The sequence below is a fragment of the Rosa chinensis genome, chromosome 2 (assembly GCF_002994745.2).
Source record: "Rosa chinensis cultivar Old Blush chromosome 2, RchiOBHm-V2, whole genome shotgun sequence".
NCBI classification, from domain to species: Eukaryota; Viridiplantae; Streptophyta; class Magnoliopsida; order Rosales; family Rosaceae; genus Rosa; species Rosa chinensis.
This window is the reverse complement of record NC_037089.1, coordinates 29,756,011-29,828,099: the sequence shown is the minus strand read 5'-3', so window position 1 is coordinate 29,828,099 and position 72,089 is coordinate 29,756,011. Positions and strand designations below refer to the sequence as shown.

Genomic DNA, 72,089 nt, shown 5'->3' with positions numbered 1-72,089 from the left:
TCCTTCTGAGCGATGGCCCGACTGCAGCGGTTCCCCATCGATGCTCTACGGAAGAAGGTGTGATTTTTGAGTCAGGTAGACACCTCTCAAGTGTTTCCCAAGTGGTAGACTGATAGGGAAACTTGTAATGGCAACACAAACATGAAATTGAGTATTGCTTGAGTTTGGCATCTCCCCAATCCTATTGTTAAATTGTGGAACGATATGAAGCCTTGTTGCTTTGGGAGAATCTAATGTTGCATCATTGTGTTGATAAGATTACTTTGTTGAGAAACACACGAAACTGAGGAACGACTAGAAGAGTTGTAGAAACTATTCTTGGGTTGCCATTGGTCCGCAGGGAGTTGAGAAATTATGTTCCCTATAATCAGGGAAATTGTTGGGAAAGTAAATGATTGAGGTACCGGCAACGCCCTTGGAAATGTTAGGATGCTTCGAGATCACAAGGCCACGCCTTTGTACTGGTATTAGTAGGATCACCAACAATGTTTCTAAGAGTGGTCAAGAAAAGATCCTTAAAGGATTATGACTTTAGCAGCCAGTTTTCTTTACTTCAAGGAGTCTTTGATTTCTATGAAGTCAAAAACGCTACGAATTTCGGAACGTGGACAAGTGGTACCACACTCTTGAAAGACAACTTTGATTACGCGGTTACAATGAAGTTGAAATGGTGACGTCAATGAGTATTTGAAAATTCGAAAGTTGATTTAATGCCTTATTCTACAGGGGTGTGGAGGAAGGCGATCAATGTAACATGTAGAATTACATGTTGTGGCTTTGCCATCAAGAAAAGGAAAAGTCGAGGAAAGTTGAACATAAATACTTGCGCGTATTGAGTGAGCTCGTGAGTCTACAATTGGGACAACCATTCCAAAGGTTTTGTTACCTTAAAGGATCGAAGTTCGAGTTAGTTTCCTCTTGATTACGGTGATTAGCGTGGACGAACCTAAATCTTCAGTTCAATACCTAGGTATGGAATTCGTTTGAAGAGGTACACCACAATCAAGAAACTAGGTACGAACCTTTGTAGACTCAAATCGAAAGAAGAAATCACAAGTCAACAGTAGCTCTCCCAGATTGAAGTATCTCCTAGTTTGCTTGGGGAGAAATCCACTACACCTGGATTCGAGGCATGACAAGTTGAAAGACGAGTACGAGTACGAGTTCGAGTTCGAGAATCTAGGTGGCAAATTGCGCATTTACCTCACGTGTTTGCTTTTGAGACAAGGAATTAGTAACACTTCTTCCACACCAGGAGTTTACATTAATTATTTTACATTCTTGCCTCTTACTACAAAAGTTGATTTTCGTCTCTTACATTACTCAAAATGTTTTCCTCATAAGTCAAGAGACTACACCTTAAACAATCGAGTTTTCCTTACTAAAGTGTTTTGTTTTACGAAGCTCGCACAATTTTGGTACTTTAGAAGTTCTGCAACCTAGACTTTGAAAACAAACCCAAAACTATCTTCAAGGCTGTTTCAGCGAAATTCATTTGAAATTATTCCCTTACCTACCAAAAAGTTCTTGCCAACAAATCTTGTTCGAAAAGTAGGAAAGTTGAGAATTTCCCTATTCTGTTTTCAAGCAAAAATTGAAATTCTAAGAATTTTACTATTTTGTCTCTGCAACTGCTTGAAATGTTGTTTTAACCAACCTCTACTACTTTTAAATTTCTAAAATTTTACGACGGTCTCAATTAGCATCTCTGCACTGAATCTATGGATCTTGTTTTGGTTGAAATTGCATATCCAAAAATTTTAGTCATGAACCTATTCGAAATTATTTTCCAACTTCTTGGAAACTTGGAAATGTTAAACTCGTTGTGGTTTTCTTTTCTCTTTGGTTATTCTTTTTATGTAAAACTGGTGGTTGGAAGAATGTTAGTTCACCTTCAAATTTACTCTGAACACCCACTCCGAAAGTAAAGGGTTACTTTAAGGGCGAATATTTAGAAATAACTTTTTCTTGTTGTCGGTCGAGGACACAAGGAAATAAAGTGTTATAACCGTTTCAACTGTTTTGGCTTGACCAAAAACTGAAGGAGGACTTGTGACTTGATTTCTGAGTTTTGACGTCAAACGAGTTCATAGGGTGAAAATGGTAGATCGAGGTCGAGACCGTGAATGGAAATGCTACGAGCTTTACAAATTCCGAGGAGTCAACTTCGATTGGTGATCCTAGAATTTCGTTAAGCCTTATCGCAAAGTATTGTGGTAACTTGATGCCTTGAGCATAGGACGGTTTGTTTGGTTAATGCCAAGCGACCTATTGATTCATGTCTCATGACATGTAGTAGATACCTAGGTGATTTCACAATGTGACATCGAATTTACTGAATCGTTTGCTTGGTTTCGACGTCATATGTACAAGCTGCCACAATTGTTTGTTCATGGAGTGAACAGTATCCGCTAAGCTATGAATTAGGGTGTATGAGGTTTGACAACCAATATCGTTGATAACTAAGAGGTTGACGTCAGTGATGACATCGTTGACGTGTCATTCGTAGTGGCGTTCTACGAAACTTATTTATGTTGGCCAACGGAGAAAGCTCGGTTTCTCTCCTTGGTTGCTACTTATATTTAAGGCTCAAATTCCCGAGTAATTTTCTACTCTAGTTAAATGGGAATTGCGTGTAGACGTCAATTTGTTTCCGGTTATTTTGAAAAGTAAGCTATTATTGCATGGTTGCAATGAAGTTACTATCCAGCGAGTTACTTATTGAAAAGAATCATGATTCATGGAGAGAAGTGTATCGTATGGGAAGTATAATAGGAACACTTGGTGAAGTGATAAAAATAGCCCCAGAATTGGGATATGTGGTTAATGGAAGCACAAAATGTGGAAGTTTATGAATGTTATTATGTTGCGTAACTTGATCCGTGACGGGGTATTCCATGCGAATTGTTTACAAGCAACCCTTGAGAAATTCTTACCCTGAAGTGTTGGTCATTTAGTTATGGAAACGAGGTTGATAAGTGGATTTACCACTGCTTTGCAGTATGCTGTTATTGAGATTAGTGGGTGACTAAGTGTTAGACCCCGATATGTTTTAAGGCTCTTTGAATTATTCAGAAATGCTAAAATGATAATGTCTTTGTCTATGGCATTGAGCTCAGTGGAGTTGGGTGAGACTATGAAATCAAATGTACTCATATACACACACAATGTGTTTGAGGAAAATTGCAATTTGCGAAAAACAAATGGTTACAGAGTTTGATAAGGTCATCCTCATAAGTGAAGTAAGATGTACCATGTGAAAGGTAAAGGTTCAAAAAGTATCAGAGAAAGGTAGAACTATGTCTTGTGCACACTCGAGTCCGAGGCGAAAAGAAGTAACCTCCCTCATTCATGCATTGGGCAAATTTCGAGAACGAAATTTATTTTAAGGGGGGTGGAGTGTGAGCCCCCGAAAATTTTATTTAATTTTTAGAAGGTAATTTTTCGCCAATAAGATTTTCGCAAGGTGATTTAAGTGAAGAAATCGATTTTGGAAATTATTTTGGTATTGAGATCACGAGTTGGGCCTTATAATTTAAGTTTGGGACATAGTCCTTCTTTTTGGGCCTAGAAGGTTACTAAAGTTCATTGAAGCAAAAGATTGTCGAAGCAAATTTGAAAGGAAGGCGAATTGTGTTGTAGTGAAGATTTGAATTTTTGAGTTTTTTAACGAAATCGAGTTTGGACTCTAGGTGTAGTCGAGAAATTACTAAGGACGAAAAATGAATAAAAGAAAATATTACGTGCCAAAAACCGAAAGCAATTAGCTAGAAGAGTTTCGAAATTCGTCGCAAGGGAAAAATGGGTGTTTCACAAACATGGGTATAAATAGGAAATTAGAAACCCTAAAATCCCATTCTCTTCCTCTCTCCCTCTCGGCCTCATCCTCCCTCTCTTTCCCTCCGCAACCTCTCACTCTCTCTCTTCCTTCTTCCCTCTGCCATCATCGGAAAGCACCATATCCGGCCACTATCTCACCACACCGCCTCTACAAATCTATGCAGCGCCCAAAACCGACCCTAACCCGAGACTCGCCGTCGACATACACTGCCTCCGGCCTCCACCCGCGATTACCAAAGCTGCGACGCTGCTGCCTACCCTAATCCTCTGACTTCCAGCTATCGATTCAAACCACCACTACCATGAATCGAAGTACCAAGTCCTAGAAAGCAGAACCAGACCATGGCCTCAAACTCTAATGCCAGAAAACGCTGCATGAGCTCTCCAGAACTCGTAGCTAGCTCTGCATGTCTTTGTTTTCCGGTCTCCAGTCTGAAACGAGCCAAACCACCACCATACATGGAGTCAGCACCTCAAGGTCTAGAATAGCCCCTAACCTGGACCTATAATTTCGACCAGAGCCACCCAGCACCACCGTGAGAACCACCGGCTTACCTCTTTCATCTGGTGAGTTTGATTTCGTCACCTTGTTTAGTGTTGAGGCCTCTGTTTAATTTCGGAAAGAAGTGGGTTTCTAACTTAGATTTTCTGGATTGGAGTTTGGAACCTCAAGCTCGGAGGTGAATGGAGAACACAGAAGCTCAATACAGATTCTGAGGAGGTTTTGGATTTCTGCGTTTTTGGAGTGTTGGAGGAGAAAGAGCTGTTGGGTTAATTTCAGTTGAAACTGGGGAGGTAAGGATTCAAGAACTCTGTTTTGGGACGAATTTGGTTAAGAGTTGGACTGTTGATCTTATTGTATCTATTAGGTGTCCAAAACAATTGTTGGAGTTGGATTGCAGCAATGGCGAATTAGCTCTCAGTTTGGAAAAGAAGAATTGGTAAGGGTCCGGGTTTTGAATATGCTTTTTGGTGAAATTATTGTGGTTGTAATCCGTTGTTTGATCGATGAAAAAGTGTGGTTAATGTGTGAAATTATTAGTAGCAGATGTGTGACTTGGTTAAGTTTTGATATTGTGACTCACGATTGAAATTGTAGAGATGGGTAATGAAAATGGTGGATTTTATTTGATCGAGTTAAATTAAGATATTGGGTTAACGTTCGTGAAATAATGTTAAAAATCGGAGTATTCTAGTGTCGCCATATCCCGAAGTTATCGTGAGAATGTGATAATTCAGGAATGGTAATTACTATTTATTTGCTAGTGTTTAATGATTAAGTAAAACGGGTCAAACTGGTTGACTTGGAATTAAGGAAATGAGTATAATCACTATATCCCCAAAGGAGTTTGAAAGGCGAAGTCATTTGGGAATAGTAATTATTATTGCTTAAGGTTTAAAAGCTAAATAAAATGAGGTCAAACCGGTTGACCGAAATTTTAACATGGAAAGAAGTATGATCACCATCTCCTGAATGAGCTTACAACGTTAAGTGTATTATTTGGGAATGGTGATTGTTGTTTGTTTTCTTATAGTAGAAATGCTAAACAAATCTTGGTCAAAGTGCTAAGTATAATCACCGTATCCTAAATGATTCAAATGCTATATCATTTGGATCATTTGAGAATGGATAGTAGATTTTATGTTAAAGGATAATTCGATGGACCTAAAGAGAATTAAATGAATGCTTTGGTTGCTCGGTTAATTGGTTATTGTGACGTCAAGTTATTCATTGGTTTAATTTTATTATAAAGGACCCGAGCGTGTGCACTTGGATTTGGATAAAGGATCGAAAGTCGGGAATGAACCCAAATGTAGACGAGCACTCCAATTCCAGGTAGGGTGAGCTGTCCCTTCCTTGTTAGAGGCTTTTCTATATGTGGAATGCTCTAGTATAATAATATGTTGCATGTAAGTACCTTTTTGGTTGTTCATTAGTCGATGCCTCATGATATCCGTGTTTCCATAACTGATAATTGCTTATTGTGAAAACCGAGGCTAGACTTGCATGTTGAGATACTGTACTCATCGTATGTTTGTATTTGTGACCTGAAAGTGAATGGGACCAAGACACTTAGATTCCTAGGGATCCCACAGTGTCGATAACCGTGAACCTCCGGAGGGGGCTGTCCTCTTATGTTTGTCAAGGAAAGATAAATACAGACAGTGAACCAGTCATAAGAGAGTCAGAGCCAGGAAATGAACACTTTCGCTACTTGTAGTCACAAGAACTACAGAGTAGTTGGCTGGTTCTCGAATGATGACGAACCAGGTCGGTCACCGATTTATTTTAGTTTAGTCGGCAGGAAAGTATCTCGGAGCTCCAAATTGTGTGAAGCATACTGCATATGCTTTATGAAAGAAAATAAATGTTTGTGGTTGCCTCTATTAAAGTATTTTTTGATAAACGTGCACAATATTATGTAGTAAAATATTTTCGATTATTATTATTATTTTCAAACCTAGCATGGTTGGGTCGGCCCCTATTGGGCATGCGAGGATGAAAGCTCACTCCTACAATAGTGTGCAGGTCTTGAGCATGTGGTCGGGGAGTATACAGAGGAGGCACATGGCCCGGCTTGGTAATTTTATCAAAAGAAGGTTTTGGTCCTTTACCGGATTTTTAAAGTAACTTATTTATTTACTTTCTTATTAATTTATTTGTTTATTTATTTCCTACCCATTTACCAAAACTTCGAGGGACCCGTAACCCTGGGGCGCGTCTCTCATACTTGTATTTACTTGGTGATTTGTTATTTTTCAAATTGAGCTCCTATTGTAAGCCCAAATTCTTTAGCCCACTTTAAATTCCTTTTTTTTTAAAATGTGTTGTTCGGTTGCTAGAATGATTTGTCCAAAAAAGTGTTTTGTAAACCAACAATTTAAACCCAAAAGGCCTTGCGATTTCGGGTTGATGAGTTATCGGGATGTCATTCGTGACATGTCGATTTCTCATTGGCTCGGGGTCGCGGCGCTGTGGACAAATCTTTCTACCAACCGAACAACACATTTAAAAAAAAAAACGGAATTTAAAGTGGGCGAAAGAATTTGGGCTTACAATAGGAGCCCAATTTGAAAAATAACAACTCACCAAGTAAATACAAGTATGAGAGACGCGCTCCAGGGTTACTGGTCCCTCGTAAGTTTTGTAAATAACCAAGTAGAAAAAAAATAAACAAATAAATTAATAAGAAAGTAAATAAATAAGTTACTTTAAAAATCCGGTAAAAGACCAAAACCTTCTTTTGATAAAATTAAAGAAGAATGCGCCAAGCCGGGCCATGTGCCTCCTCTGTACACTCCCCGACCACATGCTCAAGACCTGCACACTGTTGTAGGGGTGAGCTTTCGTCCTCGCATGCCCAATAGGGGCCGAACCAACCATGCTAGGTTTGAAAATAATAATAATAATAGAAAATATTTTACTACATAATATTGTGCACGTTTATCGAAAAATACTTTAATAGAGGCAACCACAAACATTTATTTTCTTTCATAAAGCATATGCAGTATGCTTCACACAATTTGGAGCTCCGAGATACTTTCCTGCCGACTAAACTAAAATAAATCGGTGACCGACCTGGTTCGTCATCATTCGAGAACCAGCCAACTACTCTGTAGTTCTTGTGACTACAAGTAGCGAAAGTGTTCATTTCCTGGCTCTGACTCTCTTATGACTGGTTCACTGTCTGTATTTATCTTTCCTTGACAAACATAAGAGGACAGCCCCCTCCGGAGGTTCACGGTTATCGACACCGTGGGATCCCTAGGAATCTAAGCGTCTAGGTCCCATTCACTTTCAGGTCACAAATACAAATAAACGATGGGCACAGTATCTCAACATGCAAGTCTAGCCTCGGTTTTCACAATAAACAATTATCAGTTATGGAAACACGGATATCACGAGGCATCGACTAGTGAACAACTAAAAACGTACTTGCAGGCAACATATTATTATACTGGAGCATTCCACATATAGAAAAGCCTCTAACAAGGAAGGGATAGCTCACCCTACTTGGATATGGAGTGCTCGTCCACAATGAGATTCGTTCTCGACTTTCAATCATTTGTCCAAATCCAAGTGCATACGCTCGAATCCTTTGACAAAAACTAAATCCGATAAGTACTCAATTCATAACTCATTTTCTTAATTTCTTTTTGAGTTACCAATTTAACTTGAATCGATATTTAATGGTAACCATTCCCGAACAATTCACTTAATGTAGTAAACTCATTCGGGAGATGGTGATCACACTTCTTTACATGTTAAAATTTCGGTCAACCATTTTGACCTCAATTTATTTAGCTTCTAAACCTTAAGCAATTAAATAATAATTACCATTCCCGAATGAATTCACCTTTCAAACTCCTTTCGGGATATGGTGATTATACTTATTCTCTTAATATATTCCAAGTCAACCGGTTTGACCTTTCTTACTTAATCGTTAAATAATAGCAAATAAATAGTAATTACCATTCCCAAATGATCACATTCTTACAATAACTTCGGGATATGGCGACACTAGAATACTCCGATTTTTAACCTTATTTCATGAACATTAATCCAATATCCTAATTTGGCTCAAACAAATAAAATCCGCCATTTTCATTACCCATCTCCACTCAACATTTTCTTTCACAACAACGATTTAACTTGCAATTTACAACTTCTTTAAAGAGCTCACTGATTTAGCCATTCGCCTTATAACAATGACATTTTCCACATAACTGATCGCTCAAATACCATAACCAAATTTATATCACGCATACTCAATAAAACCATATTTCACATACTTCGTAAAACCATAACTTCAATCAGTACAATCAGTTCGTGTCCAAACAGATCCAAAAATACAGTCCTTTACCATTCTTCTTTTCCAGACTAGCAGTCGATTTAACATGGCTGTACTTCACCACCATCAACCATTCGAAGCTTTAGCAGAAAAACAATACAATCAACATTCAATACCCGACTAATTTCGCAACCAAGACAAAGTTCGGGAATCCTTACCAATCTCCAATATTAGTTGGGTTGAACCAACAGTTTCTCCCTCCTCCAAAATCTCCAAAACACCGATTCCATACTCCTCATAGATTTCAAATTAAGAAATCGAGTTAGGGACCAATCAAGATCAAAGCAGAAGTCTTAACTAAGAAGGAGGGATAAAAATCCAGCTTACCAGACAAAGAGGAGTAAGCTGGTGCCCATCACGGCCGCTCTCAGTGGTTCACGGGCCAGCGGTGGCGCATACGGTGGAGTCTGCCGGAGTTGGAGGTCGAAACTAGGGGGCTCTGGTCGATCGTGAGGTCCTGATTCTGTCCTCGGAGGTGACTTCGCTCATTTCGAACATGAGGTCAGAGAACGAAGGCATGCAGAGCCTCGAGTTCCAGCGAGCTCGTGCGGCGTTTTCTGGCGTTGGAGTTTGAGGCCATGGTTTGGTTTCTGCTTTCTAGGACTTGGTGCTTCGATTCATGGTAGTGGTGGTTGGAATCGATAGCTGGAAGTCAGAGGACTAGGGGAGGCAGCAACGTCGTAGCTTTGGTAGTCGCGGGTGGAGGCCGGAGGCAGTGCATGTCGACGGTGAGCCTCGAGTTAGGGTCAGTTTTGGGCGTTGCATCAATTTGTGGAGGCGGTGTGGTGAGATGGTGTTCTCCGGTGGTTGCAGAAGGAAGGAGAAGAGAGAGAGAGAGAGAGAGAGAGAGAGAGAGAGTGGGCGTTGCATCGATTTGTGGAGGCGGTGTGGTGAGGTGGCGTTCTCCGGTGGTTGCAGAAGGAAGGAGGAGAGAGAGAGAGAGAGAGAGAGAGAGAGAGAGAGAGAGAGAGAGAGAGAGAGAGAGAGAGAGAGAGAGAGAGAGAGAGAGAGAGAGAGAGAGAGAGAGAGAGCGAGAGGTCGAGGTTGATGCATGGCCTCGATTCCTCTTGGGTTTGGTTCGGATTTAGGTATTGAGTTGATTGGTGGTGGTGGTTTTGTGAGATGGTAGTCGGATGCTGTGTTTCCAGCGGTGGCAGAGAGGGAGGACGAGAGAGTGAGGTTAGGGGAGAAAGAGAGAGATGCTGCCGAGAGAGAGAGGAGAGTTTTGAGGTTTTAGAGTTTCTATTCCTATTTATACTAGTGTGTGAGAAATGTCAATTTTGCCCTTTTGATGAGTTACAAAACTCCTCTAGCTAACTGCTTTCGGTTTTGAGCTCGTAACTTTTCTTTAATTCGTTTTTCGTCGGAACTTCCTAAATTAATTCTTGACTTCGTCCTAGACCAAAAACTCAATTTCGTTAAAACCAAAAATTCAAATCTTCACTACAACTCAATTCGCCTTCCTTTCAAATTTGCTTCGATGATCTTTTGCTTCAATGAACTTCAGTAACCTTCTAGGCCCAAAAAGAAGGACTCTGGCCCACACTTAAATTATAAGGCCCAACTCGTGATCTCGATACCAAAATAATTTCCAAGATCGATTTCTTCACTTAAATCACCTTGAGAAAATCTTATTGGCGAAAAAATTACCTTCTAAAAATTAAATAAAATTTTCGGGGGCTCACAAACTCCTTCTCGGGGTCGGTCAGAAATTCAACGTATGCGGCGAAGGAGTCCAGACGACTCGCATTCACTTCACCGCCAACGACCACGGTCGCCTTCGGCGGAGCCTGTCTTGCCTTCTTCTGCTGGCGGGCCCCAATGGTCTAATTAGCAGCCTCTGCCTCTTCATCGGCGTCATTCTGCCATTGTTTCCTCTGCAGAATCGCTTGTGTCGCACCAGCGGCGACAGGCCTTGATGTCATCTGCGGCTCCAACCCCGCAATGGAACTTGGTTCCTTCGAGGGCACCACCCTCTCCCTTTGGGGCCCACGCCGATTGGCGGGCCCTCTCTCTATCGGCTGCATAGGAGCAACAGGGGCCTTGCTCCCTTCAACAGCCTTTTGCCCGTCACCATCCTCAACTAACGCCACGGTCTGGTCATCGGGAGGAAAATGCGAGTGGTGAGGCATTGGCATCACCACAAGAGTCTCAGACGGGCTCACCGCCAGTGTCTCTGGATCAACGACTGTTTGTTGCGCCGCCAGTGCAGCGGCATACAAGCTCTCCAAATAATTGTTAATCTTTGTGCGATCCATAGATTTGCCAAAGGCGTCGCGGCTCGCTTTTGTTACCCGGTAGATTCTCTACAACAAACACAATGAGTTGGCCTAGTACAAAGTGAGCTAGGGTTCAGACCAGCAGAAGCTCCTTACCAAGGGCGCGCGTCAAATGTTGATCGACCAGCAACTCCCAACCGGTGAGCAAACGAAGGTCCAGCAAGTTGCGATTCCGCCAGCAACTTTTAATCCTTGCCACACGACACTCTTCCTTGCGCGTCAGGTTAAAACGCAAGCCCGCTACACAGAAAAAACGAGGTAGTGGTTAGAACAAAATAGAAGAATTATCATACAAGCAAAACCAGCAACTCCGATCAGCGGAAGCTAGCCACAACCTCAGATAGGTTGGAACTCTGACTTAATCCTAAATGCCGGCGCCCCATCATTCGACCCCCCTTGATATTCCCATCCCGCGGTCGCAATGCAGAAGGTCCCCCGCCAAGGAGACATGGAATCCTTCAGATTTTTGACTAGCTTGGGCACCCTCTGGCGGCGGCTCAAGTTCACTTACCCGCTGCAATCTTGGCGCTTCACGTACACAAGCTCGTAGAAGTGAAGTACTTCCGCCATGGTCGGCCTTTCACATCCCGACAAACGCCAAAGCGAGTTCATCGCCATCAACAACCGCCACATGTTGGGACAAATTTGCCGAAACACGAGGTCGAACTCGCAAACCAAAATTTGGAGGTTTGGCAGTAGGGGAAACGTCACTCCCTGGAGGAAGATCGCCTCATGCACGGCAGCATGCCCTGCTGGCAAAATCGACGCCCTCTCATCCTTCATCGGCGGTCACAGCTTCACAACCCTAGGAAACAGAAACACCCGCTTTAGACTGTTGAAGGCGGCCACAGTCATCGGCCCTCCTCCCTGGTCAACTGGGGTACCGTCACAGAGGACCCAGGCTGACTCAATCTCTTCACGGCCAACCTCTTCCCCTCCAGGGGAACTGCTAGCGGCGTTTTTGCTCGCAAACCGCTCCTCACACCTATTACAGGCGACAGCTTCCTCCCCTGCCCTAGAATTCTCTGGACGCCCAGCATGACCCATTGCCACTTCCCAGGGTATGGTCTGTAGCGGCTCGATATCTAGCGAATCGGATAGTGAGGTTCTGCAGGGGCAGACGGACGCAACGAATCAATAAAAATCCTATCCACCACACTGAATGACACGTCAGACCAGGAATCCTCACTACTCGAGATCTCTACGACTCTAGCCATCACAAACCCTAAAACCCAAACCAGTTAGTTCCATCAAGATCTAAACCATCCCTATGTCAGATTTTAGTCAAGAACATCAACAACAACCATACCCAGAAAACCCAGAAAGGGCCAAACCAAGAACACATCGCATGTACATCCAAAACCCAGATTCAACAGTCTAGAATCTCCGTAAACCCCAACTTTATCAAACACCTAAACCCATCCCCAAAAGGCATCCTAGACCCTCAAAACACATTGGAAAATGACAAAGCTCGCTTTAAATGGCAAAAGCAAAAAACCGACAGAAACAATGAAACAGGAACAAGGTTCAGATCACCAACCTATAGAGATGGGAACTCTGGTGTGCTTGATGATGCTCGTCTTCGCTTCAGGAGGTCTCCGTCCTCCAAAGATTGGTAAGTTCACGCAAATTGCATAACTTTCTTCTCGGATCTCAGAGCAAAGCTTGAAGATGACGATACTGGTTCAAGGTACAAAGTGTTGAACCACTCAGTTTCCTCTCTTTTATGTCAACATCAAACCAATCTAGGTCGTCCGCTGCAAAAAGACATTGCACGACAGCCGTACACGTGCCCCACGATCACACTTACTCTTCAGATTAATCGAGGCGTCGCCTCGGTTACAAAATCCATAATTACTCGCATTAATGGCGAGGAGGCGGGTGTGCTGAGGAGACGTTATCCCACACGCTAACCCAATACAGGGTGGCCACGTGTCGGGAGTCGTCAGACGAAGCGTCTATCCGAAGTAACCGTCCTCAAGGCAGGTATACCAACCGTCAAGCGAGAGTCTCCGCTAAGCGCAACACCGCTAGCGGAACTTCTCCCTTTTCTTCTTGCATGCGAGAGTCTCCGCTAAGCGCAACACCGCTAGCGGAACTTCTCACTTTTCTTCTTACAAGCGAGAGTCCCCGCTAAGCGCAACTACTCTAGTGGAACGTCTCCCTTTTCTTCTTGCAAGCGAGAGTCTCCGCTAAGCCCAACACCGCCAGCGGAACTTCTCCCTTTTCTTCTTGCAAGCGAGAGTCTCCGCTAAGCACAACTCCGCTAGCGGAACTTCTCCCTCCTGCAAGCAAGACAGTCCACTGAACGGCAACCCGCCAGGTCCCCGTGACACTTCTTGTCACTTACTATCAGTGAAGGGACTTCCGCCAATGGAGATTCCCGAGGTAACGCCTAATTCTGACGACGACCACTACGCGGCGTTACAGTCAAACCTAAGATGACCTCCACATGGCGTCTCAGAAGCTACGTCCCTACGGGACAAGGGGACTTGTCAACAGTCTACGACGGCCCTGATCAGGCATGTTAACCCCCGCCACTCAGGTATCAAAGATTGGGCTCGCTACCCAACACCCTCTACTCCGCGCAGCTCCCCTCAACAAACAATACACCGACCAAACGGAGGTCTATCTTAGCCGGGGAGTGGGGGACTCCCTGGGAGGCCTAGCAGGGGCCCACCCGAAATGGTATAAAGCGTTCGCTCAGTAAGTCTATGGCTGACAACGCACTGACATTAATTATGTTCTTGCAAGTCTAGCGGAAGTAACACTTCAAACCGCTAGGCAATTCCCCAACCAAGATTGCCCTCCTTGATTGGGGACTTAGGGGACTTGTACTTACATGAGCATTTGCCAAGCATAATTAGCTAGAATGAGCCACGCTCATGCTATCTCTAGCGGTACCAACTACCACCAATGGTGTGGCCTACGGAAACACAGCCAAGTAGGCTACCTCCTGAGCCTCGGCTCATCCCTTGAAAATCGCTGATGCGCCACCACGCGTCGCGCCAAGATAGAATCAGAAGCTCCAGAAGCTGGGAACTGAGGCATATCAGTCCCACATCAAAAACAAGGAAGAGGTCAACCTCTTCCTCACCTATAAAAGGTTCTCTCATCTCTCCTCATTAATAACGCATTTACTACTTACCTATTGTTACTGTCAACATAAATACATTGACTAACTTAGGCATCGGAGAAGAGAAGACCGCCCAACGCGGTCTCCCTCTGACGCCCCTTTGTATTTTACTTGACAGGTAGCGGAAGTGTCAATTATATCACAAGTAGCGGTCCGCCCATCGGACCAGTGTTAACTAAGGTTTAGCCACCGCTAGATTTTAGACATTAACAGATAATATGTATGACCCCTATTCCTCCTCATCCCATTCTGATAATGGTTATGTTCCCTCTCCTACGGATGCTCCCAACTCTTCCATTTCAAATTCTAGTGATGAGTATGTTATGGTAGATGATTGCGCTAATGATAGTGATTTTGAATTGATTGATGGTGCTACGAGGGAAGAAAATGTACCTCGTGGCAATGTTGGAAATTCTTTAAATATGCATGATTTTAATTCAAAGGCGGATGGGAATCGGGGGGAATAAAATGTACCCCTGAAAATTGGAGTGGGTGATGTGGCTTTGCATACAAAAAGAAGAAATAAGGGGGTGGATAAGGAAGCCGGGGAGGAAGAAAATGTACTTCCCGGAGGTGCACAAGGAAGGAAGACTTCTTTATCTCATTCTACATCTTCAAAGTCTCGTGTGTCTACTTCTTCATCCGCACCACCTAAGCACGTTCACTTTGGGCCTACGACTACTATTGCATAATCTTCTAGTGATCATATGGGGAGTAATAAAGTGGAAGACTCTTCTAAAAGGAAGCGTCATGCTCAAAATTCGGCATCAAAGGGGAGAAATAAGGCGGAAGATTCTCATATGACTAGTGGAGGTCCTAAGAATAGGAGTACTCCGGTCTATTCTTCACTAGGGGATGCCGTGTTGGCTAGGGATCCTAGTGGGACCGTGAGCACCCTTAAGGGTCCTATGGGTAACTTGAAATTTACCCCATCATTAGTTTTCTCTCAAGAGCCAATTTTTCCATATCCTAATGTGAAGAGGATGCAAGACCTTAAGAAGAAGAAAGAGCGTCAAAATGTGGAGTTCATGGAATTGTTCAAGAAGGTGAATATTAATATTCCACTTTTGGATGCTATTAAGCAAGTACCCTCATATGCCAAGTACTTTAAGGAATTTTGCACAAACAAGAGAAGGTTTAAGGATGATGAAAATGTTTATCTTAGAGAGGAGGCCTTATCCGTAATTCAACGAAGGCTTCCCCCCTAAACTTGGAGATCCCGGATGCTTTATCGTCCCTTGTACCATTGGATTGAGAAATTTTGATAAGGCACTTCCAGATCTTGGAGTGAGTATCAATCTTATGCCTTATGAAGTCTACAAAACACTTGCTTTAAAGGACATTAAACCGGTCAAGATTAGGTTGCAAATGGCGGATCGAAGCTTGGTTTATTCGAGAGGAGTGGTAGAGGATGTCTTGGTGAAAATTGATGAAATATTGGTACCCACGTACCGACTTTGTGGTTTTAGATATGGAGCCTTTGAGTAGTGATTGTGAGGAGCTTCCCATTATTTTGGGACGGGCTTTCATGGCAACCGCCGCCGACACTAAGATTGATGTTCAAAAGAGAATCTTAACTATGACGGTGTTTGATACTACTATTGGGTTTCGAATCTTTGATGTCATGAAGAGTTCAATGTATCTCAAAGATTGTTTTCGGGTAGAGACGGTGGATGTACGTAATTGATGATCTTGTTGAGGAGTCTTTCATTACCTCATCACATGCTAAGGATCCATTTGAGGCCTTTATAGATCACCATAGCTTGAGATTTGTTGGTGATGACATTATGGAGGACGTGAATCACATGGAGACTATAATGCCATTTCAAAAGGCATACAAGCCCAAGATAGTGCCTTTGCCTCCTATTACTACTAGAGTGGTACCTTTTCTTGAGAGTCCACCTACACTTGAGTTGAAGCCCTTGCTGCCCACATTGCAATATGTTTTTCTTGGAGACAATGATAACCTTCCCGCTATTATTTCATCAAAGCCTAGTGAGTTAGAGGAAGGGAAGCTTCTTGGAGTTTTGAAGGAGCACAAGAATGCCTTAGGGTGGACAATTGCTGACATTAAGGGCATTTTTCCTTCTAAGTGTATGCATCGTATTCATTTAGAGGACTCAAAACCGGTGCGAGATGCTCAAAGGAGGTTGAATCCTCCGATGATGGAGGTGGTAAAACCCGAGGTGCTTAAGTTACTTGATGTGGTGTGATCTATCCGATTAGTGGTTCAAAGTGGATTTCGCTGGTGCAAGTTGTTCCTAAGAAAGGTAGAGTAACTGTTGTGACAAATGAAAAAGGAGAAGAGGTAGGTACAAACCGAGTGGCCTGTATGTATTGATTATCGGAAGTTGAATGCCACTACCCAAAAAGATCATTTTCCCTTACCCTTTATTGACATGATGTTGGATCATTTATCGAGGCGCTTTCATTATTGCTTTTTGGATGGGTGCTCCGGGTACAACCAAATAGCGATCGCCCCCGAGGACCAAGATAAGACCACTTTTACTTGCCCATTCGACACATTTGCTTATAGGAGAATGTCTTTCGGTCTTTGCAATGCCCCCGCCACATTTCAAAGGTTGATGATGTGACCGAAAAATTTATGAAGGTGTTTATGGATGATTTTAGCATACATGGAGATAGTTTCGACGATTGTCTTGCCCATTTATCTCTTGTACTTGCAAGATGTGAGCAGACCAATTTGGTCTTGAATTGGGAGAAATGCCATTTCATGGTAGATGAGGGGATTGTATTAGGGCATGTTGTTTTCTCAAGAGGTATTGAGGTTGACAAGGTGAAAATTGACTTGATTGCACGTTTGCCACCTCTGTTTAGTGTGAAGGGTGTGAGGAGTTTTCTGGGACATGCTGGATTTTATCAACAGTTTATTGAGAATTTTTCCTTAATCTCTAAATCTTTATGTGATCTCTTGGTGAAAGATTCTAAATTTGAGTTCACCTCCGATTCCCTACATGCCTTTGAGTTGCTTAAGGACAGGTTGACACAAGCACCTATTATTGTTGCTCCCGATTGGTCACTCCCATTTGAAATTATGTGTGATGCATCGGACTTTGCCTTGGGAGTCGTGCTTCGTCAAAAGAGAGAAAAGCACTTACATGCTATATATTATGCTAATAGGACTTTGAATGAGGCTCAAATGAACTACACTACTACCGAGAAGGAACTACTAGAGGTGATTTTTGCTCTTGAAAAGTTTAGAGGCTATCTCTTGGGTTCAAAGGTGATAGTCCATACAGATCATGCGGCATTGAGATATTTGTTGAGCAAAAAGGATGTCAAGCCCCGTTTGATTTGTTGGGTGCTATTACTCCAAGAGTTTGATTTAGAGATTAAGGATAAGCCAGGTCGGGAAAATCTTGTTGCAGATCATTTGTCTAGACTTGAACATGGTGGAGATTCTTTTGATATACCATTGGTTGAGCTTTTTCCTTATGAATACCTATTCCATGTTGATATTGAGACTCCTTGGTTTGCAGACTTTGTGAATTATTGGGCTAGCAATTGTACTTTCATTCCGGATCACTATGATGCACATTCTAAAAAGAAGTTTCTTCGTGATGCTCGGTCTTATATTTAGGACAACCCGTACTTGTAGAAGGTGGGCAAAGACCAAGTGATTAGATGTTGTATTCCTCAATGGGAAGTCCCAAAGATTATTTCATTGTGCCACTCATCTTTATGTAGAGGTCATTTTGGTGGGAGGAGGACAGCTTTCAAGATCCTTCAATCCGGTTTCTTTTGGCCTACTTAGTTTCGAGATTGACATAGTTTTGTTCTTGAATATGATAGATGCCAAAGGACCGGGAATATATCCTCCAAAGACCAAATGCCTCTCACTAACATTATGGGAGTTGAGATTTTTGATTGTTGATGCATTGATTTTATGGGACCATTCCCGAAGTCTCATGGGAATGAATATATCATAGTTGCGGTTGATTATGTTTCAAAGTGGGTTGAAGCTAAGGCCACAAGGAAGAATGATTCCAAGGTAGTCACCAAGTTCTTAAAAGAGCACATTTTCTCTTGATTTGGGACTCCTAGGATTATCATTAGTGATGGTGGGACACATTTTATCAACCGGACTTTTGATGCCTTGTTGAAGAAATACGAGGTCAAGCATAAGGTTGCCACACCTTACCATCCTCAAACCTCTGGTCAAGTGGAGTGGTCAAATAGGGAGATTAAACAAATATTAGAAAAGACGATAAACTCTTCTAGAAAGGATTGGGCCATTAAACTTGATGATGCTTTATGGGCCTATCTGACTGCATATAAGACTCTTATTGGCATGTCTCCCTTCCGTTTATGCTATGGAAAGAATTTTCACCTTCCGGTCGAGCTTGAGCACAAAGCTATGTGGGCTATCAAATTTTTTAATTTTGACTTGGAAGCAAGTGGTGAGAAGCGGAAGCTTGATCTTTGTGATTTGGAGGAGATTCGGGAAGAGGCATATGAAAGTGCCAAATTGTTTAAGGAGAAGACCAAGGTGATACATGATCGACACTTGGTGAATAAGACATTTCTTCCCAAGCAAAAAGTTCTCCTATACAATTCTAGGCTCAAGTTATTTCCTGGGAAGTTGAGGTCTAGGTGGAGCGGTCCTTTTGGAAGTAGTTGAAGTTTTCCTACATGGTGCTATAGCAATCAAGAACCTTCATGGTGGGAAACCTTTCAAGGTAAATGGTCACCAATTGAAGCCCTATATGGACTCTACCTTTGACTCTCAAGAGAAGGTGATCACCCTCCAAGATGTTCCTTGACTTACTCTCTTGACATATGGACCGGCAATAAAGTCCTTAAACAAAGCGCTCGCTAGGGAGGCAACCCTAGCATTACTTGTGATGTTTACTTTCCTTGTTAATAGTGGTGGTAGGTAGTTTAGTTTCTTGTTATTTTTGGGAGGTTGGGAAGTGGTTGGAATTTGGAGAATATGGAGATATTTTGCATGGAGGATGACTTTGGGTCATGAATTGATGGGATCAAGGCTATGAGCTTAATAGAGGACCCTTGTCTTTATTCGTTGGTGGTGGCTATTGTGTGACACATTGCTCTAGGACATTCTATGTTCTAAGTGAAGTTGATATTTTCATGAGCACATTGAGCTATTATGGAGCATATGTTAAGAAAGTCAAGGCCTTGCGCCTTGAGGTTGGTGTCTCATATTAGTCTTCTTCAAAGGTCGTGAGCAATGAAGGGTCGCCATAGGGGGTTTCCATATCTTTTCTCCACAATTAGTTTAGTATATTTGTGTAGGTTTTTCTTGTGCCTTCGCCCGGACTTCACTCTCATGCCTAATTCCGACTTGGATTTAGCTTTCGAGCTCACTTGACAATGTTAGTTTTAAGTGTGGGGGTGAGGGCTTAGGCGCCCTATTAAAAATAAAAAAAACTTTTGCTTTTTTAGATAGTTTTTTGTAATTAGAATTTAGTGGTTAATATATGCCTTTTCCAACCCCATGACGAGTCATGGACTTAGCTTGTTGTGATTGTGAATAGATTAAGCATGATCTAGGACTTTGAATTTGTTTTGTGATTAAGTATATATGTGATCTATGCTTGACTATATGTGTGCACATAGCCTATGGTTAGGTTGGTTCATCATAATTAGAGAAGCATATAGATGATTTGATTAACTTGCATGCCCTTATTTGTGAGCTTTTGTGCCTATATCTATAGTGTATGCATTGTTCATTCACTTATTCTTTCATGTGGGTATAATTTCAAGACATTGCATATCTAGAACTTGCTTGAGACCTCTCGAGGCTACTTTTAGCTTACGACATTATGGAAAGGACTGAGGCATATGGCTTAATACCATCGTTGCCAAAGAAACATGCACCCAAAGATATTTACCAATAGATTGCCACTTTGAGCCTATTTATATATTTAGCCTTTTTGTTCATTAGCACCACAAATCCCTACCTAGCCTAAACACTTTTATCCTACCTTTCTATGGTAGTTGGTGAAGCGATTCGAGAGAATGACTTTATGTTTGAGTGATTCAAAAGAAAGAAAAAAGTCAAAAATGTGAGATTAGAAAAGAATAAGTGTGGGGGTGAGCGATTTTGTTTAGACAAGAAAGTTTCGAAAAAGAAAAAAAAAAGTTGTTTGAAAAAGAAAAAGAAAAAAAAGAAAAAGGGTGAAAAAAAGAAAAAAGAAAGAGAAAATCAAATAGAAGAAAATCCAAAAAATATAAAGAAAGTAAAGTACTGTACATAGTGTAGTGTGGGTTGTACTTTAGGATTACAGTGAGTGACTTAGCATTTGAAAGCAAAAGTCTATTATCTCTACAAGAGAGAGTCGCTTCACGAGGTTCTATGGACTTTACATTTCCTTATCCTTCTTTTCTATTAGCCGCTTGTCCTTAGCCCCATTACAATCAAATAAAAGACCTCTTGATCTTGAATGTATGTTGTGAGCTACCTAGCGGAGATGAGATCGAAAAGCAAGCATATGGCGGCATGTGTTGTGAAATTGCTTTTGAGTGAAATACATGTAACCCTAAACACTTGAGCGGTAATATTTAGTGAACCTTTGTGAGCTTAGTAAGTTATATCGGGTATTCTATGTGCCTATTTGATTATGGTGGATTGATTTGACAAATGACCAACACATGCATATACTTGAGCATTTCTCACATGTGCATCTTAATTGCCTTAGAAATTCATAAATCCTATGTTGTGCTTTGTCGACTTCATGCTCATATACATAATTAATTCTCTGAGGGTTATGGTTGGAAAGGCTAATACCGAGCTTTCCTTATGTTTGAGCATATATGTTTGTGAGTTATTAGATTTTCGGATCATATCTCATTTAGTTTGCTTGAGGACAAGCAAAGTTCAAGTGTAGGGGTGTGATTACACTCATTTTTATGCATGTAATCGTATCTAAAACACTAGAAATAAGTCAATCCTCATGTCAATTAATATGTAATTAATCCATTTTTCTTGTTTTGTAAAAAATAAGCGGAATTGTGCGGATACAAGAGAAAATAGTGCGAAATTGGAGCAAATTGGAGTTTCCGACAAAAGGAAGAAATAGTCAATGTGGGTCAACCGTGGTCAACTCCATCAAGGAAGTGGAATTCAATTGCCTCTGAGAGTATGTGTGGAAGTGCACGGCGACGAGAGAAGAAAGAAGACGGAATAGAAGAAGAAAGGAAAAAATGGAGAGCAGAAAAGAAAAGGAAAAGAAAAAAAATTCATGACGTCATGCTGACATCATCATGACGTGAGCCTTTAGCATAATTGAACATGCATGGCTGTTCTTCCTTTTTCTTCTTTCCTCCATTCTTGTGGTGCCACGTGGCACTTATACCTTCTCTCTCTCTCTCTCTCTCTCTCTAGCCACACACATAACAATTATCCCATTTCAATTATCCTTCATCCTCTCTAGAAACACATACACCAGACCACTACCATTAATTCCAATTCCATTCTCTCTTCCCCTTCACCGAGACCACACTAACCTATAATTAAATTCCAACCCCATCTTTCTTTCTCAGCAAAAACCACCCCACCTCTCCACAATCCCATTCTCTCCATTTTTTCCCTTCTTGCCAAGAACCACACCACCTCACCAAACTTCCATTCTCTCCATTTTTCCTTCCTGCCAAGAACACCACAAGACCACTACCACAATTTCCATTCTCTCTCCTTCTCTATCACTTCTCTACACCAAATCTCATCAATTTTGCCAAGATTTGAGGAGGATTCAAATGGGGAATCACTCTAAGCATCAAAGGCTTCATCTCCATCAAGATTTAGACTTGGGTAAAAGTGGGAGGTTATAAATCAAGACTTGTTATTTTTGCTCTATAGCAATTGTGACTTGTTCTTGTGACTTTCCACTTCTCTTCACCTTTTCCCTCTTAAATTGATGTATACGAAATTGATGCTATTTTGATCATGGGTAGTGAATAGAATTTTTGTTGGGGGCTAGGGTTGTGTGCTCTAGCCCAAATTTTATGTAAAAGATGCCTATTTTAATGGATTGATGCAATTTATTTTATTGGATGCTTATATCAATTTTTGTTGGGTTGAAATGCATGTCTAGGAGCCTAGTCAACTCTAGGGTATGTATTTTGAGCATGTCTAGGACGGAATTAGAGGCTTGACCCCCACTAATTCCTAAGCTCGAACCCTTAATTTGGTATTGTAGGAAATTTTTTTTTTTTTTTGAATGAAGAGATGGTGCAGCTGCCCTCAATCCTTGATTAATGAAACTGTTGAATACAAGGGGGGACATTGAGCTTGAACCCCTGATTACAATAAGCAACTAGAGTATGTCCCGAAATAATATCAGGAATCTATACAAAATACTTGTATTCTAACAAGCACCAACTAGCAAAGAGTGCTCTACTGGCTACTCCATTTGCTTTGACATAGCAGTGAAATAATGGAAAGTAACTCGATATGTAACCCAATTGGTATTGTAGGGGTTATAAGCATGGTGATTTACACCCGCCGTGTGATTGCGAGGGTGAATCGCTTAGTGGTCTAATTCTTGAGCTTTATGCCAATTAGAGCGACTTAGACACCCTTGAACCGGTTGTAGCTCTCTCTAATTGAGTTTGTGTGACCCTTGAAATGGCACATTAATACCGTAATTGAAAATATATGGTCCTTGAGCCTTGAACTGCCTTGGATACGACTACCGCCTAATTAAGAATTTTACATCTACGTTAGATAGCTTCCGACACATAGGATTTGGGTGAAGGAACCTCCCTAGCACCCAACACTCTCTTGTCTGGAATTTTTCGCAAATTACTTTATCATTGCATTTTCATTTTTAGCAATTTGTTATTTTTGGTTCTCATATTTAGTTTCAGTCTTCACAATCAAAAATCACAATTTCGGATACTTGGTAATAGGATAATTTGTATTTGTGCTTAGTTGTCCGTAACCAAGTAGGGTTCCCTATTCCCTAGGGTACTATTCTTGGAGCTTAATTTATTTGTCCTAAACTTGCTGACCGTGTCGTATTACACGTGAGGCGCTAGTATATACACCGAATCACCAACTGAAGTTGGGTCAGCTACCTAAATCTGGGACCAAAACCAACCATTAAACGTTGGTTATCGAAAGTTTGGGACACTGAACTTGTCGGTTGGGCTTGGTCAGTTTGGACCTGAAACCGAGATTTTATTGGGCTCGATTTCATCTAAATTTGATTGTTGACAGCCCATTTGAATTGTGTTTTTATCTGTTTTCTAAACCATTTCAAGCCTTTATTTGTCAATCTCTTAATAAAACCCATTACAAGATTAAGCTATCAATGATAAAAGCTTAAAATATTAAGCCATATTCTACTTAGAATATAGAAGTTACAGAAGTTAATAGAACGTAAGAAATTATCCCAAAGAAATTATACCAATACATAATGCAAGAAATGCAAAGTTATTAGAAAAGTAGAGAAAGCAAAGCAAAGCAGTTTTCCAGCACTTTGTTGATGGCTATTTTTGCAGAACACAACAGTCTTCAGTCTTCACTTTTCAATCCTTGAACTGGTTTTGGGACTTGCTTGTGCAGAAGTAGGGTTGGGGAATCATGACTCCAAGTCTTGATAAATACCATTCACTGCAATATATAATAAACACAGTAGATTAGCATAACACATGAGTGCAAAATTATTTTCGATAGCAAGATATATTTAACATTAATTCCCTTTCTTTTAATGTCAAAAGCAAACATTAAAACACTTTCATTAGGTGAATGTGTAGGTCATGATCTCTACTATTAAATCATAACAAATAACCAAATCTCATTCACAATATCTCTCAGTGAAAGAGTATACTCAAAAGCATCTTATAATCTCAGGTCATATTGCCTTCATATTCTCTCAGTAAAAGATTCAACAAAGCACAACTAAATCGAAACTCAACCAACAAAGCTAAAGCTTACTGACCTCTAAACTATCAATCTGCATAATTTTTGTTTGTAACTTTGTGTGAGGGTGACTTTGTGATTTAGACTTTTTGCAACAAGACCCTCTTGATTAAGCGAGACTAGGCCAAAAATTGTTCAAAGGTTGGACCTGAGAACAACTTCGTTGTAACCCGCTATATGATAACAGCAGCGATGGGACCAGATGATAACAACAGTGATTAGAGCTAATTTTCACTCAAACAGGACTTATAGGTAGATATGGTGTGGGAGCTAGATGCCTAGGAGTTTAGCAGAGAGAGAGAGTTCCAGCAATGGCATGATTTCTGGGTTTTGGGTTAAGGTTGATTGGGATGAATTGATGGCTACGGATTCAAAGATAGAGCTTGATCTCTTGCTTGATGTTTCTGGGTTGTTGTGGCTTGCTTCCAACGGTGATGAACCCGGTTTTTATAGTGGAGATAGAAGGGGAAGATTCGTGCTAAGAACTGGGGGTTTTGAAGTGGTATTCTTAGTTTTTGTGGGATAATCCTAAAGCTTTCAACTTTTGTTTTCTCCACGAAACCAAAAGGGTGAAAGCTAGGTCTTGCTATGAGAGTGAAGGCCGATGGTATAGGCACAGGGAGGTGAAGATCCCAGATTTTGTGCCGCTGTGATCTTTGAGGGATTCTAATCCCTTATTTTCTGCTATTGTAAATTGTAATCACAAAGTTTGAGGGCTATTGGAAATTGAAACGGGATTGATGGGTATATGAATCAAAAAGCTTCTCCATGGATTCTGGGATTCTTGCCGAAAATGGTGAAGTACCAATCCTAGTAGCAATTTTGATAGAACGACATTCTGGTTTGGGGAAGAAGATGGTTTCAATGGGCTTGGGCTAGAGGCTGTTGTAATGGGCTTTTGGTAAGGAGGTAATTCTAATGGGCTTTGAGTTTCGCTGGGCCTGCTTTCTTCTCTCTACTAGCCTTTGTTAAGATTCTAGACCCTCAAGCATGAATTTTGGTCCCCAAGCCCAAAATTGCCAATGGGCTTAACAATAGGCGTCACATAATCCATTACCGTCCACACCGCATCCCTCCGTATAAGCCCCAAATGTAGCTTGGGTCTACGCGTATCGCATGGTAAATAAGCGTGTTAGCTCATTTGAAAATACATGTCAATCATTTGAGTATTTGGGCTCTCGCATCGTTTGCTAAATAGCACTACTAGAATTCTGGCCTTAGACATCACGTCATTTAAATAAGTCCAGATTTCACACGATGTAAAAAATCATTCTAACATCGGTTTCTGAAAATTCGATTTCTATTTGTATATTTAACATCAGTTTATGTCTATACTTTCATTCGAAAATTTTTAAAATGGCGGAGAGACAAAGTTAAAAAATTTCGCGTAGGCGGGGAACAAAATTGAACATAATCAGTTTCCAACTTTACCTCACCCACTGACCCATTTTCTCCGCTCTTCCCCGAAACCCTCTCTCTCTCTCTCTCTCCCCCTCACCCCCATATTCTTTGTGGCTCATCTCGAAGGTGGACTGAACGGAACTATGTGACCTTGCTTCTAGTCGTGACCGGAGGACGTGCAGTCTGCCGTTGACTCGTCGGAGGAAGGCGAAGAAGATGGTGGCTGCGGTGAGTCCACCTTGGTGGTCGGAGATCGATGACGGAGGAAAGAGTCTTCCAGATCCAGTTTCTCTCTCCTCCATCTCTCTCTATGGAAAGGAGGTTGATTTTCTTTAATTTTGATTCTATGTAGTTTCCGGGTTTCGTTTTGTTTCCCAATTTGTCGATTAAGTTTCATCGGGTTGTATATATGTTCTTGTTGATAATGTTTAATGGTGTTTTTTTTTTTTTTTTTTGTGCGCATATGCTTCAGACCTTGGTTGGATTGCATTCTAACAAATTGGAGTCACCCGAGCTGAAGACCCGCATTGAGGCTTTAACAGAAATACAGGTTGGTCTTCTTTTAAGATTTATCTTTCTTAGCTTTAAGTTTATTCTGAACTTTCTGAGCCTAATTCTAAATTTGAAAGTGTAATTTATATAACACCTTTGAGAATAAACTGGTGGATCAGCACTACTGGCATTGTGTTCATCCATATAGCTTAGGAGTACCCATTCCCATTGTTCTTTTTGCAGGGCCAACTCAAGGTCCTGGAAACAAAATCTTTTTGAGGAGAGAGCTGCACTGAAAGCTAAACAGAAGCGTTTGCAAGGTACCTCCTCCAAAGTCGAATCTTAGTAGCTCATGAACTATACTTGAGCATTATGTTGACTTGTGTCTTTAATGCAGAAGAGAGGCATAACTTTAGGCTTTATACACTGAAAAATAATGAAGTGCTTGCTAAGGAGGTACCGATTATATGCCATATCTTGTACTCAACCTTTTTGAATGTATTGTGGGGATATATGATCATCTGTTTCCTTGAATAGATCACAGCGCATGATGAAGAGGCTTTCATGAGCTTTGATGTGTTTGTTGACAGGCCACAGACGTCCTAAGTCAGATGCACCGGGGTTATGACATTTTGTAAGGAAGTACAGCTTTTTGAAACAATGATTTCGATGAATTGGTTAATTGTGAATTTTGCTCAGTCTAATCACAGCTAACTACTCACGAGACAGCATATTAGAGTGCACTAGATTCAGCCTTTATTTATGTCTAGGACTTGTGAAGTTGTAATTGAGAGTGCAGGGAAGGAATCTAACATAATTAGAGTCTATAGAGATGAAAAAGGCCAACGTTGATTAGAGAATGCTTGAATAAGAATAACATAGATTGAGTATAAACAAATGTCCATCAGATTCTGTCATGTTATGACATGTGTAGTTCATATTTGATAATTCATGAGAAGCTACATATCATCTCTTTCAAATATAAATCCAATGACATGTTTCTGGTGCCATGTACAGTTCAACAATTCGAGATGAAATCATCCACCAATGGCACCAAGTGAATGGGAAAAAGGTAATACATATATGTATGATGTATCTGATTTATATTTTTGGCAGATTGTGCTTTTTTTTTTTTGTCTCAAGGAAAGTTTCTTTTGTCAAGTAAACTTTTCCAGCAGCGAGAAATAGAGATTGTTTGCAATATTTGGTTAGTTCTGATGTCGTCACTATATAATTAAAATTCCAGTTTGGTTTTTACAAAAGCTACTGCATGATAAACTTAAATTGTTTGGGTAAATATATTAGAGATAAATTCTTACAAAAAAATAATTAAGCCTAATGATTAAGTATTCTTTCCAAAATTCCCATAATTCATGCATGTACGTAGGGCATCAGGATCTACTGAAAACAATATTTTTAAGAGAGAGAGCTGTGTTGGAAGGAAAATATCAGAAGCTTTACGAACCTCTCTACAAAAATGTATGCACTCAAGTCATATAGTAGTAGGCACCCTGGCATTCGGTAATGATGTATTCGTGGCTGATTTATGACTATTATACGAATGATTAGCTTATTGTTATCTCTTTCATCTCTTTTTCCTAAAATTGAATTGCATTGATCTATTTCACAGCTATGCAGGAAGCTGAAGGTACAGTATTGGTGGTTCATTTAGTAACTGTTTGTTCTTTGACAATGAGAATTTATTTGTTGTTGCTTTAGACAAATTGCAGGGAAAGAACTGTCCTGTTTCTGGCTGAATGCAATGAAGAACAATGACATGCTATCCGAGGAGGTGGGGGCTTATTTGTGCATTACCTTATCTCATATTTAATGTTTACCAGCCCCACCGATTGTTCCCATGTTATTTTGGAGACTTCAATCTTGTTCTTTTCTGTTGTTGTATATGGAGAAGTTTAGGCTATATATATGTCCCCTTCTTCTTACTCTTTGTATTTGTTTTTTCAAAAATAGTATTAATGAGAATTTTCTTTTGGTTACAACTTGTATTCTCATTGTGATATTTTTCTAGTGAAAAAAACTGATTTATGCACGTAGGGAGAAAATCACCATTAAACTAGAAATTGAAGCAAAAAGAATGAAAAGACAACAACATGAGATAATAAACTGATGTTATAAATGACTAAGAACATCGTTCTATAATAGCAGATTGTAAACTGATGTTAGTAAAGAAAATGTACATCGGTTCCTTTAAAGGAAGAGATGTGTAGAAGCATTTTAAAAATCGGTTGTTTAAAGGAAAGCGATGTGTGGAGTCATTTTAAACATCGGTTGCTTAAAAGGGAAGCGATGTGCAGATGCATTTTTAACATCGGCTAACAACCGATGTTTGGGTTTTCATGATCTTTAACATCACCACTAAGACATCGGACAATTTTTTTTTTAACATCGGTTTCTGGCCGATGTCTAAGGCAAAAATTCTAGCAGTGTAGAGAGCTTCCTTTTGACGTGAAATGGGCTTGCTCGAAGGCCCAATTAGGTTACGAGGTTGATGACTCGTCCCCTTTGCCTGTCACTCGTTAAATTTGAACTTGTGGAAATTTGGGTATCAACACTTTGTACTATGTGTTCTTCAATCTTCACTATTCGCACAATCCACCGAATTTATTCATCTTACTCATGTAGAAGCCTACCAAATCAATAGACCATATTATAGGTGAAGATATGATGTTAGAAATCGGGTTTCTGTACACGACAATGGGTCCATTCTAAATTTTGGTGAATGTACTTTCGAAACTATCAAAACGGTACATGACTTTCAAATCTCGACCTAATTTTAGTACATGCAATTACATGCTTAGTTAATTAATGTGTTTTCTGTCAAATTTTGAAGGGTAAATCCGTATTTTCAAGACTGATAAAAAATAAAATAAAAAAATTGTTCAAGTATATCTAAATTGTGTGTCTGGCCTAAACTCTAGTTACTTATCTGAGTTGTAATTGGGCTTGTCTTATAGATATTCTCATAGATATCTTCGTAGATATCCAATTAATTGTACAATTATGTTTCCTTGTAACACACTGATTCTTTGCTTATAATCCTCTTGTTAATGTTTGTGACCGAGGGGTCTACTTAACGTTTAGAGAAAGGGAGAGTGAGAGAGAGAAGACACAAGAAATATAGTGGTTCGTCTCCTACCTTAGCGGGAGACTACATCCACTTGAATGTTTAACTATGTGTGTTGGGCCTTACGGCCCAAGGGGATTACATGAGTTGTAATGGGATGGATCTTAAGTGGGAGGAGGGGTCCCTTTTATAGGTAAGGGAACCCCTCTCCTTTACATGTTTTCCAATATAGGATGCAAAAGATAACTATTCTAGTGTAGAAAGGATTATTATGGAGGCAACTTGGCAAGGTTGGGAAGGTGGCTTCCCGGCGAGGTATTGGCCGCTTCCGACTTAGGCCTTGTGTTCAGCGGAGATTCGGAGCTCAGCAGAGATTCGGAGCTCAGCGGAGACCTGGAGTTCAGCGGAGACTTGGCGCTGGCACTGCGGTGATGCTTAGCGGAGGCTAACCAGCGGTTGATTGCTGGTGTCTAGTGGTCGCGACTCTTGAGCTGGCCATTGGTGTTAGCGGTTGGTGCTGACCAAAGGTTTGTGTTGGCGGTTTGCGATGTTGAAACACAGTGAGGGTGCGTGGGTAGAATGTTTGAGTGATGGGTGTATTGAGCAAATCCTTGCTCCATGGCCGGGTGTGAAGAGTAGTTGACTCTAAAGGATTGAATGATCCAACCCAACGTTGATGGTAGGGCTGTCAATTCCAACACGACTCGAAACCCGCACGATTAAAAAGCGGGTCGGTGGTGGGTCAACCCACCATGACCCATTTAATAAATGGGTCGGCCACGGGTCAACCCGCCAACATGAAATGAACCCGTATAACCCGATTGTACTATGTTTCTTCTTGAAATTTTGGACGTTCGGAGTATTTGATCATAGGATTAGACAATTATAAATATTTCACTTTTTAATTATTTATGAATTATATATAATTATTTATATTTTTCGTCTTGTGGAGTTTTTAGTGAATTTAATCAATTTATGCATTTTTTTCAGTTAAATGGGTCTCATTGTTAACGCTTAAATGAGTTATTTTGTCTAACAAGACACAACCTATTTATTAAATGGGTTAAGCGGGTTGGAAACGGGTAACCCGTTTAATAAATAGGTTGGGTTTGGGTTTAAACTTTTGACACGATTATTAAATGGGTTGGGTTTGGGTTTATATCTTGCTACACGACAAATATCTTGACCCGACACGAACCTAACTCGACACGACCCATTGACAGCCTTAGTTGATGGTGATGGATTCTGTCAGCAGAGGCTACTGGCATGTTGGTGGTGATGAGCGAAGTGAACGCTGACAGAGTCTTGATGCTCAGTGGAGGTTTGTCCTGCTAGAGGTTGGCAATTGTCCGTTGGCACTTGTTGCTGGCGGTGATCTGTTGGCATTGCCGCTGGCTTGCTGAAGCTGGCGGTGATCTACTGGTGCTAGAGGTATCAAAGATTATGCTAGCGGAGGATGGCTTGCTAGCGGTGTACACTAGAGGCGTACAGTCCAGCGGTGCCCAGTCTAGCGGTGTACGGGTTTATGCTATGCGCTGGGCCTTGGCAGACTATCCTTGGCGGATGCTGTCGGCGCTGGTAGTTGACGCTTAAAGAGGAGATAGATGCCTTGACGCTGATGATGATTGAAGAATGGTCATGAGTGCCCAGAAAAGTTTTCTGGGTGCCTAGACTAAATGCTTTTAGCTTCACGGGCAGTAAGGATTTGTAAGGCTTGACTGAAGCTTGATGGGCGGCTAGAGACACGGGTCGCCAGAGGCAAGATGGCGTCAGCTTCTTGACATATCAACGAAGAAGGTTGTGATGTAAGGATGCTCAAAGACAAGATGAGATCCCCCCAAAATCTTTTTTTTTTTTTTTTTGTGGTGCAATGTTGACCGGATTTGACTTAGCGTTGACCAAAAATGAGTTAGCGTTGACCGACTTGGCAGATGGCACAAGTTGCCGCTAAAAAGGTTGAGTAGCGGTGACTAAAATTGGGCATAAGTTGCCACCCAGAATATCAATTATATAACTCAAAGAAAAATCATTTTAAGCTTCGTTAAGATGACTTAACTCAGTGGTAAGTGACAAAGCCTTTGTATCAGCTTCCCACAGATGGCGCCAATGTTAATGTTTGTGACCGAATGGTCTATTTAACGTTTAGAGAAAGGGAGAGTGAGAAAGAGAAGACACAAGAAGTACAGTGGTTCGTCTCCCGCCTTAGCGGGAGACTACGTCCACTTGAATGTTTAATTATGTGTGTTGGGCATTGCGTCCCAAGGGGATTACATGAGTTGTAATGGGATGGATCTTAAGTGGGAGGAGGGGTCCCTTTTATAGGTAAGGGAACCCCTCTCCTTTACATGTTTTCCAATGTGGGATGCAAATTAAAGATAACTATTCTAGTGTAGAAAGGCTTATTATGGAGGTAACTTGGCAAAGCCGGGAAGGTATTGCCACTTTCGACTACCGTGGCGTAGCTTGGACATCGGGCTAAGGGATGCATGCCGCGGTTGGGTCCCACCATGGATTGTGGGCCCCCCAAAGAGGGTGTTACATATGCTTGGTGACATAGTAAATCCTCCATAATAGTGGAGGTATGTACACCTCTATATAAAGAGGACCCTATTATCAATGAAAGCACAACTTAATTCTCTCCCAATTTCAGTTTTTCTAAAACACGTTATCAGAATGAAGCCCTAACCCTGAAACCCTAAAATCATAACCTTCAAACCCTAGCTACCTCCACCGCACACCTTAAAGCCCTCGATCCCAGGAGTCCAGAACCGGAGGCGAAAAACCACTGAACCGGCTACCTGAAAGATTGAACCGGCCGGGTTAGCCTTGCCAGCGCACAGCCTCGTCTACCTCCGCGCACGCCCCTGCGCCTTCTTGTTGACCCCTGTGCTGCTGTCAGCCTCGCTTTCCTTCTCATTAGCCTCATTTTGCTCAGCAGCCTCGCCTGCACGATTAGCCTCGCTCGCCCAGCCTTACATGTCAGCGCCCTCGCGCAACCCTACAGTGTAGCACGTACCGCAGTAGCGTGCTAGCTTCACCAGTGCTACGTCAGCCTCGCCTCGCCTCGTCAGATTAGCCTCGCTACCCTGCCAACGCAAGCACAGCAGCGCAGGCCAGCAGCTCCCCGCGCATGCGTAGCGCACAGCCCCAAGCACGCTAACCTCACTAGCCCTCGGTAGCAAATAGTCTCGCTTGCACGAATAACACACGCATAACCCATGCACGTGGTTAGCCGCGCTACTACCGACCTCCGGCCAGTGCTCAGCCACCTCCGCCGGCCACGAGCAAATTGCAGCCACTTTTTTCGGGGACTTTTCTAATGATTTTTCCGGCAACTTTTTGAGGTAAATTTTTATAAAAGTTGCCGCTTTCAAGTAATTTAATTTATTTTCTTTTCTTGGGGACTTGCAAGCTCCCTTCTTCTACCCCTCTTTCTTCTTTCATTGGGAGACCTAAGCCGAGCTGTGAGCTTGTTGAGATCTCCAAACTTAGAGCTTGTTGAGAATAAACGATCGACAATACACATCGTTGTTTCGATGTAATCCAATACCTCTTGGAATTGAATTTATTGGGAGCGATTAAGCTCAGAAATTTCATTTGTCTTTGTGGTAGCTTTTTTTGCTCCGAAACTAACCCTTTTTCTTGTTCTCTTTCAAGATGAGTAATCTAAACAAGCTAGACTTTGCTCCATTGAGAACAACTGGCTCTAGATATCACAGGTGGGTTCGTGATGTCTGCCAGCATCTCAAGGCCCAAGGAATCCTAGATACGATTCTTGAGCCTATCCAGGAAGTGCTAACTATTGAGCAAGTTCAAGCTTTGGAAGCAAATAGAGCAGCCTTGGAGGCAAATAAGGCGAAAGCCATCATCCTAATGACTCGTCATATGGATGACTCACTCTAATATGAGTATATGAATGAAGAAGACCCTAGAAGGCTGTGCGTCTCACTCGAATAATACTTTGGCAACGTCCGTGACTCCCTGCTTCCTGACCTAGAAGTGAGATGGCATAACCTCCACTTCTGTGATTTTAAGATAGTCCTTGATTACAACTAGGAAACACTTCGCATTAAATCCTTAATGGAATTCTGTGGAAAAGATATCACAGATGCGTTGTTGATTGAGAGGACTCTCTCTACTTTCCCTGTCTCTGCTTTGATGGTTGCTAAGAACTATCAAATCGATGTTACTGCAGGACGGATCACAAGGTTTCATAAGCTAATTGGAGCCATGAATGTTGATGAAAAGCATGACAACATCCTTGTGAAGAACTATAATTCGAGACCCGTGAGAACAGAGCATATTTCAGAGTCCAACTATAGTCTCACCCCTAAGGGAGGGCACCAAGAGCGAAACCCGAACTCTAGGGAAAATTTTGGACGTTTTCGTCCATATTCTCTCTCTACTTGGGAAGGTAACCGCCATAATAGGCGGACACGGAACCGAAGAGGTCAACGTGGAAAGAGAGAGGGAGGCAACGCCTCTGGCCATGTTGGTTATGCCACTAACACTAAGAGCCATCCAAATGATGCTTTCAAAGCACCTCAATCAGTGGAGTCTGAGCAGAGAGATGTATGTTCCCGATGTGGAGTATCCAGTCATTGGGCACACATTTGTAGAGTTCGTGAATACATTGTCACCACCTACAAAGCATATTGTTCAGCAAGAGAAGCTCACTATGTAGAACAAGAAGATCAAGAAGGTGATCTAGAGTGAAGGGTTGAAGACTTCAAATCTGGCTGGGATTAATAGATCGCCAATTATGTTTAAGTTTTTATTTTTCCAAGAGTGTAATAGGCAATTGTCATATACTAAATGCCCTTGGTTTTGTTTTTCTTCCACTAGGCTCATCCAAAGTGAGTATGATGTCTAGGAAGGTTTTGAGATAAGTGGTACTTAGGCGAGCTTTGCACTACCGACATGTCTCTACTCACCTGGTCATATTTATTTTGGAGTTACCGAAAGAAGTCCAACGACTACCATTGTTTTGCATTAGCTAGAATTTAGATTAGATTCTCTTAATGGTTAAGAAACAAATGGTCATGACGCCATGGATGATGTTTTCCATGGCCATGACGCTATGGACGGATGATGTAATCCCCAATTTTACTTCTGATAGAGAGTGACACTTTGGCGTTACAGACCATGGCCCCAGCTAGGATGCGTGAGAGGCCCGTGGCTTCGAAGGATACTTTGGCACAATCCAATCCTTTGATCATCGACACTCAAAATCCATCTCATAAGAATGTTCCAGATTATGGTTATCGTTGGGGGACGCCTCAACATCAGAACCTATTCTTGAAAATATAGAGCTCTCTGAAAAATACACTAGTGTACATGAGACGTGGGATAGAAGCTCTATTATGATTGATGATGTATTCGCGCATTTTATTACGCATGAGTTTGTTGAGTCCGATGATATCGAACCATGCTCCGTTGATGAATGAATGCCAATGTTGAGAAAATTGGCCAACATGCATGGAAAGATATATACGATCTAGGTTAAGTTGGATTCTCTAATGAAGAGGAAGGTTTTTCGAGCCAGTGATGCCAACACCTCCTAACATAAAACCTATTGATTAATGGGTCTTCGTTAGAAAACGTGATGAGAAAAAAAAATGGTAATCTCGCCTTATGGCGCAAGGCTTCTCACAAAACTCCCTAGAATCGACTACGATGAGATATATTCTCTCGTAATAGATGTTATTGCACTCCACTACCTTGTCAATTTGGTAGTTTCTGAATAACTAAACATGCAGCTTACGAATGTGGTCACTACGTATATCTATAGGGGGTCTAGATACTAAATATACATGAAAGTCATGGTGGACTTCATTTACCCAAGTCAAGTGGCTCTAGACCACAGAGCGCGTTTGCAATGAGGTTGCAATGCTTACTAAAGTGACTACTTGATTGGGAAGGGATATGTAAATGCCCTCGTGTTTCTATGACAAGTTCCAAATTTCATCGCGTTTCAAGTTGGTGACATGATCTTCATTGGAAGCCCTTAAAGGGTAAAGGGAAATCGCTGAACACTTGAAATCCGAGTTTGAGATGAAGAATCTTGGGAGAACATGATTATGTCTTAGTTTGGAACTTGAGCATTGTGTTGATGGATGCTTAGGCATTTTGACAAGGTCAAGCCTTCAAGCACACCCATGATCATCTGTAGTCTTGATTCTAAAAAGAATCTTCTTCATTCGAAAGATGATGACGAAGATGTGCTAGAGGCAGAAGTGCCCTACTTAAGTACAATAGGCGCATTATTGTACTTAGCTTAAGGCACAAGACCGTATATCTCATTTGCAGTGAACTTGTTAGTCAGATATAACTCTGCGCTAACGCGACGCCATTGGACTGGTGATATGGGCTTGTTCTATCCCTACAAAGAGATGATGGATTTAGACCCATCAGATACCAGGAACGCCGCCAACACTGGCCTGCGTCATTTATCCCCATCCCAAAACAATTTTAGTGTTTTGAAAGGTTTTGCTGATGCTGGGTACCTCTCTGACCCACATAAAGGTTGTTCCTAAACTGGTTATGTGTTCACCATGGGTAAGACCGCGATATCTTGGAGGTCTATAAAGCAGACCCTAGTCACTATATCTTCGAACCATGTGGATGTGGATTGGATCCATAATTACGTAGGTTCGAAGCAATTGTGGTTTGAAGTCTACCACAAATGAGCCTACAAGCATTTATGAGGATAATGCTGCTTGATTTGAACAAATGAAGCATGGCTACATCAAAAGCGAAAATGCCAAGCATCATCAACAACAACAGACTCTCTTCAAGATTAAAGTGAACTAGGTTCGATCTGAGGACAGTATGGTAGATTGTTTACTAAGTCAATGCCTAATTTCACTTTCGAGAAACATGTTGGTAGCATCGTTTACGGAAGTTTTCCAAACTCTCATAACCGTAGTCATCAGGGGAAGATGCAGACATTAGAGGGAGATGTCTACATGTTTGGTCTCGAAACGTGAAGGGTGTGTTGTACTCTTTTTCCCCTTTGACCAAGGTTATTTTTGTCCCACAGGGTTTTTGTTTCTCGGCAAGGTTTTTAATGAGGCAACGAGAGGAGCACCACATTTGGGCGCGCGACACAAGGGGGAGTGTTCAAGTACATCTGAATTATGTGTCTGGCCCAAACTCTAGTTACTTGTCTAAGTTGTAATAGGGTTTGTCTTACAGATATTCTCGGAGATATCTTTGTAGATATCCAATTAATTGTACGATTATGTTTCTTTGTAAGACTCTGATTCTTCTTTTGTAATCCTCTATATAAAGAGACCCCTATTATCAATGAAAGTACAACTCAATTTTCTCCCAATTTCAGTTTTTCTAAAACAAAAACAAAAACAACAACAACAACAAAACTGAACACCTATCTCTCTCTAGCTCTCTCATATCGAAATCCGATATGCCTCTCTCCCTCTACTTATTGCAGTCGACCACCATATTTGGGCATTAACTGAATTCCCATTCCCTTTGATAACCACCCATCACCGAAAAAGCATAAAGCCCAGCTTCGCCCCACTCTCCAAACCATGTTCCTCCCTATCCAAACCCTCTAAATTCCTCCTCATCTCCATGGCTTCCCTCGTCTTCCTCACCCTCCTCACCCTCACTCTCTTCCTCTCCCTCTCCTCGGCAGCATGCTACCACTATCATTCCACCACAAGCTCCGTCACTTAGATCCAACTCGCCTGCAAAGCCACCCACTTCCCTAACACATTCAATCCTCCCTCACCCAACTCCTTAACCTTCCCCCGAACCCAACCCTAATCGAGACCATCAGACTGGCCATCCGGGTCTCCGACGACGACCATCATACCTATGTCGCCAGCTCTGTCATCATACGTTATCCCTTTGTCACCGTCGATGAAGTCGTCGTAGGTCCGAAACACCTCATCCGAAATGGCATTGATCTACTCGTTGCTAAACTTGGCCTACCGCCACTAAGAGCGTGGTCATTTTCTCCCTGTTAAGCTCTCTGTCATGGTTGACGTCAAATTGGTAGAAAATCCTCTAGACCTTCTCTGATTTACTCCCTTTCGTCGCCATTATACCCCATAATTAATTTTCTTCAATTCTCTATAGGGTTTGAAAGGGAAGAAGAGGAATTGGTACATGCTGTAATGTGATTGGTATAAATGGAAAAGGAGTGAGGGACCAAAAAAAAGGGAAAAAAGGAAATCTAATTCATCTGAGGGGTTTTAATTTGTTGAATATGAAAATTACAGGGGAGTTTGGTTTGGTGGGTGTGGATTTGGAAGTGGAGGGGTTGCAGTGGTCGCAACATGGAGGAAGAGTTAGGTCTGTGGGAGAGAAAGCCAAAGTCAGAGAGTGTCAGAGAGGGTGAGAGAGAGAGAGAGAGAGCTGTAAAAATATTATATTACCCTTTAATAAATAATAATTACATAAAGATAACGGTATTGTTGACGGCATACACCAAAGTTGGGTCGGGATTTGAAAGTCATGTATCGTTTTGATAGTTTCTGAAGTACGTTCACCAAAATTTAGAATGGACCTATAGTTGTATACTGTTGTTAAAATTTTCCCTTATCGAAATCAAGTAATTGACAAGAAATAATAAACAACAACATAAGAATAGGGATAGAGATTACCTCGCATTCAAATATTCATAGCTTTCTATAAAGGACAAGAATTTTTTAGAATTAGGTGTGTTAAGGTTTGTGGGTTTCTAAAATTTTGGCTATGTCTGTTGAAATTGTGGAGATATAAGACTGGGGATTTGGGATATGAGTTTCTGCAAGTAATTTATTAGCATAGGTTTGCACTTTTACTTAGATTGGCATAGATTTGCTTAGATCAACAGAGGGGAGTCGAGAGAGAGAGAGAGTAGAGATAAGGTTTTGGGACTAAGACTGAATAAGGGAAGTCTCGAACTCTAGAAGGTCTGACTCAGACGTTAGTGCTCCAATGTGTGAAGGCACATGGTAATCTTAATCTAAGGGCTATTAGTGAGCCGAGTATTAAAAATAACATAAAAATATGGTTTTTATATAAGAATTGGATACGATTCGGCATACCGAGCCTATCTCAGAAATGCAAACCTATACCGTACCAAGGCTTGCAGTGTGGTTCGGTATTCCCAAACCGAAAATTCAGTTACCAAAGCTCGGCCCACTGAGACTAATGGTTCTGTTCGAAATGTTTGGTTCAGCCTACTTTAGCCCAAAATGCCAGGCCTATAGGTACCAAAGTGTTATTTGTCTAAATTGAGGAACCTTAATCATCAATAGCCGATAGTTCATGTAGTGTTTGGAAAATTTTCCCTTTTGAAAATGAATTTATTGAGGGGAAAATGTCACAAATAGTACTCCAACTTAAAGTGATTCGACACTTTAAAGGCTAGTTTGGGATTGCTGTGACTTTAAAAAAAAAATTGCTGCTTCTATGTTGTGAGAATAATCAGTTGTGAATTAAAACAATTTCATGTTTGGTAAATAATATTTTTAAAAGTGCTGTCAGTACATAAAACAACTTCAGAGTCTGTTTTAATTCACAGCAGTTTCTAAAAGCAACCTTTGGGCTGCTTCCAAAATTTGCTGCTAGTGACCTATAACTTTCAATTAAAACTGTTTTCTATTTATTTACCAAACACAATAAAATCTAAAATTTTAAACAAAAGCTGATTTTTTTTAAAGCGAAGCAATCCTAAACGGGGCCTAATACCCGAAGCTATGAAACTCTCACTTTAGTATCTCAACTTTTATCCGGTCATATATTTTGCTACATGCCGTTAAGTTTTCTGTTAAAATTGAAGATATTTGGCAATATCATACATTTTATTGAGGGTGGTTTCGTCAAATGACATATTTTTTAGTAAAAAGACATATTTAACTAAACAATAATATAAATAAATTTAAAAGGACAAATACTGTTTATTCCCTATACTTATAGAGAGTTGACGTTTTAGTCCCTGACCTTCCAATTTCACCTAAAAACTCCCTAAACTCTCCAATTTCACCAAATTGGTCCTTGCCGTCAACTTTCCATCAAAAGCTCTGTTATTTTGCTGACGTGACATCCATTTCACATCAAAATGTCTATTTTACCCTCATTGACCAAAAAAAAAATTCTCTCTTTCTGTTTTCTTTTTACCTATTCTTCTTCCACCATGTCCTTGCTCTTCGGCCTTCTCTTCCTCCTCTCTGATCTCTTCTCTCTCTAATTCAACCTCATCCCTCTCTAATTCGACCTCCGCTTTCTCCAATTCGACTTGCTCTCCCTCCCATTTGACCTCCTGCTCTCTGTCCAGTTGTACCTAATTTATCACACCTCCGACCTCATCTCCGTCGTCTCCAACATGCTCTCTCTACTCTTGCACCTCCTCAACTGCACATCTGCACCTCCTCAACTACCATCAGTTCACATATCCCACACATCCCAATTACCATTAAACAACTATCCACAACCAACATAAACCCAGTCTCTTTCCAAGACAAAATTTGAACAAAATAAGCAAACTAACACATCAAAGAAAACCAGCTTGTTGAAAACCGGGCAGGAATCAACGACCTTGGAGGCGAAATCAGTAGGCCCATCACCACCTAGATGGAATCCAAGTTGAAAGCTTCGGAATTATTGGAAAACTTGGAATCCAAGTCGAAAGCACCGTAGATTCTCATCCATATAGGGCTCGCTGTCCGGCTCAGTCGACTGAGCTGTGGCAGAGGCCTGCCTGAATCCCACCCGAGAGGTTTTCCGCCCAAGTAGCTTGACGGATGTAGAGATCGTGTGATTGTCAGAAACGGTGATTGCGTTCTTATTGATCTGATTTCCAGCCCAACACTTATATCTATGAATCTATCCCTGTCGATATTTCTGGAAAAGAAAAGAAACAGATCACGGAGGAGAGATAAGGGTCCAGTGGATCCAAGATCGAAAGTTGGGGGTTTGAAGAAGAAGATGAAGACACTGGGGCCGATTTGTCGGAGGGCTTGAAGCAGTAATCAGAGCTTAAGAGACCTGAGAAGTCGTTCATGGTGTCTGGGCTTTCTGGTTTCTTGTTAGTCTCTTGTTGGTCTTTTTGTGTAAAAACAACGAAGGATCTGGAGATGGCTCTTGTGTAAAAACAACGGCGTCTCGGCTCTCCCTACCCCTTTTTGTTTTTTTTGAGTTTTGAATCTTTCTCTTTTTAATTAAAGGTGTGGAGATGGAGAGAGAGCTGGGTTTGTTTTTGGAAGAAGAAGACGGAGGTAAACAGAGGAGGGGAGAGAGCTGGAAGAAGAATAGTTAAAAAGAAAAAAAGGAAAAAAAAAGAGAAAAAAATATTATAAAAAAAAAGTGAGGATAAAATAGACATTTTGGTGTGAAAGGGATGCCACGTCAGCAAAATAACGGTGCTTTTGACAGAAAGTTGATGGTAAGGACCAATTGGGTGAAATTGGAGAGTTTATGGAGTTTTTAGGTGAAATTGAAAGGTCAGGGACTGAAAGGTCGACTCCATATAAGTATAGGGAGTAAACAGTATTTTGTCCAATTTAAAATATAACCCAAAAACTTCATCTCTTCCGCCTAGAAAAAAAAATTCGTCTGTTCAAACGTTGCATCTTTTGCATTCCCAGATTTGTTTTACAAGAACCCAGTAACAGATCAACAATTTTGAGTTTAATCTTGAGGGCCAACGGTTTGTTGATAGAAACTCGACGAACCCAATGGAGCAGCGGTGTTGCCAAGCATGTCTGGTGGTTAGAGATCTTCAAGCCAAGATCTAATTTGCACTTAAATCTGGTTTCTATGCAAGAGATTGCTTTTAGGTTTTTTTTTATTTTAATGAAGAAGATTGGTGAATGTCACGTAATATATGTACAGTTTGTTGGTTGCCCAGATATAGAGCTCGAGTTATTACTACAGTTTGATGTAATTTTGTCACGTAATATATTTACAACTTGCTGGTAATATTAGGCACTAAAGTTTGTTAGCCAAACTTGGTTGTGAGCGTAGAAGGCAATTAGATTGAAGATTTGAATTTTGTAGTTTTGTTGATGGAGCAGTAGCAGAGAGAGAGAGAGAGAGTGAGATATGGGATGAGAAAAAAAAATGCATTGAGTTGTAAATCATGAATTGCAAAGAAAGAGATGGAAAGACAAATATGTAGTTGCAGAAAGAACTTAATCGACGTCGTTATAACAGTAGGTATGAAACTTATTCAGTAAAAACAAGTTGAGGTATCAAAGTGATAGTTTTGAAACTTGAGGTACTAATATGCCTAATGGTCTATAATTATGGTACTATTTGTGACATTTTCTCTTTATTGAGTGGTCCTAGGTTTATTAAATGGGTTCTGTAATTGAGTTGTAGTTGGTTGACCATTTATAGATATAGTTGTTTGTCTACTGAGATTTTTGTAATCATATATGGGGATGATGTCTGCTTTCCAATGCTCACATATGGCTTTATTTGAATATTAATTGTTCATAGATTCTTCGTTCCTATTTTCTAAAGAAAGCTGAGATTTTAATAACAAAAAATTTGCAACCATGTGCCATAGTAGGCTAGAGCTACATATATGGTTCTAGGAAACATGGAAGCAATGGAGAAGCAATCAGATGGGGCTAGGAAATGGTTTGAAGACAAGCCACCAGAACAGTGGAGTAGGTCACATTTAGAACCACTTCTAAATGTAACATACTCCTAAACAAATTGTGTGAATCATGGAATGCTTCTATACTTAGGCATAGGGATAACCGATTTTCACCATGATGGAGGGGATGAGGATGGGTTCCATGACTAGAATGGCTGACAGAAGGGTTGCCAGCATAAGATGGACTGATATGGTTGGCCCTCGAATTTCAAAAATTATTGAGAAGATTGGCAAAAGAACTTATGAATACATAGCACACATGTCTGGGGAGTTTTTGTACCAAGTGGCTGGAGGCATGTATGGGAACAAGCATGTTGTTGATTTGGGCATGCATACATGCACATGCTGGATGTGGCAACTAAGTGGAATCCCTTGTGTCCATGCAACATGCGCTATATTTGCAAAGAATTTGGAACCTAGCATGTTTGTGGACAATTATTTGTTACCCTCTACTTATCTTGATGTATATGATCCTAACATCTACCCCATTGTTGAAGATGATGATTAAGAGCTAGTGGACTATCCAATTGCTCCTCCACCATACAATAAACAAGCAGGGAGGCCTAAAATGAAGAGAAACCAGAAACCTGGCGAGGGAAAAGAACCAGATGCACCTGATGCAACAAGGATGCCTAGAAACCTTTATGGAACAAAGATGACATGCATGACATATAAGCAGAAGGGACATAACAAGAGAGGTTGCCCAACCATTAAGAATCAATTTGTTATGCTTTTGGGATATGGAACTCTAGGGTTTTTTTCACCAACAGTGTCTGTACACTTAGGGAACTTTCAATATGATACTTGAACTTACAATGTTATCAATGTGATACCTGGACTTTATATTTCATTTCAACCCGATACTTCCGTTAGTCTGCAGTTAGTAGTCCGTTAAAAATTTGTACGTGCCGTGCATGTGACTGAATTTTAGAGGGTAAAATTGTCCTTTTATTTATAAAACAAAAAAGTACAAAAAATTTAAAGCAATCTTCTTTTGGAGTTCTTCAATCTGAATCAAACGAAAAGGAACGAGAAATTTCTAAAGAAGTTCATAAATTCTTCAACCCACAACGAAACAGAAAGAACCAAAAAAATCGATATCAATCCTTCTCATCCCAGGCCAAGCAATTCATGAAGACCTCCATGTTGTTTCCCCTTGCACCCTGTTCTTCACAGCACCCAATTACCATCAAATCGATATCAATGTTAAGTGATCTGAGGCAGAGCTCAGAGAGTCTCTCGAAGAGTAGTTTCTAAGGGAATGGGGTTAGAGTTGGACTGGGGTGGAGCTTCTTACTTGCATGTGTAATGACCTATGGCAAATTTGTTGGAAAAGTAAATGGGTCTTTAAGATCACAGAAATTGTTGCTCCGATTGATGCTCGTTATTTCATTCAACCTTAAGCTATTGCCTCAAACCCGTTAGATCTGGTTCTTAAAAGAATAAAGAGATTGTTTTTCAGTGAGTTGGACTTCTATAATTAACCTCTTGGGTGAGCGCATGCGACTGCAGGACAGCCAGTTGCTCTTCTACCTTCCTCATTGTTTTTTTGGAAATCGTCTACCTTCCTCATAGTTCTTCTTCCTCCCACTCTTGTTATTTCTCTTTGTTAATTGTCCAATTGTTCCTCTATCTGGAATTGATAACGGACTACTCCCACCTCCAATTTTCATTCAATTTTGGTGAAAGGGAATTAAGTATTTCTGTATTTGGGTATTATTGAACTTGATTAGGATGCTAGAATTTTGCAGAATTTGAGAATTTTGTGTAGTTGAGAAGAGCCCCAACTTATTCTCAGCCCAGTTTCATATGCGTCAAAAATCTTCCCTACCAAAGTTGATTTTTTTTTTTTTGTGGGTATTTCTTTGGTGGTGCCTACCTTCACGACCAATCTTGTTAATTGAGTCAGCCTTATAGTTTATGTGTTGTTCTTCAAGTTTAGGCCTTCTGGGTTTTGTACTTTGTCCCCCCTTACAGAGTCCCATCACCAAACATGGATCAAATTGGTGTTGTGCAAGGAAAGAGGAGGATGGATAAAGTACTACGAGTAAAGTTACTCAAAGATATCCTGATACCAAACAACCAAACAATCCCATAACGTTAATGGGAATTGAAGAAGCAACTAAAGAGGAGGGATCTTCGCTTGGGCGGTAGAGGAAGAAGAAGCTGAAAAAGAAGGGAAAAAAACAAAGAAAGAAAGAAAGAAAAGAAAAAAACTTTTGAGGGTAAATCAGTCTTTTTGCCCTCACTTAGTGTCTCATGTGCATTACATGTGATCAAGTTAACAACTCCGTGAAGGAAATTGACTGGAGGTATGACGTTTATAAGAAAAAAATACGTCTAAGTATCATATTGATAACATTGTAAGTTCATGAATCATATTAAAAGTCCCCTAAGTGTCCAGAGCTTGTTGGTTGTTGGTGAAAAAAACCCGGAACTATATTATAGTATTTAGCAGAAGGTGTTATATATGTGATTGAAATGTTTGGATTAAGCACATGGATTGCATTTGAACAGGTTTTTAGACGTTAATGTCATATTATTAAACATTGATCTTTGATTGATTGTAATTTGATTATTTGGGTAAGACATGTTCAATTGTATGGAAGTAGGTACATGATTATTCTCAGGAAAAAAAAAAAAAAGAGAGAAGAAAAAGAAGGTAGATGATTATTTGGTGGGAATATTTGGAGGGAAAAATTTAATACCACTTTGGTTTTTTGGAGTTAGACTAGGAGAGAGGGTGGACATACTTCAGATCAATGATTTAGGGGTATTATGGTCTTTTTTACCTCAGTTTTGAGTCACATGCGCGGTACATGGACTAGAGTAACAGTGAAGTAACGGATATTTGACTGAGGTATCCATTTAATCACATTGTGAAAGTTCAGGTACCATTTTGATGACTTTGAAAAATTGAGTATTATTTTGTCCGGTTCATGAAAGTTTTGACCCCTCTCATGAAAAAAGCTCTTAATTAAACAAAGGGTGCTTTTATTGACTCTAATAGACCTCTCAATTTAATATTTAGGGCTCCTCATTTTTCTAAATCTTTTAAAATGGACTAAATTCAGTTTGTCTCCTCCAACTTTGGGGCAAACATCAGTTTGGTCCTTGATCTTTTTTTTTTAATCATGATGGTCATTGCATTCCATTTTCCATCAAGTGTGTCCAAAATTCAAATTTGGCTCAAAACGTGACGTCAGATGCTGACTTGGCACCGACATGAGGGCCCACTTTACAAACTTTGACACTCAGTTTGGACGAAATGTCTAAACTACCCCTTGTTACCCATCTTCTTCTCCTTCGATGACTTCACCTCTCTCTCTCTGGTTTCAAATGGAAGACGACGATGTTTTCAACCACCTACCACCTCCTCCAGCCGCCCCTGTGCTACCATCATCATCGACTCTCCTTCCCACACAGACCACAAAAATCCAGGTGCCCCAACCCGATCTACAAACTCTATAACCACCTCTCTGCAGAGGATCTGGGATTAGTAATTGCAAAAATTGCAGACTTAGCGAACCCCTATATGCAGTGGCGGAGCCAGAAACTTAGGGTTACTGGGGCACAAAAAAAAAAAATATCATAACATAAAAAATCTTAGAAAATAACAAAAAATTTGTGATTGAGTTGAGAGTCGATACATGTTGGAACTATGCTTTTTTTATTTTAAAGAAAAATCACCAAAAAGTAACAATGAGTGACCGACCTAGAATTTCATTCTAGTAGAGGACCTTTAGAAATTAAAAAGAAAAAATTTAGAACTCAAATTATATATCAAAATTACTGAAGTTAGCACGAATCGAACCCTAGACCTGCTATGTAGGGAAAAAGTGCAAGATCAGTGCACTATACCAGTTGTCTATGATGCATGGTAACTCTAATTACTTATATGGTAAAAAGTTCACTGGGTCACGAGACCCAGTGTGCCCCTATGTGGCTCTGCCACTGCCTATATGGGTTTAGCTCGGATTCAAGATCTGCCAAAATATACTCGAAATCTGCCAACTAATTTGGCGTCGCAGGAGTAAGGATGTATAGAACTTCTACTTGCTCAACTCGAAAATGTGTAATGCTTCGTTTGAACCTGTGAATCCTTGAAACCCCAGAATCATCGAACCCAACACTCCTTTCTTTCTCATCGCCAAATTCATAGCTTCAGTCTTCTTCTATTGTAAGTATCTTCTTACTACCCTTCTGTTTTCTTGTTTTGGATGATTATTGGAAATTAGGGATTATTTTAAGGTTCAAATTCTCAATTGAGTCAGTGTATTAGGGTTTAGGGTTATTGCTAGCTAGCCTAGTTCAATCTTTCTTCTCAGCTTCTATAGCTGCTCTCTATATCTAGTTAAGCAGATTATTTCACAAGATTGGAAGAATTGCAAATATCATTCAAGTTTAAAAAAAAAAAAAATTATGCATCGATCAGCCTTTTATCAGTGCTTAATTGTTTAGGTGTTATTGTTCATTCTTGGATACGCTATAATTGGAGGATGGTAAAATAGATTGGAAAATACTATGGGATAGGGAAGGTGTTGTTTATATTTCTCTCTGTTTGATGGTTGCGTGAAATGAATTATGATCGGCATGAAAGCAATAATAGAAACGGTTAGGATTTGGCTTAATGGGATACTGAAATAAATTAGGTATGGGCTTTGACTCTATTTAGCTTTTATATGGGCTTAGAGTTCTGCGTGTCTATTGTTTATCAGTCTTTGGTGAATGAAATCATGAATATGTACACCGTGTGTGTGACTTATCCGTTTAGTAATACTTCTCTTTCCATATTTACTTTGCATTAGGCCTCGTCAACGGGCCGGGCCGGGCCTTATATATTTTTAAATAATAACAGACCGGGCTTTATTGTAAATCGAAGGATCCAAGCCCGTCCATATAAAGCGGGCCTTGCGGGCTTTTTCAGACAGGACCGGGCCGGGCATTGCGGGCTTTATTTATTAATTCAAAGAAACTAGGAAAACCTACCGTTGAATGTGATTATTACAATAAATTATGAGTGTGATTAAAAATTTAGCCAATTTCAACATAGTTTAGAACCCGATCGAATTGGTCAACCGTTGTCACTTGTATGTCTTTTTGGTTGACCGATGGCATGACGACCGCGAAACGTGCTTATATTTTTACATCACGTTTATAAATATTCCATCGATGGATGTGCGTGAACATAAGATAAAATTTTCAAATTTTAATTACAAATACGTTGGACTATACCAATTTGCCTCCTAAAGTTATATGACTTATACATTGCATTTAAATCGTTGAGGTCCATTCTACAGCAACCAAGAAGTGGAAGATGAATTTGGAGAAACCAACCGCTCGATGGAGAGATTGTAATGTTTTATGGTTGTTGTAAAAAATCCAGCCAATTTAGTTCTCGTTTCAAATTCGATCAACTAGGTCAAACTTAGTTACTCTTATAAACCTATATTTATATATCATACACTCCAAAGAGCAACCTCTATAAATTCAAATAAAATGAAAAAACCGACCGGTGGATGTGATTATTGCAATAAATTATGAGTGTGGTAAACAATTTAGCCAATTTCACCATATTTTCAAACCCGATCAAATTGGTCAACCGTTGTCACTTGTATGTCTTGTTGGTTGACCGATAACATGACGACCGCGAAACGTGCTTATTTTTTCACATCATGTATATAAATATTCCATCAATGGATGTGCATGGACAAAAGATAAAAATTTCAATTTTAATTACAAATACGTTAGCCTATACCAATTTGCCTCCTAAAGTTGTATGACTTATACATTGGATTTAAATTGTTAAGGTCCATTCTAAAGCAACCATGAAGTGGAAGATGAATTTGGAGAAGCCAACCGCTCGATGGAGAGATTGTAATGTTTTATGGTGGTTGTAAAAGATCCAGCCAATTTAGTTCTCGTTTCAAATTCGATCAACTAGGTCAAACTTAGTTACTCTTATAAACCTATATTTATATATCATACACTCCAAAGAGCAACCTCTATAAATTCAAATAAAATGAAAAAACCGACCGTTGGATGTTATTATTACAATAAATTATGAGTGTGGTAAAAAATTTAGCCAATTTCACCACATTTTCGAATCCAATCGAATTGGTCAACCATTGTCACTTGTTTTTTAGAATATATATGCACATATTCTATATAGAAGTATGAGAACTTCCACACACACATATATCTATATATATATATACATATAAAAACACACACACACACACACACACACACACATATATATATAAACATACACATACACACACATATATATAGGAAGCCGTTTGAGAGTGGACGTCCGCAACCCAGAAAAAGTGCGGACGTCGCTCCTCTAGCCTTGATCCAGTGACGACGGCTTGCCGGAGGGACGCTGGGGTCATGCGGAGGGGTCTGCGGTCCGGTGGAGTCGCCGGCGACGGTTCTGGGGTGCTGCACAGAACCTGCAACTGCAGGTGAGGTGGCTGCCTAGAAACTGGCAAGCCTGACCTCCTCCGACCTCAAATGCCGTCCAAAAGAGGTTTGGGACGCCTCCGGTGACAGGACCCGCCCCGGATTCACCTTGAATCCAAAGTGGTCCTGCGGGGCCCACCTTAGAAGAAATTCTACCAAAAATTTGGCGGAACTCCCTCTAAAAGTGGACTACCCAAAAACCTGTAGAAAGACATTTACACTTCTAAAATAATCCACCCTTAATTTTCTGGAGCCACCATTCTCCCTAAATCACAACACCTCCCATTTCACAAACAATTCTGAACTTAAGAATATTAATAACATGGGTTATCGGAGCAATCTAATGTACATGCGTACAAGATGATAAAATATAAGATAAAGGACCGATACTTTAATAATACGGAAGCTATGACAGCTATGCCTCAACCCCATGTACGCTCGAGCTCAAGCTAAACTGACCTGCAAACAGGGCATTTGAAACCGAAGGACCCAGGGGAAAACATTTAAAAACCATTAGAGTGAGTGGACGAAAAATAAGTAATTTCGAATGAATAAGTAAAACGTAATGCTTTCCCAAGTTATTCTCTAAAATCTCGCATGCAGTAACAATCTTGAAAATACTTTTAATCATCATCTTTACTGCAATCTTAATCACGTAAAAATAGAACATCTTGCAATCTCTTAAAATCTCATCCTCAATCCTTATAAAAAAAACATCATTTTCCAGAGGCTCATTTGATGACTAGAAAGGACTGCTGTCTAGTCATCTCATGCCATCAGGAGGGGACTGCCACCCAGATGATGCATCGGAAGGGACTACCAACCGGATTAGGAGGCGGTGGGTAGAAGGGACTGCCAACTAACCACAGGTAGTTAGAAGGGACTGCCGACTAACTACCTCATGTCACTTGGAAGGGACTGCCAACCAAGTGACTCACCGGAAGGGACTGCCAACTGGGATGTAGTCTGGAAGGGACTGCCGACCAGACTATTACCTAGAAGGGACTGCCGACTAGGTAATGTACTCATGCGCCGAAGATAGCCTCCTCAATAAACTGGAAACAACCTCTTTCAATAACTTGCTTTCGGGAAGAAACTCGATATTGCTTCAATAAATCATTAATAATTCACCGAAAGCATAACTTAGGATTATCTCGCTAAGTCAAACCTCAATATCTCAATAAATCGTCAAAAGTATAAATCAAATACTCTGTAAATCAATAAATGCTTTCGGAAAAAAAAAATCTCAATCTAACTTCAAGGCTGATAAGTGCGGAGCTCAAAACTCAATAAATCTCGATAATTCAGTCATGCTCAAATATTTGCTAAATCCTTCGAACTCGTAAATCCTCATATAAACTTATATTCGAAATCAATAATTCTCATAATATTTTCTTAATCAGTCACTTCCCGAAAATCGTTTCCCAACTCAATAACTCATAAATAAATAGCTTGAAAAATCTATTGAAAGCCCTCGGGAAGGAAATCCACTGAAAATCCCGTAACTCATAGAGCATAATAAATCTCAAGAAATCAAGCTCATAAAATCATAATACTCAATAATTCAAATAATAAATTAAACCTCAATCGGAAAATAATAATATACTGCATGCACATTTAATTTAAAATAAATGTCCACTCACAGTACTGTTTAGGCGACCATGCAAACGGTTTCCTTCGTCGAGCAATAACTCGATACGTCGTCTTGTACACAATTATAATTCGTGAATAACTATCCGGAAATTAAACACGATTCCCACGCCATATCCTCATAATTCAACATTTTCATTTCTTCTCTGATTCAACCCAAATTTTACCTCTAATACAAATTCATTAATTCAAAGGTTCTGAGGCAGAACCAAGAGATATCCGACGGTTGGATTCTCGTAAATCGATAATGGAATTCTAAATTCCGGAAATTCTTAATCGATTAAAAACTTCTCCAATTCCAACCAAATTCACATATTCAACCTCTACAAAAATTATAGGATTTAACTAGCTAAAAAAAATAGAATTTAAATTACTGTTTAAACGCACTACTGTTCACGCGCGACACTGTTCATGGCGGTCAACTCCTCCTCCGGCCATCAAATTTCAACCACAGAATCATCTCAACATTCTAAGCATTTTTCGTAACTGTGACCAAGTGAGAAAATACCTTGAAGTACTCCAATTTTTGCCGATGAACACAAACCCGGAAATCTCCAATCCACCAATTTGGAAATTGTTAATGTTTGGATCCGTTGGGGATCTCTAGTTAGCTTAAGAGAGAGAGAGAGAGATTGACACAAGATGTATAGTGGTTCGTTTCCCGCCTTAGCGGGAAACTACGTCCACTTGAATGTGTACTAGTGTGTCGAGCCTTGCGGCCTAACAAGATTACAAGAGATGTAATGGGATTGGATTGAAATGGGAGGAGGCATTCCTTTTATAGGTAAAGGAAGCCATCTCCTTTACATGGTTTTCGATGTGGGACAAGCAAAGATAACTATTCTAGTGTAGAAAGCCTAGTTGTGAGGGTAACTTTGCAAGGCCGGAAAGGTGGCTTCCCGGCGACGGATGTGCGACTTCCGGATACCGTAGCGTAGCTTGAACATAAGGCTACAAGATGCATGTCTCGGTTGGGCGTCACCATGGCTTGTGGGTGTCCCAAAGAGGGTGTTACTTATGCTTGGTGATGTAGTAAATACTCCATATTGTTGGAGGTATGTACAGAAATCCTTCAAATTCACCTTCCAAAAGTGGAAATTTCAGCTAGAAGTCTTGAGGGAAGATGATCAATGACTCGAGGCGCTCCTAATAGAACCAATTTCACCTCTGGAGATAGCCGGAAACTGGAGAATCTCGCCGGAGAAGCAAACTGTTACAGTAACAATTATTGCATAAATTAGGGGTTTTCCGGCCAAATCGCTGATACCCACTAGTACCACCGTGTAGAGGAGGAAGAGACGGTCCAAGGACAATTGGAATCACGACTATCGGACTCCGGACGGTGAAGAAATCGGAAAAAGAAGAAGGGTGGGCAACGCGGGGGAAGAGGGAGAGAGTCAGGGTAAGTTCTGAAATGGAAACTTACCTCGGTAAGTTTCCTTATATAGAGAGAGTTACCTTTCACATACGAACTCCGATTTTTACGTACCACATATGCACGCGCTCAGTTTAACGTCCTCTACAACTTTCATGAAGAATATTTTCTCAAATTTTGACCCAAACAAAAAGTCAACTTTTAGGGCCCCCTAAAATGTCGAAACGGAGCAAAAAAGTAAATGTAAATGTCGTTTACGCATCGAAAGACTCGTAAACTGGAAAATTTAGGTTCAGGAAGTTACATCTGGCCTCCCTCCAACCAGCCCCGTGCTGCCGCCGCCGCCTGTTGCATCGACGTCCGCACTTTAGCGAAAGTGCGAACGTCCGCTCCTGATCGAGCCTCCATATATATATATATATATATATATATATATAACACATACATACATACATATATATATATATATATGTTAAAGGAAAAACATATTGTGTGCCTTCGTCAAAGCAACTGACGGAGAGGGAATCAAGGAATCAGTGATTACCATCAATCAGCGCAATTACGGATCAATCAGCATTGCGTATCATCATTGTAATTGATATTTCCGTTGTAATTCTATCCCTATATAAAGGGACTATGAAATGAAATGAGTAGACCATTCCAATCTCAATTTTAGTTTAACACGTTATCAGCACGCTCAGAGCCAATAGTCAAAAGAAAAATTCTAGCTTCGAAATAGCCAAGAAAAAAACTCTAGAAGAAAACCAAAACCCTAAGAAGAAAAAAAACTTTTTTTCTTCACTACCGACCTCAATAATTAGACTTCTATAGACCGTATTAAACTCTTATTTTAATGTGCCGCATGTCCACTGACTTGATTCAACGTGCCCTGCATATTTTATGAAGGAAATTTCCTCAAAAAGTGAATCAAATAAAAAAATCAACTTTAGAGCCCTATAAATCTTTTTATGAAAGTAAAAAAAGGAAGAATCTTATTATTTACCGTTCAAATGACATTAGGTACCAGCCGTAACAATGACGGTGGTTGCAAACACCTCAATCTCCTTCAAACTACGGAAAAGCGCAAACCTCACACAAACTAGAATTCTTTGGCTTTGAAGCTCTACAGACTCTTTAATCCAAAATCTTTCTAAAAGTGACTGCCTCTTCCCTTCTCCAGTCACTTATATAGTTATATAAAATGCAAAAAACGTTAATCCATCGCGATCATTCAAAATCGCAAGGACACTACCTTTACGATTATGACACGTGTCCGGACACAACCCTTAATTATTAGTGCTAGCGAGCCATCGCCTCGGTTACGTACTGGGCCCTTGGTCTTGTCAGGACCTTAGAACTCTTAGTGGGACCCATCCTTCGACCCTTCTTAACTGGGGGCTTTGTGACTAGGGGACTAGGTGTCCCGGCAGGCCTCTTGTCGTGTACTTCTGGTGTTTCAACTTAGACAAACTCCCCGCTCAAGAGAGCTCTTGACTGGGGACTTAGGGGTCTTGTTTATACCATATACATGTCTAGCGGAAACGCCGGAAGAACATGGCTAAACAGCAACCAGAAAACTCCTCTGGCCTATCAGAGGCACATCGGAGCCCCTAAGGCGGAGTAGGACAAGTCGTCGAGATCCATGTCGACCGGAACCACCTTAGGTGGGCAGCAAGACATGCATGTAAGAACAGCTCTCAGGCAGGCTACAAGACCTCTGCATATGTGGACAGGGCACATCCTCCCACATTGAAGCCTCATGGGCGCGATTCCCAACACTTCAGAGACATACAAGGAGATATTTCCAAATTAAGTCAGTCAAAACTGTTTCTTCTCCGTATCGTTATTGTGTCTTTATCTCATATCGATACTGACTTAGGCATTAGAGGATTATAGGCTGGTAATCCCCGTCTACCCCTGACTTATTTTTCTATCTTGACAGTTATCGGGACCAAAGGTGTTCAACTCGATGATTCTCTAGGTGACGACATCCCCGGGACTGACCAAAACAAGATGCAAGAATAAAATTTGGCACCAAAGTATACAGACTAAATGGCGTAAATAACTGAATCGATGAAAATTGCCTTCAAAATATGCCACATGGAAGCCTTTATAATGAAGCTATCGTCTCCAGGTGCCAATCTTCGGTCTGGTTCAGAATCTGAAGTCTCATTTTAAAGTTTTTCAAACTTGAGGTATGGAAGTTTAGAATGGCTGAAACGTCAAGTATGTTATAGATGATTTTTTCTTTTTACTATAACTAGTATGTTGGATACACCTTGAATGAAGCTCGTTATGTTAATCCCTTCAAAAGAGCAAGACGTCATTCTTCCACTCAACAATTTAAAAACAGCAAACAATTCTTTTGTACTGCTTGGCAGATCCCTTTTGAGAAAATGAAATGAAAGAAGAGCAACCAGAAGCACAATTTGAAAGCCTTCGTGTATATTATATTAGAACTCTTTACACTTGCAGTGCATCGATAAAATGATATTATAACTAGCCTGCATTCTCGTGTGATGCACGTGCTATTGTTGTTTGCTTTTTTTTTTTTGCACCAACTTTTTCTATTTTCTTATATTTATGTTTTTTCGCTTTTCGTTTTATGATAGTAACCTTTTTGAATAATTTATTATGAACATTTTTTTTATTCTCAAGAGCATTATAAGTTACTTATATTTTGATTCAGAGTGACTATGAGTAATTGTGATTTACTTGATATGGGTTTTGTAGGGAGCCGTTTTACCTGGTCAAACAAATACACCAAGGAAAGGTTAGACAGGGCTTTCCAATTCCTTTCATGGCGTAACAATTTCCCATTTAGCAGAGTGGTTACACTCAGTCCTTCTGAGTCTGACCACTGTCTTATTCTGGTAGAGGTAAAGAAGGATCAAGGCAGGATCAGAAGAGCACAAAAAAGATTCCGCTTTGAGGAGATGTGGCATGGTAATGAGCATTGTGCATCAATAATCCAATAGAATTGGTCTCAACCTCTCACAGGTAATGCTTTACATCAATTGGGGAGGAAAATTCAGAGTACAGGTGAACAACTTCTTCACTGGCATCAAACTGAGTTTGAAAAGCAAAAGGTTGAATTACGTGTTGTGAAAGAAAAATTAAATGATATCATGAAAGAACCCTATTCCCCTTTGCAGTATGAGGAACAACGTCTGTTACATGTAAAACTCAGTCAGATTTTAGCACAACAGGAGAAATACTGGAGGCAGAGGTCTCGTGCTATATGGCTCGATGGGGATCGTAACTCTGCTTTTTTCCATAGGAAGGCTTCTAACAGAAGAAGCCGAAACACCATTAAGGATTTAAGGGTTTGGTGAACAGTGCATGTGAATAGCAGTCTAACCCAGAGACTATAAAGAGTATACTGATGGACTATTATAGAGGAATTTTTCGTACTGATGATGTAGATGATTATGCCCTTGTGGAGATTCTCAATGCCACTCCGGTGAAGGTAACAAATGTGATGAATGAGGACTTGCTCAAGCCATATTCAGACGACGAAATTAAAGAAGCACTTTTTCAGATACATCTCTCTAAAAGACTGGGGCCGGATGGTATGTCACCTTTCTTTTATCAGAAATACTAGCATATCGTAAGTTTGGATGTTTGTACTACAATTCGGAATTGTCTGGAAAAGGGGGAGAGTTGGGAAGAATCAAACTTTACTCACTTATGTCTCATTCCTAAGATTCCTGATCCTGTGGATGCCACTCACTTTCACCCTATAGCATTATGTAATGTTATTTACAGAATACTGTCCAAAGTTGTAGCTAACAGGTTGAAAAAATGGCTACCAGATATTATTTCTCCTCTTCAAAGTGCTTATGTACCTGGCAGACTGATATCCGACAATACTCTAGTTGTAACAGAAGCTGCACATTTTATGCATAAATTACGGCATCAGGAAGAAGGTTTTTTCTCTCTGAAGCTTGATATTAGCAAGGCTTATGATCGCCTTGAATGGAATTTTTTGCATGCTATGTTAACCAGGTTGGATTTTGCTTCTAGATGGGTGGATATGATAATGAATTGCATTGTTTCTGTCAGATATGCTATCTTGGTAAATGGTGAGCCTACTACAAAAATTATGCCCACTAGAGGAATCTGACAGGATGATCCCTTATCACCTTATCTGTTTATTCTATGTGCGGAGGGTCTCTCTGCTTTAATTACTATTGCAGTCGAGGAAGGTAGCATTTTGGGTTTAAAGATGTGTCCTCAAGCACCCACACTGCACCATTTATTTTTTGCAGATGATAGCTTCTTGTTTAGAGCCACTACAGATGCAGAGTGCTATAAATATAGACAAATCCTCAACACTTATGCTCAGGCTTCGGGTCAGAGAATAAATTTTCAGAAAAGCAGCGTTGTCTTTAGTGGTAATGTTACTAAGAATGAGAAAGAAAGAATGGCAGCAATTCTGGAAGTGAATTGTGTTGACGATCATGGTAGGTATTTAGGGCTACTCCTAAGTGTTGGGAGGTCCAAAACTGCTATTTTTGAGTATATAAAAGAGAAGCTCACCAAGAAGTTGATAGGTTGGAAATCAAAGATTCTTAGCTTTGCAGGTAGAGAGGTCTTAATTAAAGCTGTTGCACAGACAATGCCTTTGTATACCATGAACTGTTATTTGTTACCTAAGGGATTGTGTGATGACATACATCAGCTATGTGCTTCTTTCTTCTGGGGAGATACAGATGAAAAAAACAAGATTCATTGGCGTAGTTGGGAGAAAATGTGTCTCACAAAGCAGGAAGGGGGAATGAGTTTTAAAAATATTTATGCCTATAATCTTGCAATGTTGGCTAAGCAGGGATGGAGGCTTGTTTCCAATCCACAGTCACTTATAGCGCAGCTTTACAAAGCTAGATATTTTCCTCATTGTTCTTTTTGGGAAGCTGAGTTGGGGGACTCCCCATCCTTCTCTTGGAGGAGCATTCTTAGCGGCAGACCTGTCCTTGCAGCGGGTGTAAAATGGAGAATAGGTGATGGGGTGCAGGTTAATATTTGGAGGGATAAATGGGTTCCAAATTGTGCACAATATCTAATACAGAAGCCACAGCAGACAGAGTTTGAGTTGGTTGCTGATCTAATTGATAATCAAAGCCGTGCATGGATTCCGACAACTATCAATTCACTTTTCAGCCCGGAAGTTGCTGCAAACATTCTTGCCATTCCTTTGAGCAGACGTGTGTTGCCAGATAAGCTTCGGTGGAGTCTTGAAAAGAGAGGCAATTTTTCTGTGAAAACTGCATATTGGATTGCCAGAGAGAAAGTTCTTGAGAATGTATTAACTACTACTTCTAATGGTAATCCCTACAAAGAGCTTTGAAATAGACTTTGGCGGGCCAGAGTTCCAAGTAAGGTGCAAATATGTGTATGGAGGGTTGCACAAAATCTGTTACCTACAACAGAGAGGTTGACGACCAAGGGTTATGATGGTGACACTAGCTGCTTGTTATGCTCACACCGGTTGGAGGACAATGCTCATCTTTTTTGTAAGTGTCCAATTGCTGCTGAATTGGTATCTGCACCTCCTTTATCTCTTCAGAACACTTTATTGCCTATGATTAATTTTAAAGAATGGTTCTTGGACTGTGCAACTAATCTCAAAGTTGAGGTCTTTGAGAAACTTATGATGATTATATGGGCACTATGGAGAAACAGAAATAGTATGCTTTGGGAGAATGCTTCCCAAACTACCTAACACATGTTACTAATTAGTAATTACTATGGCCTGGCTAGAGGATTTTCAGCGTGCCAGACTATAATAGCTCCCATCGTGTAGCACAACAAGCTGAGATGGAAACCGGCTGATCTTGGACAATGCAAATTAAATGTTGATGGAGCATTTGTGCCTCATTTGACGAAATGAGGTCTAGGGGGTGTTCTAAGAAATTCCAGTGGACAGGTCCAAGCTGCTTTTGCTCACACTGTTCGTCATGTTGGATCTCCAAAGTAGGTTGAACTTCTTGCTATTAGGAAGGGGTTGGATTATGCAAAGTCTTTACAGCTGCAAAATGTCACAATTGAGAGTGACTGTCTTGAAGCAGTGCAAGAGATTTCATGCAGTGATCATGACCTAACTAAGTTTGGAGCTATTTTGGATGACATACATGAACTTATGACCAGTATTCATGGAGTGCAAATTCTACATGCACCTAGAAGTTGTAATACTGTGGCACATAGACTAGCTAGCATAGCTTTTGAGTCTGATCACCAGGAGTTTTGGCTCCATAGTGCGCCAAATTGCATACTTGATGTAGTGCAACACGATTGTAACCATGACACTTAATCATCAATGAAATTCAGCCTTTTACTCAAAAAAAAAAAAAGTTACTTATATTTTGGGGAGAATGAAATCTACACTCCCTATTTTACAATCCACACTCCGTGTTTCCTTTCTTAGTAATTTCAATTTTGTCTTCTTATCAAAATTTCAACCAAAAAAATGAACGGAGGAGTGTTGATTTCAATCCCTTATTTTGGTAAAACTTTTGATACCTAAACTCTTGCCATGGCTTTATAATTTAGATAGATAGATAGCTGTATAAGAGCTTATATTGTGATCATCACAATTGTCTTTGTAATTAAATTGGTTCTCAAAAAAATTTAAATCTCACAGGGTATCTATGTCAAAATTTTCAGTTTTGATTGAAATACCATATCTAGATTAGGGCTGTCAATGGATTGAGTCATGTCATGTCAAGGTATTAAATCCTTCACAGTAGACCAAACCCAAACCAAACCCATTTAATAGTTATGTCAAAAATACAAATCCAACCACAACCTGTTTATTAAACGGGTGACCCGCAATGACTCATCTAACCCATTTAATAAATAGATCGAGTCCGCGTGAATTCGATGACTAATTTAAATCATATAAATGGGTAAACACTTGACCCATTCTGATATTAAATTGAAAAAATTGTATAAAATCTTGAAATAATAATAGATAATTTCACCACTTGACCATTAAGATGTTAAAGCCCTAAATATTTTAAAGACTACTTATTTTTAATGGATCTTGTACGCGAATTATAACCTGACTCGATCATTTTTTTTTTTAATCAAACATACAACTCATATACAACAACAACTCTATTGTGAATCGAAACCACAACTTTCTACTTATAAATGTGAGACTTATGCCACTAGACCAAATGGTACTGGGCACCTAACCCAATCATTTTAATAAACGAGTTATACGAGTTAATCTTGTGTTAACGAGTTGATATACAAATAAACCTGCTTTTTAATTATGCGAGTTCAAGTCATTTTATTTTGTATGAGTTTGGAGTTGTGTTATTTGGTCATGTCGGAATTGACAGCTCTAATCTAAATACACTAGACAATATGGGACCATTGCAAAAAAATTCAGGCTCTACCACTAGAAGTACATTAAATGTAGTTGAATGGTTAACAGAAGCATAATAATTAGGTTAAGTTCCATTCAAAGAACAGTACTAATTCATCTATGAGGGCAATATATGTTCACTCACCTATAGGCTGGAAGAGCAAAAAGAAGTCCAAAAATTTCAAAATATATGAGTTTTCAATCTCAAATTACAATTTTTAGTGAGAAAAAGTGCGGACGTATAGAAAATTGCCATGTAAATGAGATTTGATAAATTACCGTAAAACTATATCAGTTCCAGTTAAGTATTTAACAGTTTTTACTCGAACTGGCGCATCATCACATGGATTCAATATTTAATATCTCTTGATCAGGGAGAATCAGGCACTCATAAGCACTGGAAGATACGCTTGAGGCCATCGTCTTCAACTAGAACGAATATTAAACAAGAACATTCTTATTACAATAACACAAATTGGAACGACTTGTAACGTCGTCTGGCTACCTAAAGCCGTGGAATATGTCCGAGGCATGTTAGCTACCCACTAATTACAGAGATTAGAGAACTATTTAATATCATTTTCACACGTTTAAATGTATTAAGCGAGTTTCAGATCAACTTCCAGTTTTCTAGTTTAAAAACAGATAATATTGGCCGACAAGTTGATAGAGATCTCTATTTTTGTATATATGACATTTTCACCATGTGAACCGGAAGATTCCGATCATCTTATTCAAGCAATTAATGTAAGCGGAAAATAAACTACACATGAAGTTGCACAAATAATAAACACAAGATGAAGATCATATATATAGTATAACATAGCAAGATAATAACAGAATCGGTTATGAATATGAATCATACCAGCAGTGGTGGAGAAGGCCATCAATCTTGCAACAAGGTCTTCTGTGATCCTCTCAACTTAGAAGCTACTATCTATGGGGCTAGAACTATATGCTTGTGTGCTTTGAGAGGTCACAAGGACCTTGTATTTATATTGTACAGAACAAAGAATACCTGCCCATAACAGGTTACTTAATATCATTATTACTGTATCTAACAAAATATATCCGATATATTCTTGCTTGGTTACCAAGCCATTTAGATTCCCAATCGTAAATATTAGATTCACATATAAATACGAATATCATGGAATAGGTTTTCTCATATTATCTCAGATTACTTTCTCTTTAGGAAACAATAGTTATTACACTTGATATGCATTCATTAGATGTTCATATCAAGTCTTACAATCTCCCACTTGAACATCTAGTGAATCCATGTAATAAGAATATTGCTCAGTATAGACATAGTAATCAACCAAAGTGTGCACAGAGATAAAATAAGTACCTTGATCTAACCAAATCTCTGTCAATGTACAACCATGTTGAAGAACCACAGAAAAGATTCAAAATTGTAAAAAAATTGATTCTTCTGCAATTACAAAACCCCATGATCGTGCATCACATGAGACACTAGAATTATCACTTAACATGTACAGTGCCAATGCATGTGAATTCTAACTCTTGATGCATCTGTACATGGTCCTCTTAATGGTTCAATGTGCAAGAACCTCAACACTCAGTCAATGATTATAACTGATCATAATGTGTTATCAAAATTTTGATCCATAATAACTAATTGCTGAATGTATACATATATGGTAAGGGTTAGAAACGGATCAAAACACAATTCAAAAGAAAAGCTGCAGCAAATAAAAGTATAACTAAATACACCATGGATAAACTGAATTTTATTGACTTGTAAAATTCAAATGTCAAATACAACTTGATAAGTTCTTAAAACTCAAAATATAAAACTGAAACATTAATCAGAAAACTTAAAAATCAGCTCAAAACAAAACAGAACTCCCACTGAACTTGGCTATACTCCCACTAAGCTTTAGTATCCAAAGTAGGCAGAAGGCCAATACATCGAGTATGATTTTGAAAAGCTGCAAGAGTTAAGGGTTTGGTGAATGGATCAACCAACTGGTTCTGGGTACTAATCTTCACAATATCAAGCTCTTTATGCTTCACCCTTTCTCTAACACTATAATATTTCAAGTCAATATGCTTAGAGTTGGTTGATCTTTTATTGTTCTTGGTAAAGTAAACTGCAGCTGAGTTGTCACAGTGTACTTTCAATGGTTTAGAAATAATTGAATTCACCAACTTGGTCTGCTGCAAGAAATTCTTTAGCCACAAGCCTTGACATGTTGCTTCATAGATGGCAATGTACTCTGCCATCATAGTGGAGGTTGCAGTCTGCGTTTGCTTTACACTTTTCCATGCTATAGCCCCTCCAGCAAGCATGAATACATAGCTAGAAGTTGACTTTCCAGAATCAGAATATTGCCCTGCAAAGTCTGCATCCGAAAAGCCCTCAACTTCAAGCTCATTCACTCTTCGGTAAACCAAGCTATAACTTTTGGTTTTCTGCAAGTATCTTAAGATTTTCTTCCCAGCTATCCAGTGTTCATATCTTGGATTGGATTGAAACCTAGCTAACATACTTACTGCAAAAGCCAAATCAGGTCTAGTACAGACCTGAGCATACATCAAGCTCCCCACAAGCCTAGAATATGGTTTGCTCTTCATGTCTTCTTTCTCAATATCATTTCTGGGGCATTGACTCTTGTTCAGTTTATCACCCTTAGACATAAGCACTTGTCCTGCAGAACAATTATGCATTTCAAATCTCTTCAATATCTTTGAAATGTAATTCTGCTAGGATAGTCCCAGCAAGTGCTTGGTTCTATCTCTAGAGATTTCAATTCCCAGAACATAGGAAGCCTCTCCCAAGTCTTTCATATCAAAATTACTTGAAAGAAAAGACTTGGTCCCCTACAGTAGCCCCTTATCAGTACTTGCCAATAAAATATCATCCACATAAAGCACAAGAAAAATAAAATTTCTGCCACTGATTTTCATATATACACATTCATCAACCAAATTTTCTACGAAGCCAAAAGAACACACAACTGCATCAAACTTAAGGTACCACTGTCGTGAGGCTTGTTTCAAACCATAAATTGATTTATTAAGTTTACAAACTAAGTGTTCAGTTCCAGGCTCAATAAAACCTTCAGGCTGTCTCATGTATATCTCCTCATCTAAGTCTCCATTCAAGAAGGCAGTCCTCACATCCATTTGGTGCAATTCCATGTCGAAATGTGCCACTAAAGCCATAATAATTCTGAAAGCATCTTTTGTGGAAACGGGTGAAAAAGTCTCATTAAAATCTATCCCTTCTTGTTGTGTAAAACCTTTGGCCACAAGCCTGGCCTTATATCTCTCAATCGATCCATCTGCACACCTTTTGGTTTTATAAACCCATTTACAGCCGATTGCTCTATGGTTCTTAACAGGTTCTACTAATTCCCAAACTTGGTTATCATGCATCGACTTAATTTCAGCTTCCATTGCCTCTTCCCACTTCAGATTCTGATCACTTTCAATAGCTTGCTTGTAAGTTAAAGGGTCATTATCATCACAAAAATCAAAATCTGCCTCCTGCAGGTACACTTCATATTCTGCACTATTAATTGTTGGTCTTCTAACCCTTGTTGATCTTCTTAAAACCTGGTTATCAGTAGCAAGCTCGTTTTGAGCTTCTCCTGCAACTACATTTTCATTTTGTCCCTCCCCCACAACACCAACTTGAGGTTCTACTTCAATTTCTATTGGATTTGGCAGTTCAACATTTTGAGCTGGTTGTTGAACTTGTTGCACAACTTCAAGTTGCAGAATAGGTTCAGTAGGGATATTGAAGTCAAGTGGTGTGATTGACATTTCAGTTTCATCGTCAGGCAATTCTTGAAACTCAAGCTCAAGGTCTTCGAAAGCATGGGAATGGTTTATTTCATCAAGGAAAACAGCTTTATTTGTCTCGATGATTCTAGTACTGTGATTAGGACAATAAAATCTGTAACCCAAGGATCTTTCTGGATAACCAATAAAATAGGTTGAAACTGTTTTTGGATCTAGTTTTCCAATATGAGGGTTATAAGGTCTAGCTTCAGCTCTACATCCCCAAACATGAATGTGATTCACACTAGGCTTTTTATTCTTCCACAGTTCATAAGGGGTCATGGTGACAGCTTTGCTTGGAGTTCTATTTATCAAATAATTGGTAGTTTTTAATGCTTCACCCCAAAGAAATCTAGGCAATCTCGAGGTACACATCATACTCCTAACCATGTTAAGAAGAGATCTATTTCTTCTCTCTGAAATACCATTAGATTCTGGTGTTCCGGGTGTAGTGTATTGGGCTTGGATTCCATGTTTTTCTAAATATAGTGCAAAAGGCCCCTTTTGTTGTCCTGCTTCAGTGTATCTACCGTAATATTCTCCCCCTCTATCTGATCTAACTGATTTAATCTCTTTCCCCAATTCTTTTTCTGCTTCAGCTCTAAAGATAATGAATTTCTCCAAAGCTTGAGATTTTTCAGACAACAAGAAGACATGACAATAACGGGTAAAATCATCTATGAAAGTGATGAAGTATCTATTTCCACAGATGGTGGTGTTTGCAAATGGTCCACAAATATCAGTGTGGATCAACTGAAGTGGTTCAGTGTTTCTATTTGAAGTTTTATTCCTAGATTTAGTAAATTTCCCCTTGACACATTCTATGCAGGTATCAAAATCTGACCAATCAAGCTTAGGCAGTAGGTTTTCTTTTTCCATTCTCTGCAATCTCTCTTTGGAAATATGAGCAAGCCTTCTATGCCATAAAAATGCAGAATTTTCACTAAACTTTCTTTTCTTACTCAAGTCTGATTCACCATTTTCAATCAACATCACATCTTTAGGCAGAGAGCAATCAAGCAACCAATAATCATTAATGAAAGGAGCAAAGGCAAGAGATTTTGAACAAAAAGAAACTTTTATTCCTGATAAGTCGATGAAAAAAGTACATCTTTTCTTGACTAAACATGAAACTGAAATAAGATTCCTCTTCATAGAAGGGATATAAAAAACATTCTCTTAATCAAAAATGGCTCCAGAGCCTAATACTAGCCTAACTGTCCCTATAGCTTTAACTGCTACTCCAATTCCATTTCCCACAGAGATGTTGACTTCATTTTTCCTTGGTGCCCTCCTTGTTATGAAGCCCTGCAAATTATTTGCAATATGTATGGGTGAGCCTGTGTCAAGAAACCAGGAACTAGGGGAAAAATTTACTAAATTTACTTCAATAGAAAACACTGAAAACCAAGACCTACCCTTTTTCACCAGCCAATCTTTAAAACCCTTACAGTTCTTTTTAATGTGCCCTTCCTTCTTGCAGAAAAAACACTTAAATGTCCCAGGTTTCTTGCCCTTATTGATGCCCTTCTTAGGACCAAATTGATATGGCTTAGTCCCGCTTGTGCCCTCACCAGAATTTGCAGCACCAGACGCTACAGCTTTGCCCTTACCCTTCCATTTCTGCTTGTTAACTAGATTCACAGACATAGTCCTATGGCTCTTAATTAGCTCTTCTTCCTGCACACAAATTGCTATAAGCTCATTCAAGTCCCATTTTTCCTTCTGTGAAAAATATGCAGTCTTCAATGGGCCAAAACTAGGAGGAAGACGGATCAGGGCCAAGTGAACAATGAAGGCATCAGAGAATGCAATCTCCAATTCACCAAGTCTAGTGGTTATGTGAATAATTTTCATTATATGCTCCCTAACACTCTCTGAGGTGTCAAACTTCATGCCTAAAAGCTGATCTAGTAAGGCTGAAATCTCTGCTTTCTCATTCTCCTTAAACTTCAGGCCAATAGCGGTCATAAATCCCAAAGCCGTATCAGGTTCAGCAACACTACCCCTCACCACAGGTGACATCGTTTGTTTCATAATTAGTTTGGCCATTCTATTGGTCCTATGCCACTCCCTGTGTTTCACAATTATCACCTCAGGACTAGTATCATTCAAAACAGGTTGAGGCTCCCTCAAACACACATCAAGTCCTTGGAGGCCAAGATAAAGCTCAATACGCTCTTTCCATATTTTAAAATTTGAGCCATTAAGAGGCTCAATGTTGTGCAGAGAATAACCTGAGTTCATAGCTGAAAACAAGGAAAAGAAAGAAAAATTTCAGTTTTCTGTTCAAAATTTTAAAGGCTTTGTTTGAAAAAAAAAAAACTTGAATGCAAAATTCATAGCAATCCACAGAAAATTCAAACAAGCAAACGAGTGAAAAATTTCACACAGAAAACAGAAAAGTTCCCCAAAATGCACATTTAATTGGAAGGCTTTACCTATCGGCACAAAGACAATCCAATATATTGTATTTCTTAATTGTAAAACTGAAAAATTAGAAGCTAAAATATCCCTGAACTTTCAACACATATTAGCAAGAAGAAAAGATCAGTTCACCAAATATAGTTTCTAAAATTTCATATTACACTGTTTTAATTTCAAGAAGATAAAAGTCTAATCCTTCTGTTGAAGATACAATTATATTCTAAAAATAAAAAAACACAAGTTGCAAGTCTATAACTGAATGGTTCTCAAAATAATCAAATGGCAAATTGATGCTACAACATATACCATAAAACTATTCTGAAAACTTAGAACTTGGCATTGTAAAGATTGAACTTTACGATCAGTTTGTTATCAAATTACAAATTAACAAGATACTGAACACTTAAGGGAGACAATCTTGTCAAAAGTAATTCAATCATAACAACATACATACATAATTCATAAGATACAGAGTAGTGAAAAACACAAAACCCATCACTCAATCACAAGACAAGTTCAACAATACAATCAAGAATTCATGATCAAGCAAAACAAAATTTAAATTCCATCCGGTCACCATCTACACTAGCCTAGATGCACGCCGGGAATGCTTCTAAGGTTCTCATTCAACATCAGAATTATGCATATATGTAAAATTCCAAGTTTTTGAAACAAAAAGCTTACCAGTACGCTCCTGCGCTGCAAAAAAGTGTTAATTGAAACAAATACACCTTCATAGAATCAAATCAAGGCATACCCGTTGCGAAACTTGAAGGAATTTTCAATCAGAAGCATCAAATTCTCAAAAAATTGATATTTTTCTCTCACAAAACCTAAAACCCCAAAACTGGAAACTGAAGAGGAGAGAGCGTTCTGCAACTAACGGTGTATTTTGAGGTAGCTGTACGCGTGTATGCGCGGGCCAGAAAAAAAACAGCTTAAAAATTGGTCTGTGAGTAGACTTAATAAAATAAAATAAAAAACAAGCCATAAAAGGTTTTGGACCTGTTCCAAATTTTTTTTTTTTTTTTTTTGAAAATTTTGCAACACAAAACTTAATATTGCAAAAAGCCTAATCCGGTTTATTATCATGCAACTAAAGCTCTGATACCAATTGTAAGCGGAAAATAAACTACACATGAAGTTGCACAAATAATAAACACAAGATGAAGATCATATATATAGTATAACATAGCAAGATAATAATAGAATCGGTTATGAATATGAATCATACCAGCAGTGGTGGAGAAGGCCATCGATCTTGCAACAAGGTCTTCTGTGATCCTCTCAACTTAGAAGCTACTATCTATGGGGCTAGAACTATATGCTTGCGTGCTTTGAGAGGTCACAGGGACCTCGTATTTATATTGTACAGAGCAATGAATACCTGCCCATAACAGGTTACTTAATATCATTATTACTGTATCTAACAAAATATATCCGATATATTCTTGCTTGGTTACCAAGCCATTTAGATTCCCAATCGTAAATATTAGATTCACATATAAATACGAATATCATGGAATAGGTTTTCTCATATTATCTCAGATTACTTTCTCTTTAGGAAACAATAGTTACTACACTTGATATGCATTCATTAGATGTTCATATCAAGTCTTACAATTAAGTCATTTAAAATTACTTGTATGGCTCTGCTTAACTGTTCAAATTTGTCCTACTGGAAATTAAGTTGATTTTGAGCTATATTATTGATCCATTTTTAATTTCTATGGCCCAGTTGTTATTTCTCTATGTCATTATTCTTTTCACAAATTTTCTTTGGGTCAGTGTCGAAGGGAAACAGCAAGCAAGCTCCTAACTTTCTATAAAACGCACTTTCACTTCCTTCCTATTTTATCAACAAAAGCATATATTGTTTCCTCCTTCAAATAACTTCTTTCTTTCCTTCAGACTCATCATGGAGTTTGCCACCAGCATTGCAGTGAACATTAGCTCATGGCATTATCAATGCTGCAATTAGACAAAAATGTGAGGATGAAAGTTTGGACCTTATGAAAAGAATGTTGCATGATATTTTGAGAGATATAAAGTTTTTGTTAGTGTTGGATGATGTCTGGGATATGGAATCGGTTGGAGTAACACCAGAAAAATGGATTGATTTTAGAAGTTTGTTAAATGTGGGAGCCAATGGAAGTAAAATCATTATAACAACACGAAATAAATCAGTTACTTTACTTGGGATTCCCGTTTACATGCACTCCTTAAAAGGTCTTCCCCACAAAGATTGCGTGTTCATCAAAAAGGCATTTAAGAAAGGAGAGGAGCAACGCTATCAACATTTGATAGAAATCGGAGAGGATATTGTGAAGAAGTGTGGAGGAGTTCCTTCAACGGTATAGCTACAGTAGGGAGCATGCTCTATTTGAATATAGAACGACACCAATGATTGAGTGTCAGAGACGATGACATGTGGAGTATATGGAATGACGATATTCTACCTGCATTAAATTGAGTTATGATAAATTGCCACATATTTAAGAATAATAGAATTGAGAGAGATTGATGAGAGAATTGTGTGTTTCAATATTGAGAATAGGAGCCCTATATATAGGGATTACAAAGTACATGTTCTAATGTTACAAGGAAAACTAATCTGAGTAGGACTAGAAATTCTAGAACATTCTCTCCTGTTACAATCATGAAACTACTCCTAGTTTAATTAGGCACACTAAGTTGATTTTCCTTCAACACTCCCCCTTGTGCCGCTCAAACTTGGTGGTGACGCTTCATCTGTTGCCTCGTTAAAAACCTTGCTCGAGTGAAAAAACCCTGTGGGACAAAAATAAGCTCGAGGATGAGAAAAAGAGTACAACACGTCCTTCACTCTTCGAGATCGAACATGTAGATATCATAACTCCCCCTGATTGCTATAATCGTGGGAGTTCGGATAGCTTTCTCAATCCAAAGCTCTTCACATGTTTCTCGATGGTGGATTTAGGTAATGACTTAGTGAATAAGTCCGCTACATTATCTTCTGATCGGATTTGATTCACTTCAATCTTTAGAAGTGATGGTTGTAGCTGATTATAGAAGAACTTAGGCGATATATGCTTGGTGTTGTCGCCCTTGATGAAACCTAACTTCATTTGCTCAACACAAGCTGCATTATCCTCAGAAATGCATGTAGGTTTATCTGTGGTAGACTTCAAACCACAACTTCCTTGAATATGTCTAATTACAAACCTTAGCCATATGCATTCATGTATAGCTTCATGTAGAGCAATAATCTCTACATGATTTGAGGAAGTAGCAACAAGGGTCTGTTTTGTAGACGTCCAAGATATCGTAGTGCTTCCCATGGTACATACATAACCCGTTTGGGAGCGACCTTTGTGAGGCTCAGAGAGGTACCCTGCATCAGCAAAACCCATCAAAACATCATTGTCGTTTTGATGGAGGGAAGGAGGAGGATGGCGCTGGCCACCATGGACGGGGGCATTATGCCTAATGAGGTCCGATCCCATTCTTCCATCATTCGTTTTCTCTCTGCAGGGATAAAACATGTCCATATCTATCGTACCTTTTAAGTATCGAAAGATTGTCTTTACACCAATTCAATGGCAACACGTTGGCGCAGGGCTACTTCTAACCAACAAGTTCATATCAAATGAGGTGTCCGATCTTGTATTGTGTTAAGTACAATAATGTGCCTATTGCACTTAGGTAAGGCACTTCTGCCAATTAATACGTCTTCATCATCATCCCTAGGACGAAACGTTTCCCTTTTAGGGTCAAGACTAAGGACGGCCATGGGAGTGCATCTTGACTTTATCAAAATGCCAAACCATTCATTGACAAGGTATACAAGTTCTAAATCTAGACAAAAACCATGTACTCCCAAGGTCCTTCATCTCAAACTTAGATTTCAAGTGTTCAGTTGTTTCCCTTAACTCTCAAGGGTTCCAATTATGTTTATCAACATAAACCACAACAATTGCAAATCCGGAACTTGTCATGGAAACGTGTGGGCATAGTTCATCATATCCCTTCCCAATCAAGTAGTCACTTTAGTGAGCGTTTCAACCTCATTGCAAACGCGCTCCGTGGTCTAGAGCCACTTGATTTGGGTAAATGAAGTCTACAAGAACTTTCATTATATTCTGTATCTAGATCCCAATAAAGATACGTAGTGACCACATTCGTAAGCTGCATGTTCAGTTATTTGGAAACTACCAAACTAACAAGGTAGTGGAGTGCAATGACGTCCATTACGAGAGAATATGTCTTCTCGTAGTCGATTCCAGGGCGTTTTGTGAGAAGCCTTGCACCATAAGGCGAGATTACCATCTCTTTTTCTCAACACGCTATCTAACGAAGACCTATTAATGTCAACAGGTTTTATATTAGGAGGTGTTGGCATATCATGCCCAAAATCCTTCCTCTTCGTTAGTGAATCCAATTCAACCTAGATCACATCTTTCCATTTAGGCCAATCCGTTCTTTGTTGACATTCTTCGACAGAGCGAGGTTTTATATCATCATATTCTATATTTCCTTTTGCAACATGATATGCAAATGCATCATCAATAGCCATAGGATTTCTATCCATCATCTCATGTACACTAGTGTAATTCATGGAGATCTCCCTATTCTCTGGAATTGGTTTTGACATTGGAGCGTCTCCCAATGATGTCTTTTGGACATAATCATAATCCGGAATATTCTCATGAGATGGATTATTCACATCGATGATTAATGGATTATTTTGTGCCAAACTTGCTTTCTTCCTAGGGCAAGAATCCATCGAACCTATGGGTCTCCTACGCTCTCTAGCGAAACCCATGGCCTATGACGCCATTATGCCACCTTGTGGCGTCACAATACCATCATCCATGGTGGTGGTACCATGCCCATCTCTTCTGGGAAGCGCCATGTCTTCTTGAGGGGACATCTATCCTTGCAGGCATGTTTGCAGCAGGTATATGTGATCTCGTTACTTTTAGAGGATCAAGATGAGACATAGTGAGGACAGACCATGACAATTCCTGTCGTTCCTGTTGAACGTTGACGTTCTAATCTCCCCCTAACGACGGGAAGACTGTCTCATCAAAGTGACAATCCGCAAATCTAGCGGTAAAGAGATCGCCTGTCAAGGGTTCTACATAGCGGACAGATAGTTGGAGATTTATACCCAACATAAATATATATATATATATATATATGCATTTGTTGCAATGACCCATTTTGATGCGCTTGTGGCGGCGCAATTGGCACATAAACCACACACTCAATATGCGTAAGTACGAGATATTAGACTCACACCCAGTCACTAGCTGTAATGCAAATAAAAGTTGAGTGGTTATGAGTCGTAGACGAATTAGCATAGCTGCATGCGATATTGCATAACCCCAAGCGGAAATATTAGTATGCATTACCAATGTCTGGGTTACCATTGTAGTCGTTTAATGGTGGCTTTTCCGCGAGACCATTGGGGTGTGTACATGGGAATATAATGCCTAATATCAATCCCCAATGATATGCAATAGTCATCGAAAATGTTTGATGTAAACTCTCTAGCATAATCAAGTCGAATTGACTGAATGGGATGATCCGGGTAGTGAGCCCGTAGCCATATGATCTGGGCCAGGAGTTTATCATAAGCAGCATTATAAGTGGACGATAGAGCGACATATGACTAGTATGTCTATGTGTCAACCAACACCATAAAACATCTAAACAGTCCAGAAGTTGGTTGAAGCGGTCCACATAATCCCTTTGGATTGTATGTAAGAATGGAAGATTTTCTTTAGTGTCCTTTGCATAGGATAGTCTCGATCCTAATTTTGCTAAAGAGCAGGCTTTGCAGAACGAAATATAGGCTTTAGAAACAACTAATGAGGATTTTGGTTGAGCAATGAAGTCACAAGTGACTGCAGAAGTAACAAGAGGAGGCGAATTAGGGGGTATGGCGTCAATGCCATATATTGGCCGCAGGGGGTAGGCGGCGCCGGCCATGTGTGGTCGGTCTTGCACAGTCTTGGAGCCGTGAGGCGCAGGTGCATCTCCTCGAACCAATTTTTGGTTCTTACTTCTCTTCTTGAATTCTGAAGAATGGATATCCGTGTGAAGTCTTTAATATACGGATCATCATATCACGACCCGGGTGTCCCAGACGGTCATGCCGAAGCTTATATGTGTCAGAATCCCATAAATCATCTCTCATAACATGATTGGATTCAACGATTCGAATAATGGTTGCATACAATCCACTAAATCGATACATAAGTTTCTGTAAGACTCTTTTATGTCCGTAGTCATTAGAGGTGATGCAAAGGAACTCTCGTCCATTCTCACAATGTGTTTCCACATGAAAACCATTGGCTCTTATATCTTTGAAATAATAAAGTTTGAATTTAAGATATGTCCAAGACGTGAGATAAAATAAATCGACACTTTATTAATAAAATAGCCAATGATTACATCAAAGTTTCATGACCAAAATCTAATCCAATAAAAATCAAACTTTAGACAAATTGTAGTCACTCAATCTGTTGGGTAACTCTAATTAAATATGACCGGGTAAGTAGGAAGAGATGACGGTGGTGCGAGGCTCACTTAAGTACCACTAATCTCAAGCTACTTTCCTAGACATCATACTTAATTAGATGAGCCTGGTGAGAAAAAGTTAATCCAATAGGTCATTTTATTGATTAAGGCATAATTGCCATTACATAATTCTTGGAAATATAAAAGACTACTAATAAAATCTGCGGTATTTTGGCTATCGCCATATTTAAAGTCTTCCATAGCTCGATATCTTGATCACCATTGATCAGGTACTCCTTAAAATACCATGAAGAGGATGCTTTCTTGATTGAGATGTATTGACGCAATACATATGGTCCCTAGGACCAATGGCATTGGAATAGTGCTACCATGGCCAAAAGTGGCGCCATGGTATACCCTCAACGTCATTACTCCTATGGTCACGTTAGGGTTTTCTCAATCAATTTGTTCTTTTATGATTTTCCACAATCATGCATCAATGATCTAATGCGGAGAGCTTCTGAACAATATTTCATAACTCTTTCAAATTTTAGAGAAGCAGATATTATTCCATCGTGCTTCTAAGTTCGGAAAATCGTGAACGTTACTAGAACGTTTACGAGGCGCAACCCAAGGGTTCTTAGCGGTATCCTCATTCATGTACTCAAACTGGAGGGCCATCTTCATGTGGCACTTTATCAGGGTAAATGCCCTGGAATTATCTATCTCAGTTTGAGATTCTTGAGTGGTTCCTTTAGAACAAGACTCCTGGATTGTAGGCAATAAATAAAGGGCAATTAGGTGGAGCTCAACATTATGAGCCCACATGAAAATATCCCGTGCCCGTAGAATCCAATGG

At 39.8% G+C, this 72,089-nt stretch overlaps 2 protein-coding genes and 1 long non-coding RNA gene across 10 annotated transcripts; 2 read left to right on the top strand and 1 right to left on the bottom strand.

Annotated features, from left to right (window-relative positions):
* The first annotated feature begins 25,384 nt into the window (after nt 1-25,384).
* LOC112188509 lies at nt 25,385-27,911 on the top strand. Of its 8 annotated transcripts, XR_005805532.1 has the most exons (8): nt 25,389-25,740; nt 25,892-25,969; nt 26,155-26,231; nt 26,309-26,367; nt 26,449-26,545; nt 26,929-26,983; nt 27,542-27,559; nt 27,631-27,911. It is a non-coding gene; the product is annotated as an uncharacterized LOC112188509 (long non-coding RNA). The 8 variants fall into 8 exon arrangements; XR_005805531.1 differs by having other exon boundaries at nt 25,385-25,740; nt 26,449-26,983; XR_005805530.1 differs by lacking the exon at nt 27,542-27,559.
* A 13,822-nt stretch (nt 27,912-41,733) lies between these two features.
* LOC112184084 lies at nt 41,734-42,123 on the top strand. Its single transcript, XM_024322374.1, has one exon. It carries the CDS (start codon nt 41,734-41,736, stop codon nt 42,121-42,123), a length of 390 nt encoding a protein of 129 aa, XP_024178142.1.
* A 21,768-nt stretch (nt 42,124-63,891) lies between these two features.
* On the bottom strand, nt 63,892-65,565 carry LOC121051218. Its single transcript, XM_040513355.1, has 3 exons — nt 65,481-65,565; nt 63,969-64,545; nt 63,892-63,919 (listed from the first exon to the last, which is right to left on the bottom strand). The coding sequence occupies exons 2-3, from the start codon at nt 64,541-64,543 to the stop codon at nt 63,892-63,894; spliced, it is 603 nt and encodes a 200-aa protein (XP_040369289.1). The 5' UTR covers nt 64,544-64,545; nt 65,481-65,565.
* Nucleotides 65,566-72,089: the final 6,524 nt, after the last annotated feature.

Excerpts from the sequence above, each read along its gene's own strand:
- LOC121051218 (XM_040513355.1), bottom strand. The coding sequence starts at position 64,543 with ATGAACTCAGGTTATTCTCTGCACAACATTGAGCCTCTTAATGGCTCA. Across the intron at positions 63,920-63,968 it reads ATTTGTGTGCAGGAAGAAGA|AAATGGAAGGGTAAGGGCAA; the intron begins GCTAATTAAGAG and ends GTTAACAAGCAG.
- LOC112184084 (XM_024322374.1), top strand. The coding sequence starts at position 41,734 with ATGGAGGGGATGAGGATGGGTTCCATGACTAGAATGGCTGACAGAAGG.